The sequence below is a fragment of the Lycium ferocissimum genome, unplaced genomic scaffold, assembly GCF_029784015.1.
Source record: "Lycium ferocissimum isolate CSIRO_LF1 unplaced genomic scaffold, AGI_CSIRO_Lferr_CH_V1 ctg685___fragment_1, whole genome shotgun sequence".
Lineage (NCBI taxonomy): Eukaryota > Viridiplantae > Streptophyta > Magnoliopsida > Solanales > Solanaceae > Lycium > Lycium ferocissimum.
Window position 1 is genome coordinate 71,759 of NW_026726532.1, and position 71,634 is coordinate 143,392.

General features: G+C 34.2%; 6 protein-coding genes, 1 non-coding gene and 1 pseudogene across 9 annotated transcripts in view; 4 read left to right on the forward strand and 4 right to left on the reverse strand.

Annotated features, from left to right (window-relative positions):
- Positions 1-20,031: 20,031 nt before the first annotated feature.
- LOC132045507 (cytokinin dehydrogenase 1-like) lies at positions 20,032-23,020 on the forward strand. Its single transcript, XM_059436096.1, has 5 exons — positions 20,032-20,757; positions 21,285-21,412; positions 21,727-21,987; positions 22,075-22,337; positions 22,420-23,020. The coding sequence occupies exons 1-5, from the start codon at positions 20,127-20,129 to the stop codon at positions 22,745-22,747; spliced, it is 1,611 nt and encodes a 536-aa protein (XP_059292079.1). The 5' UTR covers positions 20,032-20,126; the 3' UTR covers positions 22,748-23,020.
- An 802-nt stretch (positions 23,021-23,822) lies between these two features.
- LOC132045509 (eukaryotic translation initiation factor 3 subunit E) lies at positions 23,823-28,720 on the reverse strand. Its single transcript, XM_059436097.1, has 8 exons — positions 28,482-28,720; positions 26,372-26,526; positions 25,950-26,177; positions 25,691-25,812; positions 24,992-25,211; positions 24,568-24,710; positions 24,264-24,401; positions 23,823-24,164 (listed from the first exon to the last, which is right to left on the reverse strand). The coding sequence occupies exons 1-8, from the start codon at positions 28,690-28,692 to the stop codon at positions 24,065-24,067; spliced, it is 1,317 nt and encodes a 438-aa protein (XP_059292080.1). The 5' UTR covers positions 28,693-28,720; the 3' UTR covers positions 23,823-24,064.
- A 2,641-nt stretch (positions 28,721-31,361) lies between these two features.
- Positions 31,362-36,820, reverse strand: LOC132045506 (calcium-binding protein CBP-like). Of its 3 annotated transcripts, XM_059436094.1 has the most exons (6): positions 36,712-36,820; positions 36,142-36,678; positions 32,174-32,220; positions 31,884-32,059; positions 31,741-31,759; positions 31,362-31,659 (listed from the first exon to the last, which is right to left on the reverse strand). In XM_059436094.1, the coding sequence occupies exons 1-6, from the start codon at positions 36,818-36,820 to the stop codon at positions 31,555-31,557; spliced, it is 993 nt and encodes a 330-aa protein (XP_059292077.1). In that variant the 3' UTR covers positions 31,362-31,554. The 3 variants fall into 3 exon arrangements, with proteins under 3 accessions (XP_059292077.1, XP_059292078.1, XP_059292076.1); XM_059436095.1 differs by lacking the exon at positions 31,741-31,759 and having other exon boundaries at positions 31,362-31,678; XM_059436093.1 differs by having other exon boundaries at positions 36,142-36,820.
- Positions 36,821-48,838: 12,018 nt separating this feature from the next.
- On the forward strand, positions 48,839-52,568 carry LOC132045505 (UDP-URONIC ACID TRANSPORTER 1-like). Its single transcript, XM_059436092.1, has 4 exons — positions 48,839-49,601; positions 50,931-51,034; positions 51,172-51,400; positions 52,169-52,568. Exons 1-4 carry the CDS (start codon positions 49,149-49,151, stop codon positions 52,313-52,315), a joined length of 933 nt encoding a protein of 310 aa, XP_059292075.1. The 5' UTR covers positions 48,839-49,148; the 3' UTR covers positions 52,316-52,568.
- Positions 52,569-59,616: 7,048 nt separating this feature from the next.
- Positions 59,617-61,324, reverse strand: LOC132045511 (zeatin O-glucosyltransferase-like). Its single transcript, XM_059436099.1, has one exon. The coding sequence runs from the start codon at positions 61,266-61,268 to the stop codon at positions 59,901-59,903; it is 1,368 nt and encodes a 455-aa protein (XP_059292082.1). The 5' UTR covers positions 61,269-61,324; the 3' UTR covers positions 59,617-59,900.
- A 3,841-nt stretch (positions 61,325-65,165) lies between these two features.
- On the forward strand, positions 65,166-66,867 carry LOC132045513 (zeatin O-glucosyltransferase-like; annotated as a pseudogene).
- A 1,928-nt stretch (positions 66,868-68,795) lies between these two features.
- LOC132045514 (zeatin O-xylosyltransferase-like) overlaps positions 68,796-71,634 on the reverse strand; it is a 3,133-nt gene continuing 294 nt past the window's right edge. Inside the window, exons 1-2 of the mRNA XM_059436100.1 lie at positions 71,462-71,634; positions 68,796-70,222 (exon numbers count right to left, since the gene is read on the reverse strand). The exon at positions 71,462-71,634 is cut by the window's right edge and continues 294 nt beyond it. Of these exons, the coding sequence (XP_059292083.1) occupies positions 69,222-70,222; positions 71,462-71,634 (1,174 nt within the window). The 3' untranslated portion in view covers positions 68,796-69,221. The remainder of the gene's footprint in view (positions 70,223-71,461) is intronic.
- LOC132045519 (small nucleolar RNA U3) lies at positions 68,934-69,146 on the forward strand. The gene has a single exon (XR_009412439.1). It is a non-coding gene; the product is annotated as a small nucleolar RNA U3 (small nucleolar RNA).

Sequence of the window (71,634 nt, forward strand, 5' to 3'; positions counted from 1 at the left end):
GTTGGTATAGGCTTGTGTTTTCATTATATATACCGGAGGAACATACTGCGTGTTAGGAGTAGCAAAATGTGCCCCTTGTATATGCTGGGTTGGATAAGTTTGGACAGTGGGAGTGTTTTGGATTGGAGGTGGTGTGTTATACATGGTGTTTGTAGGTAGTTGGTTTGGTGGGTTCAGAGGAGTAGTTGTAGGTAGTGGATTAGTGTTGGTAGGTAACGAAAGATAAGGAGTGTGAACTTGTGATTGATTTGGTGGGTTGACGGGTGGTGGATTAGGAGTAGCGTAGGTATTGTAAGTAGGTGGTTGATTTTGTGGAGGAGTACAGGTAATGTGGGTGGTTGGTTGACTTTGTAGAGAGGTATAGACGGATGATGGATTTGGTGGAGGGAAATTGTTATTGGCGGGTGCAGTATTTTGTGGAGGAAATTGTTCAGGGACTGGAGATTCGAGTGATGGAAAACGAGGTGGATTTGGTGCGACAGTTCTGGGTTCAGGAGGTGGACTTTGGAGTGTAACAGATAAATTGGTTAGGTCCCTAACCCGATTTAGTTCGCTACGTAGGTCCTCAATCTCTTGAGTCAGACGGGCGATATGTTCGTCATGTTGCATAGTATTTCTATGTTCAGAAGTCTCGGGAGGATCGCTAGAGATCACAATATTTTCCAAACCAGTTGAAACGGATGCGGTGATCGACCATGATAATTTCTTTTCTTTGCACAACCCAAGTACGTCGAAGTAGTGATGACGTCTTCGACCTTGTGAGGTAAGGGTGGTCGGCCAGCTCGAGTATCAACACGAATCAACTCTCTTTGGGAATAAACACAAAAAGAAATATAAAGTGCAAATGATGTTAGTCTCATTAACTATCTAGGTAAAGTCATGATCACGTAGAGTCAAGTAAGTCATGTAGCATCAAATAAAATCAAACAAGTTGTCAAACAAATGTAAACAAGTATATCAAACAATGACGCGTCCTAATATGCATGTGGCCTCTTTGTGCCAGAGGTAGGCCTAACGTTTATGCAAGGGTAAAGTGCGCCATAATACGTCATTCCATTGCTTTTGATTAATTAAACAAATTCTATTTCCCAAAATAAAGTACAAAATGTAATATTTATTACATAAAATATTTCCTAATACAATTTCCTACGTCTAAATGTACAGCTCCATTTTGTGACGTCTGCGGCATTTGTTGTACTCCAATGCAAATCCATACCTGCCATAAAAATGTTAGTTGTTCCCTCCCTCCTAAAGTTTAATTAATTTAAAGCAAACAGTCAATATTTGGCACAGTTATCCTTTAAACATGCACACAAAGTATGATTAGTGTCACTTGGGGTCGTGAACCCACTTGGACGTTTGGGTAAAGTCATCTAATGGGCTTAATACGCCTTGGGTATTAAGTCTCCTAGGTTACGAAATGTATGCTCTAATAAAAGGGATTGGTTTAGCTTTATCCTAGGTTGACTAAGAGTTGGTTTACTAGACGCAAGGTTCCCGAGCGGACTACTCGAGTGAGAAGGCTACGCGGTCACCGTGTATTCGGACACCGCGCATATGCCAACTCTCAAAAATTGGTTTTTTGAAAGAAATTTCATGGGTGCGCAAAACACACCTCGTGTGTACGTGTGATAGTGTGAATTTCCAGATGTGGAGAAAAGTGATACGGGATGACAGTTATATCAAAGCAGTAACAGTTAAACAGTTTATATCAAACAAACAATTAATAGCATGTAAAAACAATCAGTAGCAAATAAAGTAATTAAAGTAAACATATAAAGCCTATTTAAACTAAGTCCGTTATAGTTAGAACCTAAGTATTCCCCAGCGGAGTCACCAAGCTGTTATACCCTATTTTAACCGGGGTCAAAATAGTTTACAGCATCCGGGTAATTCCGGGGTTAATTAAAGTTAAGAGTCGCCACCTAATTATTTATGGTGAATTAGGACACCTAAAGTTCATTAAAGTTATTATCTAAAGTTGATTTTATTAAAATCTACGAAACCAAAAGATTCTAGGTACGGGTTCAACTAACCTAGAGGGAAGGTATTAGGCATCCTCTAAGTTCCATTAATAATGGTTAATCCGACCGGACTTATAATTAGTTAGGCTAAGTATAAATATAGCGTTATCGAAAAGAAAGTAGCTTATAACATTACTAAGGTCTTAAAGAAAAATATAATAGCGTTGTTTAAAATAAGATTTAAAATATACTAAGACTTTAAATAAAAATGCCAATTAAAACAAGACTTACACAAAAGGGGTTTAAATAAGATTCAAATAGAATGCCATTTTAAAATAAGATTGAAAAAATGTGCTAAGGTTTAAATAATATTGCTAAACTTTGAATAATAATGTTGTTCGGAAAATGAGACTTGTAAAATAAATGATTTGCGTAGAAGTTTTCCAAAAGAAGAATCTAACCGATTTAACTTGGAATAAAATTACATTATGTGTAAAAAAATCTAGACTTAAAATAGAATGCGAAAGGTGATGAATTTTCTTTCTGTTTCATTATATTAGTTTAAAAATATGCATAATTTGATAAATCTTGAAGAAATGATTTATAAAAAGTCCTTGAATTCATATTTGTGTATTAATAACGTTTTGAAAATTTAAGATACAACATGATTCTATTAACTCAAAATATATAGTTACGCTATTTGTAAATTAATTATTCCAAATAAATAACATAAATATTAGATGCTATAAATAGTTTTGACATAAAAGAAAAAAAAATGAAGCTTATGGAATTAATTGGTCTTTCCTAAATTAGCTACTAAACTAAATTCCCTACTAATCTACTGTGGTTCATTTAGCTAAGGAAACAAACAAATGAAACGTTAGTTGCACAAGTACAAATCAAAATGCATAAAAATGAAATAAAGGAGCAATGACGTTAAAATGGGCTCGGCCCATTTTTATAGACTGTTGCTGTTGTTTTTTCATTACTGGGCTTTTGGCCCAGATCTTGGTTTTCTTTCCCTCGGCTGCGGATAAAAGGGGCTGGACAGAGAGAGGTTACGTCGTGTTGGGCTTTTAGTCCAACACCGAATGCGGAGAAAACAAGTCCTTGGACTCGTATGCAATAGTCATGCATAAAACAAAAGAAAAGGATTAGTATCCACTCAAATATTTATACAAGGTAAACAATTTTACACTTAATCTAAACAAACACACAAATTGGGCAAATGAATCACTATATTTCGACATATTCATGATCCAATAGAACAATTACTTGCCCTAGGCAATAATCTATGACTAAATGCAAAATCTAATAACGGATAAACATTCGGCCTAGGGATAGTATATGTTCGAATCGGAAAAAAAAAAAATGGCTAAGATTAAAGGTATATGGTTCAAACCGAACTTCTCGGTTGCAACCAAAGAGCAAAAAGGTAATTTCAACAAAATAACGACGCAAAAATGCATATACACGGGACAAAGTATGGCACTACGAGGGCCTCAAATTGTACCAAGTATATTTGACACCTCCTTTGCTTAAATAGACGGACAGACGGGCAATATCCGGTGGTATTTTCTAGTAATTACCAAACTACAAGTCACACGGCTTATATATTCTATAAACACACATAGACAAGGGCATTAAGAATACTACCACATTGGGAACCACACATGCACATTTTGGGGTGGATATCTCAAACATCCCAAGCAAATGGGATATTTATCTAACATCGATATGCGTATGTAGTTCTAGTTAGGTTAAACATGCATAAATAGCATGGTTGAACATGCGGACCAAGACTTTAAATCTCGGACAAGACAAGACCTTTCACACATTGATTTCATTCGAACAAACCCCAAACATGATTCTTCAAAATGCCAAGCAAGTTGGACCTAGACACAAGCTATTACAAGCGAAAGAGTTTGTTTAGAACGAAGAACAACTTAACAGTTATAGCGATGGAGAAAAATCTCATGTTCATAAATCCCGAAAAGGCAATCATTTGACATGAATACTTAATGGGATGAGACCTAATATATTTTTAACCATATTAGCGTGATTAGATGGATTCATAGATGCTACAACATGAAACTCATTGTACACCTCATTCAAAATAAGCCAACAAACCTGTGTTTTAGAGGACAATCATGAACCTCATTCTTCTAAAAAAATTAAAAAATAAGGAGCATACATGATATTGGTCACTTATTAAATCGAGTGATAAGGTTACGACCCGAACACAAATTTAAATAGTGTGAAACAAGGTCATGATTAAGGAGAGACACGATAGCATGATTCAACAAATCCTATAGGTACTTAGCTTTAACACACTTAACCTTTTGCCACACACAACACATTCAACGATTGTGATGATATTAAAACTAAAATATAAGCCTAATCAATATTCAAGCAAACAACAAGCTAGTCCAACACATAACGTAACCAGATCGACCAGTTAACCACCAAAGAACATGATCATATCATCAAAGAAATTGATTAAAATCATTTTACCCTTATATCGACATTAAACAAAAGATCCATACTTTATATTTAGGCAAACAACTACAAGTTAACACGTGAGGCGGATTTAATCTTAATCATACCATTGGAATCGATTTACATATATGGCACACTTTTATCCTTAATCTAACTAATCACCCTAAACGCACGAAAAATTACATCATATACTGCATCCAATCGAGTCTATCGATATGCTTGAGAATCAAATCACATAATCCTACTAGTTCTATAACTAAGACTAAACTATGATAATGATAAGATTCGAAATTGTTAGTTTGAACACGTAGGCATTCAAACTAAGTAGAGACCATGTTGAATAGTATACAAATCATATTCTTCCTAAAATCAAACTAAACACTTTATTACTTTAGACTAATCCTAAATAAAATAGAAAGGGAATACTCAACACTAATTTAAACGATTCGAACTAAATATGACTTCACACAAAATCGAATGAAAACACAAACTAAGATAGTATTGAAAGGAAAATTACCTAAACATCTAAATGAAGATGGAACTAAGCCATTTCACTTGAAACCCGAACTAAGAAATAAGGACTATTAAGACAAGAAGGAAAATTACGGTATCGGTGGTAACCGGGATTTAGGCTTTTAATCCATAGAGATTTGGACCCGATTTTTTTCGAATAACCCCAAAAAATATCGAGAAGCAAAAAAAAAAAAAAAAATAGGTTGGCTCGTTATTTTTTGATTGTCGTCATTTTCCCTTTTTTTTAGATATAGTGACTAAAAATGTAAATGTTTAAGAAAATCCCTTGCCCCCCCCTCCAAAATCTTTGATGGATCCGTTTTTATAGGTAAAATGATTTCTAGGGTTTTGGTTCTAACGGGCGGGATTTGAAACTCTTTTCAAAATTGAGTCCAAGTCCGTGAGGTCATCCGAACGTTGGAGTCCTCACGCGGTTTGGTGGCGGATTGCCCCAAAACGGTCCGATTTTTACGGTCTTTGAAGATTGTCATGTTTTGGAACCAAAAATGGAAGAGCTTTTCCGTCATCGCGACGGAATAAGCAAGTGGAAAGCAAATGATTTTTGTGCGGAAATGGAGAGAGACAAAAGGCTCTCATGGCTAAAGATGATTTTGAGATTTTGCTAAAATGGGGAGAGAGAGGAGGGAGAAGAAAAAGACGAAGGAGAGAGAGAGAGAGAGAAGAGAAGGTGCGCTAGGGTTTGTTCGTTTAGGATTTTTAGGTGAAGAAGAACGTGGTCCGGGTCGGGTGATTGAATAGTTTGGTGAGTGGTAATGGGGCTGGTGACGGGTCCGGTTAGGTAATTTGGCTACTAAAATTGGCCGAAAATTGGGCCATTTGTTTGGCTGAAATTTTGTGGCCTTTCTCCTTCAATTTAATTCCTTTTGGGTTTCTAATTTAACAACTAGTACAATGAAGACAATTAATAATTAGTATGTAGAAAGCAAAGATTTAATAAAGTATAACTAATTTAACGAGCACAAAATCCGAAAATGAAACGATGACGAATCATTTAAAATTTGTGATAAAGTAGCGAAAGTAATGTTGATAGAAAATAGTGAAGATGAAAGTAATGATATTAATAACAGTAAAAATAGTAGCGAAAATAAAATATTTAGATTTAATTAATTTAAAAGCCCAAGGAAATAAATTGGAATAAAGGAGGGACAAAATTGGGTGTCAACACCAAACACACCCCAAAAGCAGTAGTGGATCTAGAGGCCTGATACGATTCACATGAACTCAGTAACTTTTGATTGTGAACCCAATTTATTAAATATCTATAAATATTTGATTGTGAACCCAATTATTATTATAAATTTATATATAATATTAATTTAACTTGAGATCGCTGCAGGAACCCATCAATTTCAAATTCTGAGTCCGTCTCATCCAAATGTATCCCAATGTTCTTACTAGAAGGTCTTCTTTTTTTTGTGTTTGTGGACATATACAACTGTATTATCCCACAATCTTCTTGTTACAAACATCATCCCAAATGATTATGACCTCCAAAATTAGACTAAGTTCAGTAAACATTATCAAATGCGTCACTAATAAGTGGCTTAGTCCATATAACATCATCTCGATCTAATAAATTTTGTTGTAAACCAACTTACATCTTTGAACATTTATATATGCGATAGAAAGTTAAGTTAGGTTGCAATGAACTCTTCTATTTTCTGTCGTTATCTAACAACACACATAACTCCACAAAAAATACATGAAAGTTCAGTTCATATAGGCTAGTTATCATGCGAGAAGAACATTTATATATGCATATTCAACAACATTCTTTAGTATTATAATTAGTAATGATGGGAGTATGAAACATTAATTTTACAGGTTAAGAGTATCTCCTCAAAATATTGGCGTCAGAGAAGAATAATATTTGGTTACACCTAATTAAGATGGGTTCTATGCGTGCATGTTCTTGCCCATAGGTTAGTAACATATGTACATGTGTCGCCAGCAGAGACAGATTCAGGATTTGAATTTTATGGAATCAAATTTGAGATTCTATCATACACTTATAACTTATTGAATTAATTACTTGATTCAAAATCTATTATTTGTATTTAGTTAGTGATTTTTTTAATACATATATAAGGCCCGATCCAGAGCTATATAGAAGGGTAAAAAAAAGTGAAAATGATGTGAGTTACGTTAAATATATTAAGTTATGACACATTATTTAGCCTAATTAAACTGATCCAATTCATACAACCAAAAACTAGAAATACGACGGCATTTTATAAATATCATATGATATGATGCCTCTTCAATGTCGCAACTAAATACAAAGAACAGGTTGTTTTTACAACAATTTTGAAACTTTTGTATCAAAAGTCACGACATTTTTTGACAGTTTAATTTGTATCAAATGTGTTGTTTTAACAACATTTTCTTATAAATGTCAAGAATTCCTTTTTCCTGACATTTATTTTATATGTCATAAATAAATATCGTTGTATCCTCCATTTCGTATAGCGTCATTTCGACCTAAATAAACTCAAAACTATTTATGATTATTTATTAGTCCAACTCGTTCTACTCTATTGAAACATAGTCTATCTCGTCCAATAGTCTATCTCGTCCAATTGACACCTCTAATAGCAATTAATTACTTATCGCCTTCTATAAAGATATAAGATGAATATTATACTAATCATTCTTCCTTATCTATTTAAGTTTTGGTGGATATATATAGAGTTCTTAATCTTAATACATATATTGGTGGGAGATACTAATAAGTACTCTGTGAAATTAATTAAAATATACACGAACTGATCAGGATATTACAGTTACGTAAAAATGATATATAGGATAATATTTGACCAACTCCCTCTAGGTGACTAGCGTCCACTTGTCGAAGACACAAGCATTGTTCTAAGTCCCACAGGGGTCAAGCAACTTGGTATCGACAGACAATATATATGCCTCTGAATTACCAATCATTAACTAACTCGATTGCATCCCCCCCAACTCCAACTTTGAAAATGTCCTTGCCTGTTCTCTGATTGTCAATTTTTCTAAAAGTAATTCCAATCAGCCTCTTGTACTTTGAAGTATTTGACCAAAATTGGATGACATCCCGTTTTAAAAGGTCTTGCCAGTGCTCTTTTTGGCCAAAATTTAAAGCATATTTTAATCCAAAGACATGAAATCTGGGAATAGCTTTATGAGATATAAATTAAAATGAGAAGGGCCAAAAAAAAAAAATGCCCTCAATTATAAGAGGTAGATAATTTTTTTTTTTTTAATTTGGTTTTGATTATGTACTTACTGTTAGTGAACTGGCCCAGATTTGAGCCTCCAAATTATTATTTTTTGAGTTTCTCACTTGGTATATCCGGTATGCTTGTTTGCGCCTAGTAATCCTGCTTTCATTAGGGTTCAACTAAATCCGGAATTGCGCTTGAAAGACCCACAAAAGTGCTCCCTAACAAAGGCACTTCACATCCAGCAGGGCTCGAATCCAAACCCATTGAGAATGAAAGAATATTTTAGCACTCCACCACGAGTCCACGACCCTTGTTGGTGATATCTTATCCTTATAGTTGCTTGGAATAGTATTTTCCTAAGTTTCAACGGAGTAAACTCTTTCTAATAAATTTCATGAGGTCTTTATATGGTTACTTAGAGGATTGTGCTGGAGGCACGTGAAGACTTTGGATTTAAAATTATGGGTAATTTAATTTCTTAGTTTATTCTTTTTCGAGTGAGAAGATTCTTAAAACACAAGAATGAAAGTAAGATTCAATAAAAAGGATATTGAAGTTTATATAATATCCTGCTTTCTTTAGATAATAATATAGTCATTAAGTACTATAAGAAAATTTTGGTACGTACAGGAATTCATTCTATTTCCTACAGACAATATCAATTATTCCATCATCCAGTATATGAAAAGCAAGCAATAAATAAGGAAGGAGGAGCTTCATAAATTAATCTCTCTTTCACTTCTGTTCTATCTATCTTTTTTTTTTCTTTTTCTGTTCTATCTTATTATAAAGAAAGAATGTCGGAAGATGCTATTGGGTCGGTCATTCGGAAGAGGTGCTTATTAATTCATTAGCTTACTAGTTTGTCCTTCTTTTAACCCTACTTATCATATTATACTAAAAGTGGGAAGCTCCCACCTTCAAAGTTAGTTTATCATTTTACCCCTTCACTAAATTAAAATCTAATTAGAAAACAGTAAATATAATTAAATAGTCATATTTTATTTACGTAATAATTTGTTAATTACATTAGAAGTGAACCGGTGAATTAGGAATGAAGCAGTATCACTTTAATGCTTCAGACCATGAAAATTCAATGAGTTTAATTAGAGGATTGAGGGCATTCACTCTTCTTTATTTACTTCAAAAAAACGTTACCAATCTTAATTAGTATAGAAAATGTTTCTCCCTCTTTTTCCTTTTTCTTGAATTTTGAATTCACAATAGACTTAGCAACAAAGACTTTGATCTTTTAGGGTTATTTTTAGTTTACTTAGGGATAAATTATATAATCATGTTTTCTTTTTAATTTAGTGAAATTAATGTTATATAATCATATTATTATATTAATTCCTCAAACCACCAATTCGTTAATCATTATGTTCAAAATATGAAAAGGCTGAGGAGTTGCAAAAAGTAGTTTAATGCAGAACAAATTCATCTAATTGCAATATGAATGATCATTCTTCATTAATGTACTTCAATAATGCATTAAAAATACTCTAAAGAAACGTACAGAACTCATTAAGCAAAGAGGGTGTGGAGTTAACAATACCTCTTCAAGTTCTTCATGCTTTAATTTATACGTTTTGGAAAAGAAAAAAACTTTCACCCTTTATAACTAAGCTGCTTAAATTAGCCGATCAATATTGTCTTCAACATACTTTCGCCCTTGAGTCCAAGGGCATTTTATTTCTCTTCTCCAATGGTCTTTTGTGTATTCAAGATGAATTGAGTAAGGGATGAAATCCTTACACTTTTTTTTCCCCTTCTTTATATGTACTAATATGCTAATAAGAAAGCTTTATTAATTTTTCTCAGTTGCCTCTGTATGCCAACAGAAATATTGAGTGTCCACCTAATAAAGATGGAAAGTAGCATGCTAGGTCTTTTTTTCTATCTGTACTAATTAAGTTCTTCCTCTGATATATATCCATGTAAGGGATGATGCATGGAGAATGGAGATAATTGAGCAATTAGAAGATTGTCAATTTTGACAAATAAAATCAGGCAATCAGGTTCCTACTAATATCTTTTTCGACTTTCAATTTTTTTAATAGCCTGATAATCTAAAGCTATGCTTGCTTTTTAACTCCACAAACATTTATGCCAGGTTTCTGAAGTAACTGACACTCATCATTTTAGATGCTCATGTAAAAAAGCTACGAGGTGGAGCATTAGTGTCTTATCTGATGACGTTTCGAATTTTGATAAAAACTTCCAATTTCTTTTTGTTCACGCATAAAGAAAAGGGGAATGGCTAAAAGAATGAAGCTTTAGCCATGACACATAATATGATAATTATGTCAAAGCAACAATCATAAAAAAAATCTCTTTTGGAGGAAATGTAAAATTGAATTTATACCTTCAACAAAAATACTTTTCCCGAAACTATTTTTGCAGCACAATTTTATGGTACAAAAAACTACTATTAAATAAAATTTCTTTCTCCCCAAAATTCAACTTCCATGAATCTAAAAATAAAGGATATTCTTTCACTTTCATTTGAAAGTAACTTCCGATATGTTGTTCTTTGGAATGTCAAATAGACATCTAATAGGTTCACCATTCATCAGTTTGAGCTTTGATTTTTCGTTCAAATTTCATGTAACTCACCATGTACATATTCGATTAATGATCATTTATACTGAGTAGCATGGGATACACGTGCAACGCACGTGTTCAGATACTAGTAACATATAAATATATCATTATGGGTGTTGAAAAAGACAATTTCAGACGATTCGCGAATCACTACAGATCCACTTCCGTAGGAAAAAACATTTAAGTCTCTCCTAAATTAGTATTTATTATTGAAATAAATACTACAAGGAATATATAAACATCATTTTCAAGAAAGTGAAACCAATTAAGCAACTAGTGGGAGGAAACTAATTAGGCTAGCCGTCAAACCAGAACGGGAAATTAACACATTTTAATTCTCAATATGTATGTAGCTAGAACCTAAGTGACCTATGATCTTGATTAACTTATTCACTTGTTCAAGAGAGCAACTTGATCTGAGTAACCAGAGATGGAGTTAGAATTTTCAGTGTATGCATTAATAAATTATTTATACATATCAAGTAGATTTTTATATATAAATACAGATTTTGAGCTAAAGATACTATATTATGTCGAATCCGTAGGTGAAACTGTAGCTCCACGCGAATGAGGAGCAAAGAAAAAGATGTCTTTTTTGATGATGTTCACGTGAAATCTGATTAACAGTCCTATCGTGTCTGTTACACAATAATACATATATTTCTATTTATAGATTGGGAAAGGGGAAATAAAAGGAGGGATGGCAATGGCACCAAAGGTCTTCAAATAAATTCTAGTATTCTACTGTCAATCGAGCCTTTAAATCCAATCTCACAGGTCTTGTGGAAAAACACTGAGATATAATCAATTAATGTCCCTTATTTTTTGGTATAAAAGAGTATATCTGTCGGTATTCGCTGGTCCGATTAATTTAAATTCACTACATAAGATCTATTAAAAGTGATTTCTCTACTAAGAATTTCTCCGGTCCCAAAGTTTGAACTCGAAACTTCTGATTAATTAACTATTGAAGAATCATATCAATCCACCACGTCCCCTCGTGGTAATTAATATACCTAGCTAGTTTGCCAGAATTGTTGATGAGTTGCTTTCAATCTAAAGGTTTCGTTGACATTCTTATTTTGTGGGGTACATAAATCTCCTAGCACTTCCCACTTCCAACTTGTTCTGATTGAATTAATTGACGAAGATAGCATAATTAGTAAAATCATGAAAATAAACTTTTAATTCATTATATTTTTCAAACTCGATCTAAAACTTTTAATTTAAGGCCTTTCTTCTTTTAGCCCATTTTGAACGTCGCTCAATTTTTTTTAAGAAATTCAAGAAGAAATATTTTATAACTCGACAAGTTCTAAAAGGAAAAATATAATATCTGTCTAAGATATAAAATTTTGCTTCAACTTGTTCTGTAATGTGTTTTCTTCAGGGTCATTGAACAATGTTTGGTATCTCAACCCAGATTATACGACTATGGAGTGTCGGTTACTTCACAAATTTTTTGTTAGCTTGACATATTCCATTAAAGAAAGTCATATCTATATATATAGAAAGCAAAATATAAAATTACATATAGGTGTTTACACTTTCCTGAAATTCCAAGAGTCGGTTATCCATCAAAGAAATATCCTTTAGGTCTTAAGTCTACACTCTACACTAGGTACACGAGCGTTCTTGAAGAGAAAATCATGTGATGAAAAAAGCACGAGCCTCGAATACGGTTTGTTTCTCACTGTCCCATCCCTTCTCTTCACGGAAAAAACTTACCTGAATCGGGTATTTACATGACCCCCGATAGACTTGATCAACCTTATAATTCTTAATCTTTCTCAAATTGCCAACTTGATTTCAAAACACTAAGAGAATGGAAGGCAGAGACCTAAACCCTAGAAAGCACTTTCAATCTCAACCATCAGCATGTATTTTCATAATTTTGCCTTCAAATTCAGTCTCTTGTAGTATTGGACCGACTCTTAGGTCCTGGGACATAACCTAATTTCATTCACTGTTGCCTCAGACTTTCAAGAAAAAAGAAGAAGCAAACGTCATATTGACAAGAAAAATAAGGTAAAACTAAGAAGCGTACAGGATGTTGACAGCATCAACTTGTGGAAAGAAAGATCACATTAAGCACTAATTAAATTGATGTACTATAAACAAAGGCACATAGACAAAATTAGAACAAGACGCAAATAATAGCGTTGGTTGTGCGAATAAAGTTCCACATTATTAATTAGCTGAAAAGAAAGAAAGTTACACATAAGGTGTAGCGATACTCGTAATTAATAGTGTGTTTTTGGAAAAGACTGTGCAAGCTTAGCCCAAAGCAGACAATATCATATCATGTTAAGAATATTTTGTGGTTGGTTTTGTCCAACAATTAATATCAGCGCTAAAGGGCCGACGAAATGAGCATGGAGATGGAGGAGATATGTGTGTGACACATTGATTCTCCGGATTTTTCTTTTTGGAAACACCGTGCGGGCTTGGCCGAAAATGAACAAAGATAATAATATTTTTCACCCAGTTTCATCAAACAATTGATATATAGTCAATGGTTTGATGAAATGAATATGAAGATGATATAGGCGTCCCGATAAACCCATGAATCCTAATGATGGATGACCCATGTAGAACTCGATTCGAATCCTAATGATGGATGACCTATGTAGAACTCAATTCAAGTGGCATTGTGATGATCATGTGGAACTAATTAGTCTGAGGAAAAGATTGTTGGGTGTGCATGGGAGCAAAATTTCATATTGATAATTGGAAAAAAAAAAAAGAAAAAAAAACTACATATAAAATGTAACATAGTACTCTTAATATTGTAAGGATTAAAATTGGCTCTAATTACATGTGTCACATTCTCATTCATAGTCCTCCAGGCCCAGCTATGAGCCAATTAGAAGCTACGAAATTCTACTAATATATTTTATAATCGGTATTGTTTTTGTCTTAGTATTAATTATGTTTCACCGACACTCAGGTCTTTCTTTTCGGTTATTGTCTCCTTTTTATCAGCATAGGCATAATATATATACCTCCATGTTTTAATTTTTAAAATAATATTTGATGGTTTTGCTTCTCCCATTGGTTCTTAAAAAATTATATTCATTTGCTTCTTGCCACAGAAAATAAATACTTCAATGATTTAGAGATCCATTAAGTAGGGAATGTCTCAAGGAACTGTGCATGTGGGGTTCAAATGAGATATTATTTTTCTAATCAATGTGTTCGGATAAATTTGCGCGCACCTTGCTTAATAGCAAATGTTACCCTGCGACCTCTCAACGACATTAAATATTTTTGTCAACCAAAGCTTGAAAAATTTGGAAAAAATCACCTAATTTTTTTTTTATTTCCGCTGTAATTTAAACCTTAGAGGCTGAAACCACCAGGTGAAATAAGATTTCATAGACAGAATGAACTACGAACCTACAAAAAGAAAAAAGAAATGACGTGATGATTTTTGAATAACAGTGGAAAAACCTGATGCAATGATGTTGTCTATGAGAAAGAATCTAAACCAGTCATTATATGTATCTGCTGAGTCAATTAGGGGAAACTAGCTAGTGGATACAGGCAATTTTTCTAAAAGTATATGTCCTTCGACCTAGAATTCAACCAAATCAAGAACCAATTGTTTCTACTCTTTATTATTCAAGAAATGGACTAGATGATTTCTTCAAAGAATTTTAAGGCTACTTGCATATGTCAATTCCTTAAGATTATCATAATAGTGGATATATTTATGATTAAATTGGTCAGGTCCACTCAGAAAGAGTTACGGGCACAAGAGGTTCATCGAAACCTCCTTTGCCAGAATATTACACATACATTTATTTCCTTATATCTTGAATCTCTTAATTTATTGAGAATATTGGCACCGCCACCAGATTCACTTAGAATCCCTTGTGGTACCTGGTAGTAAATGTCATGATTCAATTGGTCATGAACATCATAGGGTTTTACTTTTTACAAATTCCAGCGTACCCCATATCCTCTTAATATTACACCACTGAATTCCAAACCCATGACTTTAACTTGGCCTCTAAAGCTAATTCTTACTCCTCCTCCTCCTTTAATTTAGGCCCTACTTGATTCTTTTTACATAACATTCTCGACTGTATCCAGTCCGGTAGGTCAATCGCCTCTAGCCAGTGACATTTAAGAAGTAATTAATGGTAATTTCTCTGACGCGACACCAATATGCTAATTAAGGTGTTGGAATATGAAAGTTACAGTTTATTATTCTTCCTTTTAGATTATGATGGAATTTTATATTGAATAATAGTTTATTATTCTTCCTTTTAGATTATGATGGAATTTTATATTGAATAATTAAGAGAATGTAGTTACCCGGAAAATGAAATAGTCATTGTAATTGCTAGCTAAAGACTAGTTAGGCAAGTTGCTAAATGCGCCCCTCTTAGGCTAAGCTATCTATAGCCTATTTGCTTTAGATATTGGGACCACACACTTTCCATTAGTAGAATAGAAGGAAGAAAAGAACAGCAAAACCCTAGCTATGTAATTATCTTGTCAGGAGAAAAGTACCACGAAGCTGTAAGTGCTACTTAATTATATGAGGAAAAAAAAGTTGTAATCTTAATTGGTACAGGACCCGACCTAAAATTGTGAGGCCCTAGCAAAATTCCAAATTGGCAAATCACGAGAGATGCTAGATATATAATGAAACAAATTCTAGAGCTTAATAACATATTTTAAAATCACGGGAACAACAAATTGAGTACACACTTTTCCTGAGAACCTAGCTACTATTTTTACATATACTTTGATAAACATATTTTTGCAATTAGTGGAGACTATACACTAAGAACGACTGAAGTAAGAAGTTCCCAAGTGATCGAGCAATGTCCCCATAAGTACATACAGTAAGAATCAATGTGAAATCTCATCGTTGCATAGCTCTGGTCTTATATATATATCGAACAATCAACATGTTGTCGATCTCTCACTATCGAGCACCACTTACATTTGTGAATCATGTACGTACGTACAAGTCAGGGCCGGCCTAAGGGTAAGGCAAATGAAGCCTTTGCCTTAGGCCCCAATTATTTAGAGCCCCAAAATTACTACAAATATTAGCTATTCTATTATTATATATAGCACATAATTTATGTATTATTATTAATATTAATAATTAAAAAATGTAAACTTTTATTTTAGTTTGATTGAAGTTGTACAGATGAGTGAGTAAATAACTGTAAAAAAATTCATTAAATTAAATAGTATATTAATATTCCTTGTTGATTCTATTTTTTTTTTTTTTTTTTGCTCTATATACACTCATTTCTCTTTCACGTTTTTAATGATTTTACTTTCGATTTTTCTAAATTAGCTACTTCATTTTGTCATGTTACTTAATTTTGTCATGTTAGATCCATGCATCAGAAATCAAGCAAATTTGTCATCTTTTCTAACTGAGAAATCACTAAAAGCAAGTGATGCAAAGTTAGAAACTTGATGGTTAATAGGTCTGTTTTTTTGCGTTGCTACACTTAAATTACCATGCTTTTGCCTACGGTAAAGTTCGGAATTGTGATGTGCGTGCCTTACCATTAGATAAAAATTTGGGGGTTCTTTTGTGTCTCATTATAAATTATATGAATTTTACGAAATAAATTTAGAGCTCTTTTGATATATTTTAGCTTTAGGCCTCTAATATCATTGAGCCGCCCCTGGTACAAGAGCTATATATTTCTCCATTGCCAGTTCATAATAATGCTTGCTTATTGAGCCGAATACGGCCCCTACACTGCTACACGTCCAGACAATACCAACCCCTATATTTGGAATTTTGGATAGTAAAATTATCCCATTTAATCTGTCCCAGTTTGGGTGAGTTGCCCAATACGTTAAAGTTTGGACGGATTAGTGACCCATTCATCTATTAACTCATTTCATCTTGACCTGTTGAAATTCAGTCTATCTAAAAGTTGAGCTAATTTACACCAAAAGAGAGTTTTAGTGGCAATATATTTTCCTTTTAGTGGCAATAGTTATTGCCACAAAAACATTTACCAAAGAATTGTTTAATGCTATTAGATCCAAGGTCGCTAAAGCCTTTAGCCGCATTTATTGTTAGGGCTAAAGTTTGGTATTGCCAGTAATAATTGATTCTAGAATATAATTAGCGGAAATTAATTTATTGCCGCAAATTAATTCCCGCTAAAAGCATATTTTGTTGTAGTAAATTTAGGCAGAGTATGTAGCCAAATTGACTTGTATATAATAAACCTTGTCAAAATATTTAAATAAATAAATTAATTGGTTTGATATGTATATATTTAGCTACAAGATAAGGTTGGGGGGTGTGTGTTGGGGGGGGGGGGGTGGAGGAGTTGGGCTTGTTAGATATGACCTATTGTTTAGTCCATCCTTACTCAATCTATTGTAACTCAACCACTTTTGGACAGAGTTAGGGAATGACTCATTTATCGATTCAATCTATTTTGACACGCCCGCTCATTTGTCATCCCTAATTCTCCATTTGTTGTTGGTGGTGGTTGGCATATACCAAGAAATATAATGAAATGCATGCACCACCAAAGGGTGTGGACTTTTGGTGGAATGAGAAACATTCATCCTCCCTTAATCGAGGATATTGTCTTATTTGGCAAGGAGAATTAATAGTATGTATTGATGGCGGAACTAGGATAAAATCACCTATTTATACAGTTAATTGACACCTCTTAGACAAGGATATGTATTCCCATAGTGAGCTTTCAATACTGTGAATTCAAATGATTTAGACCAGTGAATTTCAAATAATTGGATGCTCGAAGAAAGAAAAACTAAAACAACATGCATACTCAAAGAAAATCATTTTATCCTAAATACTAATATATAATGGATAAAGTATGGTTTCGTTAACATTCATCTATTGGGTATCTCCATATATACTGATGTCAAATCCATTTTTATGTTATCCTAAGAATCATAATTTTATTTATGTTTAAAACCACTATACCTAAAGACCATACATAAGTTGTTTATTCTTCAAGAAGGTAAAATAATTTATGATGCTTCAAGATGACAAGCTCAGGACCACCACTATGCCAAAACAGTAATGTTTCATCAGCCACTCTAAAATCAAACAGCAATGAACTTAGTAGGGGCCTCCCCATTTTAGGCTCTCAAATAAGCACTAAAATCCATCAAACATGTATATCTGACATTTAAACCCAAAAAAAGAGAGATATATCTGACATTACTAGTGGATGAATGAGCTTTCCAAAAAAAAGTCATTATGAATGAGGTATCAAAAAAGTCATCTTGAAGATGACACAAGATCAAACAGTACACATATCCATGTGAAGAGAAATTTGAAATTTCAAAAAATGTGGTCTAGTAAGTTGAAAAGGGTGAATACAACACGAAGAATGAGCAAATTATTGTAGCCATTGAATCTATGATTCATTGAACAGAATGTAAAATAGCACATATCACCTTCATATAGAAGTGACTATCTTTAAAGAAAATGGTGTCAGAGCCTCACCTTATTTGGAAAGATCTTTACTTGGTCCAAATCCACAGTTTTTGCGGATAAATTTTTTGCTCAAAATGGCAATAAGACAGTAAACTGTTAGATGGCAGTTGATACAGTGAAAAGTACTACTCCCTCTGTCCCAAAAAGATTGTCTTAGTTTGACTTGACACAAAGTTTAAGAAATAAAGGAAGACTTTTGAAATGTGTGGTCCAAAACAAGCCTTTGATATTTGTGTGATTGTAAATCATCTCATAAGGTTAAATTGTTTCTAAATATAAAAATGTATCAATTTTTTTGGGACAGATTAAAAAGGAAAAGAAGATAATCTTTTTGGGATGGAGGGAGTAATAATAGATGATAGATGTTAAATGTTAACTTGACCCCAAAAACTAGGTAGCTCCTGAGCTGAATATTGTCCAAGGCCATATATGAAAACAACCATTGAATACCTCAACTAAGGAGCCGTTTGGACATGATTTGAAATCGTGCTATGAAATCATGATGATTTGAAGTTGACGTTTTGTTTGGACATGTAATTTGAATTTCTTAAGTTGTATTTTTTTTTTCTCATAGACATAAAACTCCACAAGTTATGAAAACCATCAAAACTTTTCCAATTCTTATACAATCTTATCAAATGAGCAATCATAGTTCATAATAAACTTAACACGCTACTAGAAGGGCTCTTTAAAAAATACAACATCAATTGATCGAACTTTAGTTCAATAAAAAGGAAAATTGAACATGAGTTGTTGTGTAAGTTGTAACTACTCTTTAATATAATCCTCCCACATGGTATGGACAATCTCTTCAGTTGGTAAATGGTTGGTAAGAGTAAATTTGTTATAAATATACTACCACTTGCAGATCTTTTAATATTTGATATAAATAGTTGGTAATATATCTACCAAGTTAAGGATCTTTTTTTACACAATATAAACTTATGGGTCTAGTTTTATATATATATATATATATATATATATATATATATATATATTTTTTTTTTTTTTTTTTTTTTTTTTTTTTTAAAATAAATCATGATTTTAATCACACCTTTTTGGAGAATTAATGGGATTTGAAATCGACCCCCCAAAGATATGAAAGTTGAAGTTGAAATTTTATGCGAATTGCATAAACAAACGCTGATTTAAAATAAAAATATGAAATCATGATTTTATATCGCATGGACAAACGCCTACTAATGTTATAGGATAATATAATACTCTCGCCCTGCACATCCAATGCTTGATACAGTGGGAAGTGTCAATAATAGGTGTTAGCGTACTCGACCCCAAAGACTGGATAGCTCATGAGGCAAGTAATGTGCAAATTTGTATATAAGGAGACAACAATTCAATACCTCAACCAATGTAGGACAATCTAACACTCTCTGCCCCGCACAACCTGTGCTGAACATTAGAAGAATGGAGGCCGATATTCGATAAGCCAAGAATAAGGTTAAGTTTGACTTTGATACAATGTTAAAAAAATGACATTGAGCTTAACTCAATCCCAAAATATATCTCATAGTAAGATGCAATGACAATCTATCAATACATGAAATTTCCCTCTTCAATCTAAAGAAAGTTGAGCCAAAATCTGATAGATTTCCTAAAGCATCCATTTGCAAACAATAACAACATGATAGTCCTTGACCACAAGTATCCAACATTGACAATGACATCTCAGTCTCTCAGACATACCCCTATATATTCTCTTCAAGACCCTTCCTTTTTCTCCACTCAACACCTCTGAATATTATCAAAGAAAAGGCAAAAGTATTTAAAAAAGGGACCAAACTTTTCTTTGTTCCCACAACCACCTTTTCTCTCAATATAGGAAAAATGAAGTCACCATCCCAGTTTTTATTTAAGCAAAAGCATGTTGTCCTGAAATTGCTTATATTCATACTCTTCAATTGTTCAATCAACAAAAGTAACATCTGTTGTAATCATAATTTTGCCTCCCCTTCAAGTTTGATTATTCAAACATCGAAACAACTGAAACTTGAAGGGGACCTTAGTTTTGAAAAATTAAATCATGTAGCCAAAGACTTTGGTAATAGATGTCACTTCCTTCCATTAGCAATTTTGTACCCAAAATCAGTTTCTGATATATCTTCCCTCATAAAACATATCTCCGAAATCGGTAATATACCTGTTGCTGCTAGAGGCCATGGCCACTCTCTAGAAGGCCAAGCTCAAGCTTATCAAGGACTGGTGATTAATATGGAATCACTTCAAACACCAGAAATGATATTCAAAACTACGGAACTTCCTTATGTTGATGTTTCTGCTGGAGAGCTTTGGATAAATATCCTGCATGAAAGTCTTAAACTTGGGCTTGCACCTAAATCTTGGACTGATTATCTTCGCCTCACAGTTGGTGGCACTTTGTCTAATGCTGGAATCAGTGGACAAGCTTTCAAGCACGGACCGCAGATCAATAACGTCTACCAACTCGAGGTTGTCACTGGTATGTTTGTGCACAACCGTCTTAAAAGGCGTTTGGATAAGCTTAAAAGTCTGTCAAACTAGCTTATAAGCACTTTTTGACTTATCTACACGTATGTTGTTTAGTGTTCTTATAAATCGAATGCTTATATTGGATCATAAATTTAGCTTTTGAACCCCCTATTATATTTATATGTAGTCCTAACCTTGCTACTCTTATTTCCACTAGCAATAGAACTTCTGCTCGTAAATAGGGATATAAACTTACTTCTTCAAGCGAGCTATACTTTAACTGCCTAAGGACTGGTTATGCCAATTTCCCTAGTTGACAATATGACTTTTATGCCTAGCAGTAACTTGGATCTTATGTTCTTTAGATGTCCAGCTTATCTGTGTGTCCCATCTCCTCCGAATGATCGGTTTAGGCATCCTTAGCCGAAAGAGTGGTCTTTACGGATTTGTCGTTGTGTGTCACCTTGACATCCCTCCATATTATTAGTCTGAACATATATTTTGTCCAATGCTAGTAAATAATATTTCTTCTTGTAGGTAAAGGAGAGGTGATTACTTGTTCAGAGGAGCAGAATGCAGACTTATTCCATGGTGTACTAGGAGGACTAGGGCAGTTTGGAATTATTACCAGGGCAAGAATTGCTCTTGAAACAGCACCTAAGAAGGTAGTCATTGAACTCCCAAAACCAAATAAGTAAGATTACTTTATGCCAAATACTTTATGCCAAATACAAAGACGGCCTGTTAAAAGTTGGCTTGAGTTTTCATTCTGACAGTTCAACTAAGTCCAGTACCTATTGAACACTCCAATCTCCTCACTTACGTGACTTATCTAAAGTTGGAGGGCTCGATAGGTACTGGCGTTAGCTGAAATGTCAAAATGAAAACTGCCAACTTTGATGGGCCGTCCATGTATTTGGCCATCAAAAAGAAAGAAAAGCAAGCTCATTTAGCATTGATAAGAATCACTTATTGACAGGTCAAGTGGATCAGAGTATTGTATTCAGATTTTGCCGCATTTTCCAATGATCAAGAAAGCTTGATATCATCTCAGGATACATTTGATTATATTGAAGGATCTGTCATTATCAATAAAACAGGACTATTGAATAACTGGAGGTCTACTTTCAATCCTAAAGATACACTTCTAGCTAGCAATTTCAGTTCTGAGGGCAAAGTTTTATTCTGCCTAGAAGTTGCCAAATACTTTAATCCAGAAAACAAAGATAGTACTGATCAGGTAAAATACTTTAAAATCAGTAAACTTTCCTGTTTCCAGGCTTTGATGACTCTGCAAAATATTGACCTTGTTTCCTTAATACTACAGAACATTGATATCCTCTTATCAAAGTTGAATTATATCCGATCCACGATGTTCCTATCAGAAGTTTCCTACGTGGAATTCCTTGATAGAGTGCATGTTTCTGAGGTGAAACTCCAAGAAAAGGGGTTGTGGGATGTTCCTCATCCATGGCTAAACCTTCTAATTCCAAAAAGCAGGATTCTTTATTTTGTACAAGAAGTTTTTGGAAAGATTCTTACTGACAGTATCAATGGTCCTATACTCATCTACCCCGTCAACAAATCAAAGTAATAAAATTCTTCATACTTAACCAATCTCCTTAGAGAAATAATATGCATTTTCCTAACAATTTTCTTGTTGTTACCTCAGGTGGAGAAAAGGAACATCACTGGTTACCCCTGAAGAAGATGTTTTTTACCTGATCTCTTTTCTGTCTTCCGCTATGCCATCTTCAACAGGAAAGGATGGACTAGAAAATTTGCTAGATCAGAACAAAAGGATACTTAATTTTTGCAGAAAAGCACGTATTGGAATGAAACAATATTTGGCAAATCACAAGACTCAGGAAGAGTGGAAAGATCATTTTGGTCCTCAATGGGAAACATTTGCTAGAAGGAAATCCATATATGACCCTTTGGCTATTCTTGCTCCAGGCCAGAGGATTTTCAGAAGGGCACCAGCCTGTGAACCACAATGAGCTTTTCAGTATAAATAACTTTAATAGATAGTCTTTAGCTTTAGATGAATGGCCATCATGCTCAAAAGTGCAATGAACAAATGTACATTCTTAAGTGTGGCGGGACGGGTTAAAAAGCACCAGCTGACCCGCCTCACTGCCATCCCTATATATGTTTCTATGAAATTTGCCTATTAGGTAAAGATTTTAGATAATGAAATGTACATTCTTAAGTGGTCAGGTGGTACTTGGTAGTTCTACTTTTTATAACTAAATGGGATGCAGTTTGTTTTCGATGTTGAATTAACTTCATGCAAGTATAAGTGAAATACTCCCTCCGTTCTTGCCAAGTCATACGTATGCTTAATCTTTTATTTTATCCTTTATGCATTAGTATATACATAAAAAGCCGTTAAAGACATAATATTTAAGGCTCAGCAATTTTGCCTGCACCTCTTTGTCAAGCGCACTAAATCTATTATAGATGTTACTAGAAAAGCCGATGATGAATGATGAAGAGTATTGAATTGAACCATTGAGAGGTGTCTCAAATACCAGAAACGGGAATAAAGAACGCTCTAAGCGATCACAAGGGGCAACGTGTTGAATTGAGACATTGAAAGGCGTTTAAATCACCAGAAACAGGCATCAACAGGACTCTAAGCGATGAGCAAAGGCGCGTTGAATTGAGCCACTGCAAGGTGTCCTAAACACCAGAACCGAGGACTACCTGAGCTAACGACAGAGGCAAGGACACTTATGGACCGACATCCACTAATAATTGATCGATCTTACTGATATCATGAATAAAAATGTGAACTCTATTATGTGCTGCCCACAAGCTCCATTTGTCGCATACTAGCTAAGGCTTAGACTAACTGAATCTTAGAATAAGAGGAGCTTATTTTGGTGGTAGCGTCACCATCGACCAAGTAAAAAGGTTCGAGTTGGTATGAAGAAGGTGATCCCTCTAAGAAGGGGTGTACCATGGGGCTAAAGGCATGAAGCTTAACTGACAAATCCATAGAACATCTACAATTGATACAGTTCTCTCTTTGCTGATTTTGTGTATCAAGGCAATACAAGATGCAAAGTGTAGACACCCTATGAACCATAACACCTAGGCAATATAACCAAAAACAATTGTTCTCCCAGGCAAAAAGAGTATACACATACAGAGGTCCTCCACTTCCAATGGATTCACCATGAATCTCAAAATGTTCCTCCAAGGGAAATCCAGGCATTAAAAAAATAAAAACAAAAAACATTCTTGAATATAAAGGTTAATCAGACACCAGAGCAATGCAAAATTGACGCTAGCTTAACTCCTCAACCAAACTATCGAGCAGCCTGTGTTTGTGCGTGTTCAAGAAGCTGGCTGACTAATTTGTAAGTACGTCCAGAAAGGGCCTTGGTATGATCGATGAGCTGCTCATACCTGAACAAGAGAATACCCGTAACATCAGATGTATGCTAAAATGGGTCAAAACATATTTGCATTAAACTTTTCAATTAGGTACATCTGCATAAAACTTACACATTCGGCTGACTTGGCTCCATTATAACTGTCCCTGTCTCGGTGTCGATCTTAGCATCAAGCTTTGAAGTCCTAATAAGATTCACTATCCATCGCTCTGCCTCCTCAAGGTTCAAGTTTAGTTTCTCAGCTAGAACTCTGCCATATATGAAATGAAAGAAAATGGGGATTAAATGGGCACAACTTTCCTTTCTTAAGCAACTACCCCGACAACATCCCTTCCATGAATAACAAGGGGCAAGGGGGTATGGGAAAGGAATCCCAAATAAATCTAGAAAGTTACTTCGACGCATTAGCTACATACCCCATATCAATGCGTTGGTGAATGCGGCAGTAGGTCTCGGAGATAAAAAGGCGAGCATTTTCAAGGAATTCATCTCTCAATGGCACAGAGGAAAAACTCCCCTCTCCAACACTTTTTCCAAGGAATGGGTCATTCAATATTACCTGCATATAGGGTCCATGTTAAAAAGGGAGGGAAAACAGCTGCACTTATGTACTTGACAACGAGTATCAGACACTAGCATGTTCAAGTTCTACCAAACTTATAAATATTTGCAAAGAAGGTCCTTCCTTTCTAGTTTCAGAAAACAAATCTTCACTTCATAAATCATCTTAAAGCCAATTATAGCGAATGAAGTTTCTACTTCTCAAATACAAGAAATTAATCATAGAAGATCATGATATGAGCATGCATCAAAGCAGATAAACTAGGCGTGGAAGCTTACCTCTTCACACTCCCTCATCTTTTGCTGTGCGCCATCAAAATCATAGTTGACGTAAATACATGCCAAAAACTCTGTGATGGGATCTTTGCAAGAGTATTGTTCCTGCTGAATAACCTTTATAAAGTCCTTAAATTGAGGTCTTCTCCGCTTGTTGACAATAAATGCAGTTGCCAAGTATCGCAGCAAGTGGGGAGCACTTGTTTGAATGGCATTCAAATACCTACAAGATTTCATGATTCAAAAGCTCGATCAGAAGCAGTAATTCCAGATCCTGACAACAAAAGAAAAAGTAACAGGTGCTATAATCTAGAAGCACCAAAGAAGAAATACCCTATCTTAATGTAGTGTTACCACAAGAGAAAAGCATCAATGGAGTTATTTCAAACATTTAGAAAAATGAGAACATATTTCAAACATAATCCTGCAGTACGCACACTAAGAATACTACGCATTTTTTGACCCATGAGACTATACTTCCCATGTTTCATTTAGTTTTCAGGGCTCCATTTTGTTCCCACTCAGGGAAGCAACCAGGACGTCCGAATGACTAAATTTCCCTAAATATTTCCAAACATCACCCGCAGCGAGTGATAGTATCAGAAAAGATATCTAGCTGAAACAAGATGGGGAAAGCCAAAAAGAAGCAGCAAAGAAAACAAGTATCTATAAGCAGTAGTAACTAAAGTACAGTCGGCATACTTGTCCTGATTAAAAAGGTCAATGATCTGTGTTCTGCCATTGTCATGGTTGAAGAAGATGAATAGACTCCAATGCATTAACCATATCCTATTCTGAACTTGATTCAACGGAGTCGAGAAACTCTGCAAAACATGTGACTCTCTTAGTAAACTTAGAAACAAAAACTGAGCATCGTTCAACTTTTCCAAATAGATACTCAACAACTTGTAAGATCAACTCAAACAAACAGATAGTCGACTAAACATACGAGTAATATTACCTTTGAGTCGATAATTTCCTTCAAGCGGTTGAGTTCCTCAAGTGCAATATCCCAATTCTGCATCAATATCTCCGCTGCAAGCTTTCCCCACAATGCACTAACGTTCCTTTCACTGTTTGTACACAAGGCTCGGTACTGGTAAAGATAATCAGCAGCACCAGAGTAGTTTCCACATTCAAACTGAAATTTGGCATATTGATACAATGCCTCTATCTGGTCTGGACCAATCTGCAAAGATTCATAAAGCCAATTATTTAGTAGAACAAACAGGGAGTATTCTTAGATCAAAATACATTGACCATCACTAATCAAATGAAAAAAGGTATTCACAAAATTAGCTAGAGAACAATTTCCCAAGTATCTTATATAACAGAAAGTATTAAAAAAGAAGGAACTTTATATTACGTACTAGACCCACACACCTGGTACCGCTCGTGGAGCAACTGAAGATTGTGCTGTTTGTCAGCTCTCAACTCCTGGACAGCACTGGAATTCTGCAAAAAAGCAATCAATGGAGCTGCAGCTTCCTCAAGTGCTTTCAACCTTGCCACAACCTCAACTCTCCTCTCCATCATTTCTGAATAATCAAACAGCAATTGTAAAGACACATTGCAGAATTAAACATGCAAAGGATCTCCAAAAATCACTTCTGCTCAAACTAAACTTTTTTTTTTGATAATCGATAAACCCCCGAGGGCAAGTGGCGAACACATACCAACAGATTATCTAATCTAAGTGTACCAAGACAACTAGGCTTTACTCTCATATAATGGATATATAAACAGTAGAGCTCAAATAGAGAACACAGACAACAACGTTAAGATTAACTCCCATACAAAATCAACATGTGAATCACAAAGAATACCAAAAATTGCAAGAACAGAAAAGACTGTTATAGGAAAAACGACTAAACAACTCAAACGAACGTCAGAAACCAAAAAGACTGCACTAGCAACAAAAACACCTAAACTACTCCGAAAAAACAATAACTAAACAAGACCTAGCTTGTGCTCAACTCTACTAGTCTACCAAACAGCTACTGCATAAGAATTGCCACCAATGCTGGGATTCAAACCTGAGTTCTACAGATTGTTACCTATACATCAACTACACAGATATCCCCTTGGGATAACTCCTAAACAACCCCTAGAGAGCATATCTATCAAACCGCCCTCCCCCAAAAAAAACTTTCGCTAAAAGGGCACAGGTAACAAGATTGGTAGAGAAACAAATTAATTAGCATTCACCAATACGTGAAACCATGTAAACATACGTCAGGTAACAAGATTGGTAGACAGTGGCGGACCTAGGATTTTTACCAAGTGGGTTCAATATATAAGAAATATATAAATAACACTGTATATACATATATATTTTTTAAAAACAGATTAAATATACATGTATATACAGTGTTATTTTTCAACGAAGTGGATTCATATGAACCCACTTGAAACCACATAGGACCGCCCCTGTTGGTAGAGAAACAATTAATTAGCATTCACCAATACGTGAACCCATATTGGTGAATGCTAATTAATATCGATATGAAGAGAAAAAGGTCTCCAGGCTGCTACTCCTATACCTCAACTATACAGATATATATACCAACGGGACAACTACTAAACTATCTCTAGACACCATAGAGACCAAAATTACAATCACCACCCCCCCCCCCCCCCCCCTTTCCCCCAACAAAAAAAACTTTTATGCTTAAAAAGGGCACTGTTAATTCTCCAGATTGTTTCTCCTATACCTCAACCATACAGATATCCCCTCGGGACAACTCCTAAACAACCTCTAGGGAACATATCCATCAAAATTATAACCCCCACCACCACCCTCCTTAAAAAAATAACCATTTTTTGCTAAAAGGGCACAAGTATTAAGAGTAGTAAAGAAACAAATCAATTGGCATTCACCAAAAAAAAAAAAAAACTTTTATGCTAACTAAAAGGGATACTGTTAAGTTTCCAGATTGTTACTCCTATACCTCAACTACACAGATATCCCCTCCCCCTTTTGCTAAAAGGGCAATAGTACTAAGATTAGTAAAGAAACAAATTAATTAGCATTGAACCCCTACAAACACACATCAATATTAAGGGAAAAAGGAGATACCTTGAGGAACAACACTTAAAACAACAACTTTTTTTATATAATGACCACTTAAACAACTTCTAGAGACCATATCCATAAAAATTACAACACCCCACCAAAAAAAGAACCCCTTTTGCTAAAATAGCACAAGTATTAACATAAATAAGGAAACAAATCAACTGACACCTATATAAACACACATGGATATGAAGGGGAAAAAAAGAGATACCTTGAGGAACAACACTTAAACAACTTCTTTTTTTTTTTTTTTAATAATGAACACTTAAACAACTTCTAGAGACCATATACATAAAAATTACAACACCCCCACCAAAAAAAAAAACACCCCTTTTGCTAAAATGGCACAACTATTAAACATAAATAAAGAAACAAATCAATTGGCACACATATGAAGGAAAAAAGAAAAAAGAATACCTTGAGGGACATCATCAGTATGATAAAGAGACTTATGAATATCCATAGCATAATCAACCATATTAGTATGATTAAGAAGCTCAATCTTAGCCTTAAGTATATCTTCATCAGGGTACAATTTGCTATCTTGCAAGAACTCAAGTAACGGAAAAACCAAATGCCTGTCCAAGTGTGGAGCTACACGTGGCGTTAGGTCATACTTAGCAGCCATGATTTTTGAGCTTCAAAGGGTTACAGCCGCTTTGAAAGAACAAGAAAGAAGGGAAGTGGATCTGTTGTTTGATGAACGTTTTTTAGGGTTTTGTTTTTACTTTCTTGGCATAAATATATTGTTGAAATGCACCCCTTGGGTTTTGATTATTGTCACCTTTACCCAACTTAAACAGGACTCCTTGTATTTTTAATTTTATTTTATTGTTTATTAGAGAAGAATTTCAAGTTTAGACATAGAATTTTTTTTTTTTTTTTGAGTAATTTTGTCGACCAAAATACGAATAAAAAACAAGAAATTCACTTACAAGCCGTTTAGACATGAGCCCGTTTGGATTGGCTTATAAGTTGGTCAGACCAACTTATAAGGCATTTTTAATATATTTGAGTATTGATAAAAATAAAACAAATTTAAATTAAGTTAAAAGTCTTAAAATAAGTTCAAAAAAGTTGCTCAACTCTAACTTATTTTTTGGCTTAAAAGCCATTTTTGTTTTGACCAACAACTTTATCCTTTTATCCTTTATATTCTCAATTAATTCCAATACTACCCTTACTTCTAAAAACCCTTTAAACACTTTTATCCAAACACGTAATTGCTTATTTATAAAATAACTTTCAAAGACTTAAAAGTACTTTAAGCACTTATGCTTAAAACCCGCTTTTTTTCAGCTAATCCAAACGGGCTCATAGAATTCTTTTTTAAGAATCTGTTTAAAATATTAACATATTCGATTTTGTGAAGATGAATTTTTCAAGTTCAAAAAGTTAGTAAAACAAAAATTATACTCGCAAAATTTTACTAACTCTTTTTTTTTTTTTTTAAGTGGAATACATGTCCAAACAAAACTTTTACTTACTAACTTTTTTTTTTTTTTTTTTATATTTACAAATCGTAACTAGTTTTGTTATATATAATCGTTGTATTTCGCGTTTTTGAAATTCCAAGTTTCAACCAAATATATTGTACAAATGTCTATTTAACTACAGAGTTCACATTTTTTAAATCGCGGCACAAAAATATAAATTTGCTCCGAATTATGCAAAATGATAAATATATGGAGCATTTGCTTCTATTTTAAATGGTAAATCAAATTATCAACCGTTATACTATCACGCCATTACACCTACCGTTGAAGTTAATATTTAACCCTTATCCACTCTCCAAATTACTCCATTCCAAACTTTTAGAAATACTTCCAAATAAAAAATATACACTGGAATACAATAAAATATGGTTGATTGTTTAAGAAATATAAAATTGTAGTATGCCTATATACAATTACAATGAAATATATCGAAAATTGTTTCATAAATTAAAATGCCATTAAAATGTTTGAAATATACGATATCCGAAGCATTTTATCAACCTTCTGAGCGAAGCTCCACAACGGAAATAGTTTAACCACCGTGAACCAACGCCGCCACCGTTCTTTATTTCAAGTGGCGTTGAAGATAAAGATCAAAAACCAAAACGTCACTTTTTCTTGAACAAATTTATATTGAAGATTAAAAGTTAAATATCGTTTTTGTTCTTTATCTTTCAGACTCCATTATCACCCCATAAAAATGAAAAAGAAACTAATTTGACGATGATAATTAAGTTGTTCCCTTTCACCCCAATTGACTCTTTATCTCAAAATCTAGCCGATAAATGCACACATTAACTAACATATCAACATTCGATGAAAACAACAAAATTCAATACAATAATATCATTCAATTTACGTCATCGTCTTTTGTACAAGAGAGAGAGAGTAAGCACCAAAACAATAAATTCGTGTCAAAAAGTTTAAAATCACAAGTTCACAACAAATTAAAAGTAAAAAATAAAATGAAAAATCAATAAAATCAAAGGTAGTTATTATTCATAAATGGTCGTGAAGGTGGTGTGTTGTGTAAATTTTCTTATCAATCAAGTTGGAATACATGTCCAAACATAACTTTTACTTACTAACCCATCATTTTTTTTTAATTTTAAGACTCATCTAAACACAACACTTTACTTACTAACATATAATGGGACACAAGGATGTTTTTCTACGACATTGGCCAAAAGAAATTCCAAGTTTCAACCAAATATATTGTACAAATGTCTATTTAACTACAGTTTGTTTTCACTTTATCATTTAAATCGCAGCGAAAAAAGGTCAAATTTGCTCTGAATTATGCAAAATGATCAAAATGATCAAAATTTACTCCTAAACTTTGAAGATGGGGTCACCGTTCTAGCTGTGTCCTACATGAGCTTTGCTTATATGTTCTTCATTTCATATCCTTTCCTTTTTCTATTGTTTTTTTATTCTTGGTGCTTCTTTATGGAGTTGGAATAACAACAGCCAGCTACAGTAAGCTTCAATCCCAAGCTAGCTTGAATTATTCTTTTCTTCTTGTTCTTTTTCTTCCTCCAGTTTTATGTTACTTGTGACAAATTCAATAAATTAATAGGATTAGCCTTGCCAATTATTTTACGATCATATCAAGTGGTTGAAACCCGAGTACTGAATTCATAGAATAAAAATTCTGAATCCTTCTCTAGTTAATATGTTCTTCCGATAATGTGTGGTGCAAACCATCATATGAAGAACTAGCCTTGCCATGTTGCGCTCCATAAATATGTTTAAGCTGTCAACAATATGTTTCAATCATGAACACATTAAAAGCAACACATGGAGGATTTATTTTGATATATCCCATTAACTGCTGCAAAACACACAGACTTCTACAAGAAAGTGATTAAACTTCACCCTACTGAACATTGTGTTACAAAACCAACAGAAGCAAGCACATCTCCTAAAAACAAATGAAGTCAAAGCTGGAAAGTCATAGTAAAACCACCCGTAATTATAAAATTCACATGCGTCTACGCGATCAGAAAAGGCAAAACGGTTAGCATGAAGGACTCATAAGTGAACGTAGCCGAGCCGGAATATGAAGTATCCTTCTCCTTGAACTTCTCGGTTAGCCCCTGCAAAAGAAACGAAAGCCTATGAGAGAACAAACAACTAACTATTCGAATGTCTGGAATAGATGAAACACTGTAACTTACTTTAACAGTGAGGCAGCACCTGAATCAAGCAAAGGAAACAAAAGCACAAAATGTAAAAATTAGCAAAGCATAGAACAAAAGAAAAGAGATATAAAGATATAAGAACAATAAGAAGAAAGATCTGCATTGATGCAGAAACATACTCGATGAAGTTATCATATTCAATGGCCTTATTCTTTCCACCAGTTTTGTCAAACTTGGAGACCAGCAAATCCAGGATAGATGGTGATACAGCATATCCCAGGCTAAGTAAGGCGTCCCTCAACTCAGATGAATCAATTTTTCCACTCCTATCCCTGTCAAATCTCTCAAAAATTCCCTGCATACAGGATGTTCCAATCAACTTGCATAGAGAGGGAGACCTTTTTTGGAGCTAAAATGAAGAACACAAAGAAGTGCAAAGGTAACCATGAAAAATGCTTCTTCAACTTACCCTCCACTCCTGAAGACTGTAAAAGACTGAAGTGAATTCTTTGGGACCTGCTTCCAAGGAATAAAAAAGGTCAATAAGTAGAAAAGGTAAAAGGGAAAGATCTATATACTCAACAAGAATTTTTCTTCAAGAGTATATCTCCAGCTCAAATTCGATCAGCATCATTAAATGGATTCTCTTGATTCACTTCAAATCCACTACCACTTGGAAATTGGAAACATAGAAGACAAGGGAAGCAGAAAGATAAATTGAACATATTTCTGCTTTCTCTCTCCTCTAGAAAGATGTAGAGGAAAGAGATAAGTCAAGAGCACATATTTTCCCAACTACCGTATGCGGAAATATTAAAGTAGAATAATGGTTCTTCCATGACAACTTTCAATCCATTAACAATGTACAGTTCCTATAGGTAGTTCTGTTCTTCTAACCTAATGGCTCAACACATGGCTGATATTTGGCACAAATATCTATGTTTCGTGTCATTTCACATCCTATTCTTATGACTTTTGTCGCTTAATCTATGATGAAATCGTCGTATCTGAACTTATGTCGTTGTATTTCATGTGTATAGGTACGATGAAGACAAACGATGAAAAACCGGGCTAAAAGTGATTGATTTTAGAGCATATGATGATTACACGAGGTGACGAGTCGAAGACCACAAGTGATGAACTAAAAGGGGAAAAATTGAAGGGTCTCGCTTTCATCCGCATAGCGGAAGAATCAATTTTTGCCATCCTTCCGCATCGTCAAAAAAGCGGAGGCCTCAGAACATTGCGCTTTCCTTCCGCATTGCGGAAGGAAAGCGTTCCGCGCGGTTCTCCCGATTCCGAGATTTGGTTTCCTTATTTTTTATTTTTTACCCTAGACTATATATAGACGTTTTATTTTAGAAGGTGTAAAGGGGGATTATCCAAGGATTTGTAAGCCACCGTTTCTTCTCTCTCTAGGTTTTTTTTTATTTTTCATCTTTTTCAACTCCTAGATTATTCATGAATTCTTTTGTCTATGAACGAATCACGAAGTAAACTTCTTACTTCTAGGGTTGTGGCGAAAGACTTGAAAGTTGATTTGATGACAATTATTATTTATTGATTTTCCATATTTTGGTTGCTTATTTATTCTTGATCTTAATTGTTTGATTATCCGGCCAATAGTTAGACACTATCTCGCGCGGTGCGCGAAGAATCTATATTCACGTACGTAATAAGAATAAATTTTGTTCGATTTAATCGTTTCTCCAGGATGAGATATACCCTTTAGCCCTACTTAGTTGAATCAGAAATAAATGCGTTCTTGTTACCTCTCTTGAGATATAGGCGTTATAGTAACATCTCAAAGTCCACTAGTAATTCGAGAGAATATCATAAAGCATAATTAACCCGTCAACTAGTAAGAAATAAAGATAGGCGAAATTGATATCAACCGATTGTCGAAAGCTACGACTCTTTCTCTCATCCTAATTCTTACAATCTTTGTCAAGATATTCCCAGAGATAACAAACACCCATCACAAATTGTTTACCTTTCTACCGTAGTTTAGTTCAACAAACATCTTGATTTTCACTTTTTTGAATAGTTTCATCCAATTTCAATTAGTTTAACAAAGAGAGTCTAAGTCTCCCGATATCCGGTAGTTCTGTAACAGCCTATATTACTTGTACGACCACGTATACTTGCGTGTGCGTTTGGGAGCAACAATGGCTTAATGAGATTCTTAAAAAAGGAGAGAGAAAGGAAGAGCAGGAAAAAACGAATAGAGAAGCAGAAAGGGAAGTAGCATCGCTATTCACCATATTGCCACATGCTAAGTTTGATCCTTTTACAGAGAACTGATGGTGATCACTAACTTGATGCATTTCATGCAACTCTTCTACGTAGGTCATTCACTGCATCAGGTCCTCAACGCAAATTTCGAGGAAAAAAATGTCAGAAGTGCTTTAGAATCACAAAGCCTAAACTGGAAAAGGTCTGGTCGTATGATTTATTTTCTTGAGCATACTATGTAATACAACTTAGAACAAAATAGTATTAAATTTAGCAAGATAATGTTCAATTCTCAGCACATGTAGATTCTAAAACTTATTGGCCCAAGTTGTAGATATTTTAATCTACTTTTGCAAAAGACTTTCCTGCTAAAAGATGTCTTTTTTTTTTTTCTTTTTATAAGGCAAACCCAACCCTGCAATTCCCCATCAAGGGACCAACACTGTCTTTTCTCACTCCCTGTCCCTCTCTCCTTAATGACTTTAACTACGATTTCATGGTTGGAGGTAGAGGGTCCCTTCCACTAGGCCAACCTTCTTACTAGATTTTATGTCAACTCAATAAATGTCCAACTAAGACGAAGAGAAATGGTCAGGCAGTCTGTGTAACTAGTTCTTCATGATAACTCTTGGCACCAACTCAAGGAACAACAAACTCAATCCGTGCCACATAGTTCTATCTTCTAGACAATGAAATTAAGAGCAATTAAACAGGAATTTCAGCTGCCAGCTGACAGAGCTGTGGGTTGGACAAACCGAGTTTCCCTTATCTGTTCTAGCACATGCCTACCTGTCTAATATACGCGCTTACGATTGGCCCACCAATAACACTAGTTTAAAGTTTATCGAAAGTATAAAGTATTAATCAAAATTACTTCTCTTTTACAAACGGTTACTCCAAATGACCTTCTTCAACAACTCCACTCACTAATCAACCTAATTGGAAATCTAACATAATCATAAGTACCTTTATAAATTGAATACTGCATATTATTATTAATTGCACGCATTCTAAAATTTTCAGCATGGAATTTATCACCAATTCCTTCGTTTTTAATGATGGACGGCAAAAGTTGAAACATTAATCGGTTCACACATAAATAACAATAACAAAACACATCCGGTGTAATCCCACATGTGGGGTCGGCTCAAAAGAAGTCGAATCAAAGCACAATTAAAAGGAAAATAACGATAGCAAAATAGCAAAGCAAATGAAGCAACACGTAGTAGTAAAATTGAAGAACAAGATAATAAACGAATACTAACTAATACTACTCCATCCGTCCCAAATTTATGTGATAAGACTTTTGAAGCTTGTGGTCTAAAACAAAAGTCGTAGATATTGGTGTGGCTGTAAATCATTTCATTAAGGGGTAAAAGGGAAAGTTCTAAGTTAAATTATTTCTAATATATAAATGTATCATTCTTTTTAGAACTAACTAAAAAGGAAAGGGTATCATATAAATTGGGACAAGAGGGAGTACTAAAATACGCTGTAATTACTTTAACAAAAAAGATGATTCATATTTCTCACCCCAATTAAGCATATAAATTAAATGGAAATTTTCAAAAATATACAGCTTTCTAAAATTATTACGCCACGTAGCCAGAGGCGAATTTATGTATAAAATTTGGGTCACGTGAACACATGGTCACTCGACTAAACTCGATATATTATGTGTATAATTCTAAATATTTATCTAATATTAACTGAAAGTCATACCAGGCTGGCTGTGTTTATTTTCTCAAGGTCTCAGGATCAAACCCGAGCTCCTGCATGTTTTAATGCTTTTATTATTTTCTAAAGCAGCCTTTAACTAGCCTTTTTACATTATTTAAAATCCTTTTTCTTCTATAATTCTAATTACCCAAAAAATAAAAACTTTGTTTCTTTTTTATACTACATACAACAACAACAGCATACCCAATGAATTTTTTTCCCCTATTTTTTATATTATCCAAGAGTTTTTTCCCCTCAAAAAGCCTCAAAAGGCAAAAGAAATCAAAAAACCACTGAACCCATCCTCTTGAAACCCTGGATTCGCCTCTACACGTAGCCCAAGATACAATATTCAACATTATACATAATGTATCAACCTTGTATGAAGTGTATAAAATGTGTTCACACACAAATAACAAACTCAAAATACGGGCCACGTGGCGTAAATATTTTCAAAAGTAGACATAGAAAAAATGGAATTACCGATTTTCCTAGTGTTGGTATTGGTGAAGAGATACATAAGTAGATGAACAGTCCTCAAACTGAAACTCTGATTATACGAAGAAAGCGCTTTCTGCAGCTCCTTATCATCAATTAACCCACTCCCATCTTGATCCGCGAGTTGAAAACACGCGATCACATTGGGATCTGTGCCAGGCGGAAAAGCTGAAGGAACGAGCGACGCAAAAGGGCTACTACTCGCCGCCCCATAAGGTTGAGGTGGTGGCGGCGCGTGGTACCCACCGTAAGGAGAAGGCGCGTGTGGGTTGTCTTTAGGGGGTTTGTTTGGATCGCCGTAAGGTGCTGAAGGTGGTGGGCCCGTGTTAGGGTAACCACTGCTAGTACTACTACCGTAAGGTTTGTTTTCTTTTGGAGGTTTGTGTGGATCACCGTAAGGTTGTGGTGTACCTGCGTTGTAGGGAGATGCAACTGGAGCGTAAGGGGAGTGAGTTTGTTGAGGTTGTTGTGGTGGTGGTGCACCGTAAGGTGATGATGATTGTGGTGGTGGAGCACCGTAAGGTTGTGGTGGGGCACCGTAAGGTGAGGTGGAAGATGGTGGTGGTGCACCGTAAGACGGTGGTGGAGCGCCGTATGGGGCGGAGGAGTAGGGCTGAGAAGGTGGTGGCTGGCCGTAACCGTAACCGTGTGGGTAACCGGACATTTTTGTAGAGGTTGAGAGAACAAAAAGAAATTCTGTGATTTTATAAGGAGAGAGCTTAGATATATAGTAGTGTTAAGTAGAAAGGGCCTGGAAATGGGTATTAATTACGCGGTTTGCCACTTCGCTCTGGATGTTGCAAAACCAAAAAGACTCCACAAAATTACTAACACTCTGTTTGGATTATTGTCACTCATCGTTTACAATAATAACGATCAGGATATTTTATATCAACATTTTTCGCTTTATGCATTATATCAGATGTAGTTGTCTAATAACATTTTTTTGTTTAATTGAAAAGACTCTAAACTATTGTAAATATTAAATTTACCAATAATTACTAATAAAAATAATTTACGATAATTTATTTCTACTAATATGTCACAAATTATGCATTGCAAATATATTAAAGTTCTAACGAACAATAACAAATTAGTAGTAACAAACAAGAGTTTAGCCAAAAAATATATATATATATATATATATATATATATATATATATATATATATATATATATGATAAATGAAAATACTGATGAATAGTAAAATTAATTTCTAAGGAACAATAACAGAGTAGTAGTAACTCAAAATAAGGAAAGTTTTTTACCAAAAAGTAGAAGGAGACAAAGATGAAGAGAAAAAAAAAAAAAAACTGAGAGGAGATGTACAAGAAGTTGACGAGGAAGAAGAAGAAAGATGTATGGCAAGGCATTTTGGGTGAAGTTAAATAATACAAGGTAAAGAATAAAATAGGATTATGAAATATCAAGTAAGGACAGAATTGGAACAAGAAATTGCGAATTCATTTATAACACCAAATCGGTTGTTACATAAAATGGTCTTTTTGTTGTTATGTAACAACGAATTTAACAATACGATACAAATATTTTAGATAAAAATCAAAACAATCATTGTGTTTATAATAACGATACAATATCATACAATGGGTAACAATGATCCAAACAAAGTGTAAGTACTTCTTTTGTCCCGATTTATATGATACAATTTCCTTTTTAGTCTGTCCGATATTTTTATATTCAAAAATAATTTAACTTAAATCTTTCATTTTATTTTAAATGAAATGATTTATAACCACACAAATATTTATGGCTCGTTCTAGACCACAAGTTTCAAAAGTCATCCTTCTATTTTAACTCCGTGCCTAATCAAACTATATCACATTAATTGGAACGAAGGATACTCACTACAACAAAATATGCTTTTAGCGGCAATTAATTCGCGGCAATAACTTAATTGCCGCTAATTATATTCTAGAATCAATTATTACCGGCAATACCAAACTTTAGCCTAATAAAAATGGCCGCTAAAGGCTTTAGCGACCTTGGATCTAATGACATTAACCAATTTCAAAATGTTTTACAAGAATAACTATTACCGCTAAAAGAAAAATATATTGCTTCTCTCTTTCTAGTTTATTCTTCTCTTTTCTTTTTTGCTGTTGGTACAAAATCTTTAATTTTTTATTAACTGAAAGTATTTGAATGATGCGAAATGGAAAATACATGTCATTATTAGTTAACACAAAATGGACAATCCCACATATGAGAAGTAATTTCATGTGTTGCATGAATAATGGAGCATAATGAACCTACAAAGAATTTGACGATAATTAATATAGTGCGATATACGTGGCAATAAAATCACTACAATAATTTTGAATTTTCTCGAATTTAAACACTTCTTTTGTACGTAACACCTCAGATACAGTATTTGTGTATGAATATATTTGTGTATGAATATTCTGGATTTTCAAAAATATATGTTATGCTTATGCATTTGACAATTAAGTATGTGAGAACTAATTTTTCACAAGCAAATTTATAATGACTAAGAAAAAGCAAAGTGGATCAGTAATCTAAGTGCTTTAAAGTTTTCAACAATCTCAAACTAATAATAATAATAATAACCATTTTTTTTGAGAAATTATATTACAATATAAGAAGAAAACAAAAAGAAAAAAAAATGAGGCAAAAGAATGAAAGAGAAATTGTATTAGAGGGAACTCTTTTTAGTTTGACTAACTATGGGGTTTTTAGAAGGAAAAAGTAGAAACAAGTAAATTATAATATGTAAACAAAGCGAATCGATCCCTGGTCAATGAGGTAACCAAGATTTCGTGCTTTTTTCACCGGGAACCAACATCAAGTTTTTGCATTGAGAAAAATTTTTATATTTTCATCGGATTTTACAAATTTATAAGATCCGACTAAGAAACCCCACATAAGCAACCCACCGCAACAAGTATTGATAAATTGTAAAGTTCGAAGTAATTGAAGTATTATTACTTCTCTTTATTAAACACAATTCAATTTCAAAATCTGAACTCGTATCTGATTAAAGATGAAGGATACTTTTTCATTCTAAACTAAAACTCTCGAATTTGAGTTCTATAATGAAATAACTTTTCCATGGAAAATACTTTACAGTCGGGCAACTACTAACGCGTTACAGAAGGTATTAACGTAATTGTCTGCATATATAGGGGTAAAGGATTTGACAGATATAGCTGACGCGCATCCAAGTGGACACGTAGAAAAGCGATAAGTCAATTACTCCCATTAATTTGTACTGCTATTTTGGGGTCCCTTAGGAGAAGTGAAGAACTTGATATTTGTACTTTGACTTTTTCAGGTCGATCCAAGATTAGGTGTGGGGGAGAAAAGAAATACTAATAAACAAATAATAAAGAAATTCCCAATGGTTCAAATTCAAGATTTAGTCTTAGTGGAGTTGACAGGAATTGATCAAGTCCGATGTGATTGATGTTAATTTTTCTAATTTGATTTTTTTTTTTTTTAAGAAATAGAGATTTTATTGATGAATATTGCAGGTACCAGATCTGTTTACTCCTCGATTCTTCTAATTATTTCTAATTATGGCCGTTAGTGGCTTATTTCTCGAATATGGTATTTATCCCGGATTTGGATATGAACCTTCTTAGAACGATTTGATCTCCACGAAAGGATATTTCCTCGTGAATCTTCGAAGATTTCGATCGTCAAAAATATCCTTACCATATCGACCTCTTCGAATACCCATTTCTAGCCATGCGAGATATCCGTACGTGTCTTGATCTCTTTGGCGATCACCTGTAGTTTATGGGATATTCGAGATTTTGATCTCTTTGTGAATATCCAACAGTTTGTCGGATATTCGAGATATGGTTTGATCTCTTTTTGAATATCCATGAATTTATGATATATTTGAGATGTGTCTTGATCTCTTTATGAATTCCCAGAGTTTATGAGATATTCGAGATGTGTCTTGATCTCTTTATGAATACCCAAAGTTTATGGGATATTTGAGATCTAATTTGAAATTAAAGTATTAAACAATTGTAATTATTCAAAATTAATGTAGTTGGTAGTCTTATTATTGAGGAGAAAGAAATGGATAGGTTTATGAAAAATATCTAATCAATTTAGCCTTTTACAGTAATGAGTTTGAGATAGTTTTGCACATAACTACTTTTAAAATTTTCAATCATACTATTCTAAACATAGTAGCATCATGATGCTATTTTTGGAGTAGCGTTGATTGAAAATTTGCTACTCTAAACATACCTCAATTAATTTGGGATTGGGACATAGTTATTGCATATGTATTGCTACGCTAAACATCGGAATATTTTATGATAAATAATGATTTCCGTCCAAAGATGAAGTTTCATTTTAGGAAAGGACGACGTACTATGATACTTTCTGTTTTGTTGAGTCCTGCTTTGGTCTCTAGTTAAATATACAATTCAATATTCATGTATTAGCATATGTTATGCTTTAGTTTTTTTTCCCCGTAAAAGTCGCTTTGAAGCAGTGTCAGATCCAACATAAAAGTTATAAGTATGGTAGAACCAATAACTTAATTTGAAATATATGGAAAAATACTACAACATCCATATAAAGTCACAAGATTCTACTAGTGAATGGACTACAATCTTGAACTATTAATATGGTACAGTTGATTGTATGAACACCATTTGCTAGTTTACTCTTTAACGTTTAGACCCCAATTCCTTCCTGTTCTCCTTTACAAAAGAATTAGGAAACCATCCTATGTATATCTTATATAATAAGACTAAAAACAAAAAGAATAGAGCGATTGCATGACCAATATGGCAGCTTAGAGCGAAGCAGTTGTTGCAGATCAGCCTTCCGCATAACGGATACCCCATATATATTGTGTCGATTTGCTAAGGCCCTGAGTTGAACCAGTGACATTTTATTGATATCTGGTATACGAGGTGATGGGTTACTAGATGACATGGGAAAAGCAACTTTAACATTATGAACATCAGAGTAATCATAGGAGTATCTGTGCATGACCAGCGGCTCTTGACTTGTTCTGCCATATGATTTTACCAATGTATTCCGAACATTTCTCTGATCTTTATTCTCTTGGATGACTGGTGCACCACTACTCTTTGTCAAGTGGAACTGAGAAGTTGTACTAATGTCTGCAAAACCGCCAGCTCTTTCGGCTACAGCCAGTTGTTGAGTTTCCATGATGGTCTTGTCCTGGTAGTGGTCACCTCCACTCTTTAACTTCTTTCGTGGATAGCCTCCGTAATTCCATTCAGAATTTGACAGATTTGGTCTTGTGTCCTCTATAGTAAAATCAGTCTCAGTATGCACAACTTCTTGTCCCTTCATTCCATATGGAGAATCTATGCCGTCCATGTCTACTTTCTGTGTTGGTTTGCTGCTATATTCTTTGCCCTCTTGTTCTGAAGAATGTCTGTCCTCCAGCGTTGTTCCTGCATGCTGTCAAAGAACATATTCATCTTCTTTGATTCAAAGGTCGCAAGAGAGAGCAACTAAAGACATCATCTTAAAGTAGTTATTTATGCTTTGACTTTAATTGAGCACTGCAACATTCAGAATATTTGCAATCTAAAAATCTGATGAGAAGGATGATGAGCAACATCTGAACTGGGAGGTTTAAAATCCATCGACCTGAATAGATTGGAGGGTTCATAAAACCGATCCCAACTAACTGAGGCATAGTTGATTGATTGATATTTTGTTTCTAATCCTCTAGGAATCTGAACATTACTGTTTGTACTGTTAAACCTTTTAGACACTCTAAAAGTGCAAGTATTTTTTACCAGCAAAGACGTATTTTTGTTTTTCCTCAAAAATCAACTTATTGTTTCTTGCACTTGAACCAGAGATGCCAAGACTGTATTATTGACCTCGACAGTGCAACCATCATTGAATTCTACAGTTTTGATATCCTTTGAGTTGAGATCGTCTATTGCTTCTGTTTTGTTAAGATCTTCTTCAGGCAGGTTTGAACTTTCAACATCAGGTTCTGCAGGCTGTTGATTTTAAAATATAAAGTTGTGTCAAAATAGTATATATGTAGGTCCAGGCACGTAGCTACCTGAAGCCACTGAAAGAAGACATAGCAAAGTTTCTACTTTACTGTCCAACCTAAAAAGGACATAATGGATTCCATTCGTTCAAGCCAAAAAAAAGTCTATATACAACCAACTTCATATTTCATTAATTGCCAAAACAAATCATAGTATTTTCTTTTCACTTCAAGAACTTGACATGTTGAATACATTACATGCATTTGTTGTCTGAGCATAAGCTCCACAAACGCTATGGATATAACATATAAGTAAGCACCAAATATGTAATAACATTTTGTTGCTTGGACTATTCAAAATTTTTGCTGCACTAGTGACAGATCCTCCAAATGCACTACTTTTGGAGGATCCGACACGTACCGGGCAACATTTTTGAAGAGTCCGAGCAACATATATTAACTAAGAGCATGTACTAAGTAAAGTCAACAAATAAGAACATGTGACAATTACAAAAAGCAAACCTATCCATTCTCATTCTTTAAGGTCCTTAGCATACTATCCAGGTTAGCAATCTTCTTATTCAATTCAGCAAAACGCATATCATCTTCACAGGCAAGTTGTCTCTGGAGCATCAGTATATCATCTTCAAGTTCAGCAATTTCTGAATCAGCTTTCTTTATCATTATCTTTAACACTTGCAGACATGATTTCTCATTTAAAGCATCATCCTCGATCACGTCTGTGACAGAATCGATCAAAATAGATGAGATGTGTCAAACAAAGAGAATATCAAAAGAGTTATACAATCAAACCTCTCTATAACTACATCGTTTGTCTGGATATTTTTTTGGTTGTTGTAGCAAAATGTTGTACAGAGAACATATAATATAACATAACATGAAAAATCAGTTTAAAAAAGCTTGACCGTTATAATGAAACGTTGTTATAGAGAGTTCTGACCGTATATGTGAATTTTATGAACTTACCAAGCCGTGGATCGAAATACAAGTTATACTGCCAACTGTTTGCTAGATAAGTATTGCTTTCATCTGTGAAGACTAAATAAGTTTCTACTTCAGTACTTTCACTAACAAAGATCTTGACAATCCAACTAGGGTAACAGAATATCAAACCTGGATCTTCAGGTGGATCCCAAATAGATAAATCCATCTCCTTAAGAAAGTTCACCCTGACTTGCAGTTGCAGAAGCAAAAAAGATTACTTCTCTGGCTTAAGAGAGTAAAGGCAAATCTGTATGCATTTCAAAATTTGTAAAGCGTGCCTCTTGACTAATTCCACGTGGTACTTAGTATCTATGTTGTTCAGACTCTTTAAAAATGTCGACGGGTGTGTGTCGGATTCTCCAAAAGTAGTGTATTTTTGGAGATCCGACACAGGTGCGACATCATTTTTGGAGAATTCGAGCAACATATCTTGTTATACCTTCCACCAACACAGATACGGTGTAATTTTGTGGCAATCTGTGTGTTTTAATTTAGAAATATTGGTTTTTGAAGATTTCCTGAGCCAATTAATAACCTTTGCTAAAATACCAATACAGTTTTCCTTTTGGTCCTTTATCCCCCCTTCGTTTTCTGGCAACTTGGCCATTGTGTGCTTTAACTTATGCAACTCAAGCCTTAATAAAAATTCCCACACGATCAAGAATCAACCATATTGGATAAATATACACGTAGATGCACACAAAACAGCTGTTCATCAAGAAAGCTAAACCAGAATAAATAAAAGAAGAAGTACAAATACCTCAAGAAATATCATATGCTTTAATGTTTTTTCATTTTTTCAAGACTCGCTCACTACAAAAGCACTAAATGAGAAAATTGGAAATGGAAGCAAGCACATATAATCTTTTCTTGTTCTACTGTAGTAGAATTTAAAATGGTCTGATGCACCATAACGTAAGATATTGAAACTTAAACTTAATTCCAAGAAAGCTAAATTGAATTGAATGTACCAAAAAGAAAACTCTTGAAATTTCTGTTTCAGTAAAGAAGATAATAAAAGGCAATTTATGGTTTCAAAAAACCTATAAGAAGAAAGGAAAATTGGGAATTGCTTGCAGCAGTAATTACTATACCAAGAAATGGTGATTTACTATTGCAGAGACGAGGGAGTCGGAGTTGAACGAGAGTGATAATGGCAGGGCTGTAATAATTCGAATTCTAAGGGTTAATTAATGTAGAAAAGAATATTCCTTATACGTGGAAGATTCAGGGCCCACTGCCCGGTTCTTTAAAAATGGATATGGACCGAAAAATTGCACAAATTGACATTTTGTTGGCTGTTTTTTAAGTTTTTGTTACCATATAAGAAATTATTTGCAGAAATGGCCTCCGACTACAAGTATGCTTTTTCAATCCGGCAAGACTCATGAGCAATTTAATAAGATAGCGAACGAAAAGTGTACTAAATTATTACGCTCTCGTCCAAATAATTCATACGTGACAACTGACAAGTTCTATCAATCCGGTATGATTTGTAAACATTTTAGCAAGATAGGAGAATGATCATTGTATAAAAATTATGACGCGCCTATCATAACTTGTAAATTGAACACAGACAAATTCTACCAATCTGACAAAACCTGTGAACAATTTAAATAAGTTAAGAGAATGATGAATAGCAAATAGGAGAATGACTATTGGCCTATAGACGAGAGAGGGGGCCCATTGAGAGACTGTAAGTATCGTTTCATTTTTCGGAGAGTCAGGTCATTGCTTGTGTCGAGTGTGAGCTCATACCATAGAGATGAGCGCAAACTCACACAACAATAAAGTGATTACTTATTACTTATTACCATCAAAGGATGTGGTGCAGCAGTATAGGTTGCCTCTTAACCAAGGAAGATACCGGTTTAAAAAAAAAAAAATCATTGGTAGGGAGCGCTTCACCCCAAATGGGGCCCTACGAGGAGCGAATTCGGATATAATCAGGCTCCAATGCGGCACCGGATACCGGGTGGAAACCAATTTAAAAAAAAAGTGACTACTTATTAATTTGATTCTTCACTACTAAACAATAATCCAAAAAAGTAATAAAACAAAGTTAATTTCATTTAATGAAAACAATGATCTCAACTAGTCGACCATGGAGAAAAATTTATCACAATTCTCAAAACCATCAACAACAATATGGACCTGCAAGTAGGGCTGGGCGTTCGGTCGGTTCGGTTCGGTTTTTCGATTTTAGGTTTGTAAAAAATGGGAACCGAAACCGAACTGAAATAATTTCGGTTCAATTAGGTTTTTGCAATTTCGGTTCGATTTCTTCGGTTTAGATATGGATGACATAGTTAAGCATCAAGCCGATACTTCATCATTCCGTAAAAATCCTAATAGAGCTCGGTGTGAGACATTAGAAGTGTTGACTGCATAATAATCACTTCATTAGCCAAAATACAAATTAATGCAGTGGTAGAACTTTTCCCCACATTTCACTTAAGTCCTTTATTACTAGAATTTCTTGTTTATCAGCCAACATCTTCTCTACAATCCAAAAGATATGACAGAGGGAATGGAGATTATAAGTAGTTCCTAGTTGTCAAACTTTGTTGTATCACATCTTCCTACCACTAACCAAGAGGAGTTTTTTATTCACAATTTGCAATGTTAATATAACTAAGATAACACCCATTGTCACAAGAAAAGATGCTAATGGTGTTCTAAGATACATTTTTGAGGAAATTTATTAAAAATCTGCAAGGAATTGTACAAGGAATATATAATATATGTTTCAAGAAAAATGTGGCTTGTTAAAATTCGTTTTTTCGGTTTAACCGAATTAAATTTTGCATAAATCGAAAACCGAACCGAACCGAACCGAACCGAACTGTTGAAATCTTATAAAGTTAAACCGAACCGGACCGAATAAACCGAAACCGAAATTAACTTCGGTTCGGTTCGGTTTGGTTGGTTTTTTCGGTTTAAACCATATTATGCCCAGCCCTACCTGCAAGTCAAGAATGGTATGTGCAGAAATATTATAGTGATCTAACTGCGGTAGGATTATTTTGATTGTATGCATTGAAGAATTGTACATTGCTAGTTAGGGTGTAAGTAGGCTTAGTTAGAATTAATCATCATTGTAGCGATGTAGAATATATATAAATAGACACAGTACACGTGGGAACTTAGTGAAAATGTAACTCTATTTTTTCCTTTCTTTTTCCTTTCTCACTCAATATCTGATACTCTTTTTGGAGTCCGACAAATTAAATTTTTATTAAAAAAAAAAAAAAAAAAAAAAACCTTCCATTTAAGGGGATATAATGCTCTTAGCAAAGACAATTTCATTTCCAAAACTCAAATCGGAAACCTTTAATTAACGATAAAAGAATATTTACCCTCCCACTAGAATCAAATGTTAGTAAGATATTTTTTCTCCCCTCACGTAGACTTTACTTTCCTTTTCACGAGCCTCTTTCTTAGCTCAAGGACCCAGCTAGATTCATCACTTAAAAACTTCTGACTTTTGAGCTTCTAATAGCACATGCAGTTTGAAATGTATTCTATTATAATTTCTTTTTCCCCTTAATTTGTCAGTGAGGACGATTTAATTTATAAAAGAAAATCTACAAGGACCATTTTTAGATATTACGTGAAAAATATTATCATTTTAAAGCTATATCCAATTATTATCCCTTTTGGATGGAGCACATGCAATTCACTATCTAAACAGAGTTTAGAAGTTGTTGGATATAAAACAAAAGGATTAACAAGTACACTGAACATCGTTAGGAATTTTTTTTTTTTGTCTACTTTCTTAAGTTTCTCTTTATTTTTCCCCTACTTTTTATATTGTTTAGATCTTTCTAATCTACGTAAAGTGACTACTTTACTTTTTAGTTTATAGTCTTTGCTTCTCTTTGACAATTAAGGGACTAATTTTTATTTGAAAGACAATTATGTACCTTTTTTTGTTGAACCACCATATAAAGTATAGAGAAGTATCTTGGAATCCTGCTTACTATTTAAGTAAATAGAAAGAAAATAAATATATAATTCCTGTATTTGCTATTACACTGAGTAAGATAATTTATTCTGAATTTCCTTTTCAACATAATTTAGTAACTAAAGTTAAATGTCTCATCTAGTTGTAACTTACCCAACTACCTCATGCCAAATCAGAATCGTAGCATCTTTTAAGAAGTTAAAATAGTATAGTAATCAAAACTTTTAATTACATTAGAATTAGAATATTATCCATAAATGTAATATGTGAGATGATTAGCTTGGTAGCTTTTTTCAATCTAAAAAGTTGGCTCACTATTTACATTTAAATAGCCTTTAGATCTTCTAGTGAGTTAGGCTATCACTTATTGCTTTCACTTGGTACGAAATATAAACATCACCAGATCAAACATTTCAACAGATACGAGCAAACTACTATAAATGAAAATCTAAGATAACAAAATTCAAAAATAATTAACAAATCGTAATGTTTGAATACTAGGGTCTTGACAAAACTTCCTATTACTAATTAATTTATTTCCATATTTTGCCTTTCATGGCTTTGGTCTAATTGCAAGATACAATATCGAGTTAGACGTGCATTACAGGCTCCGACTCTACCACGATAAAAGCCTAATATCTAAGTAGGCGTTTAGCTATACAAACAAAAAAAAAATCACTTTTTTTGGAATTTTAAAGTTGGAGTAGGAGTTGGAGTTGTGTTTGGCCATAGTTTTTGAAAATAATGTATTTGGTTGTTGAGATGTAACCCTCAATTTCTAAAAACTAGTAAAACCACCTATAGCAATTAATAAATATAATTAGTGCAAGAAATGTATATAGCAACTATAGTCGAGATCACCTTATGGATTGCACAAAACTGATGATTTCTTTCCATCAAAAGGCTGCAACTGAGAGGCTTACTGGTGTACACAGAAAAATATAGCGTCTCTAAACATGGCTTCGATAGAGGCTTTTTAGCACATGATGTTGAATGTTGTTGGAGTGGAGAGCAACTGAGCAACAAAAATTGCCTTTGACCAGTGAAAAGTTGTATGAACTTTTTGGGTAAAAATTGAGCAACATAAAAACTTTTGGGATAAAAATTGAAAACAGAAAAATAAAAGTAATGGTCCAAAGCAGAACATGGAAAAAGCGAAACAAGGTTTTGGTTATTATTCATATGGCCAAACACTAAAGTGAAAAACGAAAAAGTAAATAATTCTCATTGCCAAACAGGTCCTAAGTTAAAAAAAAAAAAAAAAAAAAGGATAAACGAATGAATTCATTATCCACGTAATTTTAAATTATATGTTATTGGTCCTCAAGAATTTCTCAAGTAAAAAAGAATATTATCGCGTAGTTTTATTATTGCATGATCCAACGAACATGTGGCGAACATTCAGTTCAATAACATGGGAATTTACCCCCACAAAATATATGAATTCACCTTCTTTGATTCAAAACCTATTCCTACTATGTACTAAAAAAAAATATATATTAGACTACCTTTTCTTTCTTCTTTTTTTTTTCCTTCAAATTAATGGAAAACTTATTTGTATTTAGCTAAAAAAGCGTCGAAGAGATTGGATCACCCTGTATTATTGAAGAGTCGTCCGACTTCTCAGTGACCAAATAAGAAAAGTCTTTTAATTTTTGTTAGAACTTTCTTTATCCTAATAAGTTAATAAATCATTAAACGCCTAACAGAACTACTTATATAACTCTGCTTCTTAAAAAGGTTTTTCTCTATATATAGAAAGTTCACAATATTAATCTCCAAAATTGGGACTTGTGGGGAAGAAAAGGAAGAAGAGGCAACAAAAACACATTTTACTCTCTTTCTTCCACCTTCATACATCCCCACAAAAGTTCCCAAAAACACACACACACACTGAAAATCAAAATTTTCAAGAAATAAATCTTGAAATTTGCTAATCTATGATAATTTTCTGTTAGTTTTGACAAAAGGGTACCTTAAAAATCAAATCTTTTTCCCATTCTTGAAAAAAATCAAGAACCAAAAATGTTGTCATCACAACTAGAAAAGAAGGGTTTTTTCATAGCTACACTTATTACATTTTGGTACTCCTCAAACATTGGAGTCCTTCTTTTAAACAAATTATTACTCTCAAATTATGGATTTAGATTCCCAATTTTCCTAACAATGTGTCATATGACAGCTTGTGCTGTTCTTAGCTATGTTTCAATTGTTTTCTTAAAAATTGCACCTTTTCAAAGGATTAAATCAAGGTCACAATTTTTTAGAATTGCAACACTTAGTGTTGTTTTTTGTGGTTCTGTTGTTGGTGGCAATATTTCTTTGAGGTATTTGCCTGTGTCGTTTAATCAGGCTGTTGGTGCAACAACACCATTTTTTACTGCATTATTTGCTTATTTGATGACAAGGAAACAAGAAGCTTGGGTTACTTATGGTTGCCTTGTTCCTGTTGTTACTGGGGTTATAATTGCAAGTGGGGTATGTTTGCAACTTTCTTAACTTACTTTTTTTCTTTTTCTTGAATAAATAGTTAAATGCTTGTTATTATGGGTTATTTTTAAGTGGTCTGGTTTTAGTTTGTTTTTTGCAGAGAAAAAGATGTCTTTTTTCGTAAATGTCTGACCTTTTTGGGTTATTTAGTTCCACCCTATTAAAAGTTGATCTATAATTCTTTTAAACAAATTATTGCTCTCAGATTATGGTTGCCTTATTCCTGTGGTTACTGGGGTTATAATTGCAAGAGGGTTATGTTTGCAGCTTTCTAACTTTTTTTCCTTGAGTAAATAGTTAATTGCTTGTTACTGCTTTGTATTATATTGACTGATCTGGCTGTAGTTTGGTTTGTGCAGAAAAAGAAGTCTTTTTTATTAAATGTCTGACCTTTTTGGGTTATTTAATTCATTCCCTGTAATAGTTGATCTATACTTTTTTAACAATGATAGAATTTCTTTTAGAAGTCTAGATTAACTGCTTGAGATCAGATATGGGAATTTATGGATGCTCGTATTGATATATTATAATGCCTCGACAATCAAAGGCGGATTTAGAATTTAAATTTGATGAGTTCAATGTTTCGTCAGTATCTATTGAGCCCATATTGATGTCCCGTACCTAAAATACTTTCCTCTCTGTGGACAATTCTTATCATTTCTGTGTTTTGCAGAAGTTTGCTTTTCTTTTCAATTGGAATTATGTTATTTTTCACATTCTGTTTCAATTGTCACAAAAATGATTTATTTTCTGTTTCAAATATGATCTATTTTCTGTTTCAAATGATAATATCTTGCTTGATGATCTTTGTATTGGGGATAATCAAAGAAATTATCTTTGCGTGCCGTTTCCTCTGTGGAATGTGTTCTCTTTTTTTTTTTTTTTTTTTTTTTCCAACCCGATGTCTGGTATCCGCATTGAAGCCCGACCAATTTCGGATCGTGCACTGCAGGGCCCATTTCTGGGGGCGGCGCTCCCAACAGGATTTTTTCCATTCCCAGGGTTAAGGGTGGACGGATCCCAACACCACAACCCATGTTGGTAGTGGAATGTGTTTTGATAACACAGATACAGGAGTCCACCTCTAGATTCTAAGCATCAAATTTTTAGTTTAAGATTTTATTCAATTTTAACCCAGAAAAAAAGAGAATTTTTTTTTTTTTTGGTTGCTATAAGAAAATGAGAGTTAAACTGGTATTTACATGATCTCGTTTTGCGTTATGCTTGAAGTTTATAAATTGTTATTGGTTGTTAAAATAAGTTGTGTTATCATGTTTAAAAGTTGTAATTTTTATTAAGTTTCCTGATTGATGATAGGGTGAGCCAAGCTTCCACCTTTATGGATTTATCATGTGTATTGGTGCAACTGCTGCAAGAGCCTTTAAGTCAGTTCTTCAAGGAGTCCTTCTTTCATCTGAAGGGTAAAGTACTTTGCTTCTTCTAGCCATCTCCGCAAAACAACTGTGCATTTCTATTAGAGAAAAAAAAAATTAAGTTATACACACTGATAGTGTAAAGATTTTTCCTCCCTAACCTAACCTGCTGTCATATTTTTCAGGGAAAAACTGAACTCAATGAATCTCCTGCTCTACATGTCGCCAATTGCTGTTCTAGTATTATTGCCTGCTGCCCTTGTTATGGAGCCCAATGTGGTAGATGTCACCATGACTCTCGCGACAGAACACAGATACCTTGGCCTACTTATTTTGGTTAATTCTGCAATGGCATATGGTGCCAACTTGTTGAATTTCTTGGTGACTAAGCATACCAGTGCATTGACACTCCAGGTTTGCTCCTCTCCTCCCCCTTTTTTTCCCCTTTAACTGGTGAAGGGTTATGTGGCAAAAAAAAAAAAAATGCACAATGATAACCGAGTGGTGTGGTGGAATAGTTGGAATATGTTCACCTTTAATCAAAAGTCTCGGGTTCGAACATGGGAATAGAGAACCTTATTGTAGGTAGCATTGACTACTATAGACCACCTCTGCATTAGCACATGTTTTTGCTCTCTAATTGCCTTATATCTTTAGACTTCACCGCGAAAGATCACGCCTATATACTGTTTGGCCAAACTTTCAAAATCTGCTTGTTTCGAAGTGTGCTTTTTGTCAGAAGTGCTTTTCAAAAATATACTTTTGGAAAGTAACAATTTGTGTTTGGCTAATCGATTTGAAAAGCACTTTTGCCAATATTAGAGTAGCACTTTGTGCTTGGCCGATGTTCCAAAAGTGCTTCGGGGGAAAAACTATTTTTTTTTAAACTTCTGAAAAATAATTCTGCTACTACTCAAAAACACTTATTTTTCCTTAAAAGCTTGGCTAAACACTTCAACTTTCTAGAATAAGGCTCAGGCCATGAAAGGTCAATTTTTAATTCCATTGTTTAAACACAAAACTCCCAAATACCCCTTCTCCGCTTTCAACCAAATATTGTCTTAACGCCTACTGTATTTTTCAGTAATCCTTCTAAATTTTTACCGTCATTTTTCACAGTATCTGCAACGTACATTGCTTTCACCTGTTTGAAACATCTTAACTCTCTGTGAACTGGTGCAGGTCCTAGGCAATGCAAAAGGCGCAGTGGCTGTTGTTATCTCCATACTTATTTTCCAAAATCCAGTAACTTTTATTGGAATCGCTGGCTACACGATGACTGTGATGGGAGTTGTTGCTTATGGAGAATCCAAAAGAAGGCACAAATGAGTTTGAAATCAGGCCATTTTTTCTGGTTTCATAAAGTACCATACTTCAAGGTTAGATGTGTGGTAGGGTTTAGGAAGAAATAGATCCATTGCAATTTTGTAGCCCATAGACAGATGAAATGGTAAAAGGGAACAAGGGTGGTTGATTTTTTTTTTACCATTCTTCTGTTGTATTCTTTTCAATTAAGAGGGATCTCTACATTTGTATCTGATTCTTGTGTTGTTACAATAAATTAAAATAATGTCTTCTTCCTTTCCTGTTTTCCCTTGTATTTGTCCCTTTTTGCCTACAAACTTTCTGTTGCTGGTGAGATTCTTGGACCTCGATTCTTTGAACCACATACACAACTTATCAGATGCAAATCCGGCCTAGATTCTTGTTTCCCAATTGCCTACAAACTTTCTGTTGCTGGTGAGATTCTTGGACCTTGGTTCTTTGAAACACATAAGTTATCAGATGCAAATCAAGCATAGATTCTTGTTTTATTATATGTTCCAAACGGGAATCTTCAACTAATAGAAGCAAATGTGTTAAAATTTGTGAAAGAAACTGGAACATAGCAGGGAATTCACAGGAACAAATTAAACTTAAGCATTTTGATTTTTTTTTTTTTTTGGTATGCTTTTCTTTGCTGCATATGGCTAGCTCCATGTAATTCTGCATAACGCCTATCTAGGAAAAGAATTTAAAATTACTATAGAGAAAAAGGGAACCAAATATGCTTGTTTTAAAAGTACTTTCGATATAGTAATGGAATGTTTTTAGGAACTCTCTAGTGAAAAAGCCAGCACTACCATAGACAAAAAGGATCTCTCTAAGCATATTTGATTCAGAACTCTGATATATCCAAAATTCAATATATCTTACATAATTTCAGAGGTTTTCTTTGACTTTGTTCGCATCAACATATAATTCAAAATACCTCGACACTTTTAGAACATGTCCGAGTGAAAATGACAATGATTCGAAGCACTTCTTTTTACACAATTTCCGATTATCCTGCATGTCTACAACAGACTATTTTTCACAGCTTAAACTTGTGACATTCAACATTGTGACCACTCTTACCACTACGCCAAGGCCCCCTTTAAAAATTGACCCACAGCCTCTACTGAAAAAAGAAAAAGATGTTTTAGCTGCCAATATAATCTAAAGTATAATGCTTGAAAAAAGATTCTTCTTTTGCAGGGCAAAGCCAAATAGCAGAGTTTTTTTATTTATCAAAAATAAAGGGAACGCTTATACCGTTCAAAAAGTGTATGCATTATTTGATATTGTTTAGCTGATCATGACAATTTTTTAATTTAAAAATTAAGTGAGATTCGAGTTTACAGCTGAATTATTGATCTGAGGGTGAATTCAAAAAAGTAGGTACCAACTTTACAAGTTGAAGCTCACTAAATTATCAAAGGAACTTCATCAAGTCTGAAATGTGAATTTGCACTGCTAAGTTTTGCTTAACCATTTCATTGTCATTGTCTCCTAAATTAGTTCTTCATTTTTTTTTAATAACCATGGCGTCTGGTCTAGCTTGCGCACATCTCGACGAATTTCACGGGTGCCCGCCACCTCCCACCAGCACATGTATTGGGTAACTCTATCCACCAGGCTTGGCCAGATGGGATGAAATCTTCTATACCGATCCGAAAAGAGTGAAAAACTGACAACTTCTTTCTACAATATTTTCCAGCAATGGCCATGGATCTAAGCAAGTCAATTTTAAATTTTGTATTCATACCAATTACAAACTAAACAATTGAACTAGGATAAACAACCTAGTCAAGTTTAACAGCCATCCACATTATGGATATCTCCATGCAAACTGGAAGAAAAGAGAAACAGGGAGTACTAGGATGATTTAATAGCCTAAATATCATCACAAATCTTAGACAGTAGCAATTTTTAATGCAGTGCAAGTAATTTATTTGAAAGAAACTCGCGATACTCATTTTCCCTCTAACTTCTGAAGTTCCACGAAAAGCAAAAGCAAGAAAACAACCCAAAAATAAATACACTTCAAACATATTGGACAATTGCCAACCAGAAATATCTCTTACACTAGTGTGAACTTAATCATTCAACTTGTGTCCAAAGTTTTCCTGTAAACAACTTGGACCAAAATCAGAAACCTCACCAATTCATAACAACCGTTGTGAGATTACGCAAAAGCTCCATACCTCGTCTGAGCTATGCATGCTTAAAGATCTTCATGCTGAGCCAGTGGAAATATATTGCAACAACAAGGATGGGAAGCGTTAATGGAACCAGAAAGCAATAGTATCTGTAACAGAAATTTTTTTAAAAAAAAAAAAAAAAAAAAAAAATCAGCACAAAGGCTCAAACCACTACTTATACCAACACAAAGCATTAATAATTTGGAAAAGGGGAAAGAAGCATATTTTGTAAACAAATGACACGTGAGACATTCCCGCTGCAAACCCTTATTAAGTATTTAGTAGTAAAATTTTGATCATAGCACGATGATTATATTAGGTTAACAAACCATCACAAAATCAGAATCACATCTTTTAGAATCCTCATTTCCCAATGACAATTCCAGTCATTCACCTCCATTCACACTCTTGCCATAACCATTATTTATTGAGGAAGTCACATTCAGTTAATGAAGTCTCTAGTATAACGGAAGTATAAAATTAAGATAACTCACGTCAACTATCACCAAATTATCATGCCAGTATGTGATATTACGATGCAAGCCAGCTAATGGCTTATCAGCAGATGTAAGCCTCTAGAATTGAGAATTACCGGTCTACTACTACAACAACAACAAGCCTAGTATAATCCTACCATGTCTGAAAGGTAGGCGGCTAAAGACCCTCGACTCAAGAGAGGAAAACAAGACAAAAGGTTAGGGCCAAGATATTGAAAACAATATGAAAACAAAGAATAACAAAAGTCAAACACTAGAGGCATTAACTACTATAGATAAATAAGATAATCAAAGTACAACGTCCCAACAAATATAAGAAAAATGGCAATAAACAAACGAGCAAAACTACAACTACTATGGTGAAAGGATAAGCCACCGGCCTATCCAAATTGATCTTTCAGTGGTCAAACCGTGTCATATCCTTGTCTAATCACCTCTCCCCAATACTTCTTCGCCTCCCTTTACCTCTCCCGAAACTATATACCATCCGCACTGGCATCCGTGTCTCTCTCCTTCATGCCCAAATCATCTCGAGATTCCCGCATCTTGTCCTCCACCGATGCCACTCCCACCTTGTCTCGGATATCTTCATTCCTAATTATATCCCTCCAGCGTGCCCACACATCCACCGCAAATTCGCATTTCCGCGACTTTCATCTTCTCGAACGTGAAATTTCTTGATGGCCAATACTCCGCCCGTACAATAAAGTCGGTCCTAACCACCACTCAACAAGACTTTGTTTCATCCACCGCACCACTGATACGACGTGAAACATCGTCGTCGATATCCCCATCTCCTTGTATAATAGTACTTGAAACTTCCTTTCTTTTGAATGTGACGCCACCGAACTACTCCAAGTATTCTCGTCTTGGTCTACTCAATTTAAATCCTTTAGACTCCAATGTCTCGTCTCCGGCCAAACTCCATTGCGAGTCTCGTCCGCGAACAACACACACGAAGGCACCTATTTGTCGCGTCAATTCATCCATCACAATCCCATTGACCAGGGTATCTTTCAGTCTCAGTAACGTACACCATGTGCATTCTTTCTATAATCAATCTCTCTTACACATGAATGGCTTTCGTAAGGAACGAATCCAAAGAAATTCAAAACCTCTTATGCTTGTCGTTGGCCTTTGAATGTCTCCCTTGTTCTCGTACACGAATCATCAGACTCCACCTCCATTCTTCCCAAGATCTTCGCCGTCAAAATGACATTAAACAACCCGGTATCCAAGCCTATTCCAAAATTCCCCCGAATTCGAGTCCTGCCGTCTTCCCCCGCGCATCCTACGAATGCCTCCCCTTAACCTTCAACCTTTATACTCAATAATATCCAAAGTCGCGACGCCTATCTGCTCCAAGTCTCCCATTCTTCCCCTCCTTCGTTCGAAAAAAGTAGAGAGACGGGTTTCTGTACAACGAGTGGCCATCCTCGTCCTTGATGCACTTCACTTGATCCAACACTTGATCCTCTCACTTGAGAATTACCGGTCTGATACTACTAAATCAACGCTTTAGATTGGCTCAATGTGACGTAATAGTAAATAAGTAAGAAAAATGGAAGTGTTATTATTCCAAATTGATCTTTCAGTACGCACAGTAATCTATAAGTACACATAGCTGGTCAGAAAGAGATCCACATAGACCTCTTATACATAATATTTTTTTTATGAAAAAACAAGAAGTGTGATGCGGGATTTAAAAGTGAGCTTGAGAACCGAGTGGTGACTTACTAATAGAGCTACCGGCCATAAGGAAAGCACAACACATTTCGACCAGGGGCATCGTTTTCTCAGTAATATTCTTTCTAAATCTATGATGAAATAAAACGCAGAGTTCCAAAAAATACCTTTGCGATTATATATTCAAAGTATTTCTTTATTTTTCAAAAATAGAGAGACAAGAAAATTGGTAAACAGCCAGAGGTTTCGCAAAAATGGATGCAAGGTTCCCTAGAGATGGCTTAGTTCTAATGGGAGTAGGATTCAAACTAGTTCTCCCAGCCCAAACTTTTGCATTTTCAACATGACAGACTCGTCAAAATTACACTAACTGAAAATTTTCTATTAAGTTGATATATATGTGCCATTATGCAAAGTGTTTGCACACCAAGCACTCCTCATAGTCAAGTGTAGGGTGTCCATTTCCACTTTGCTCGCGTTCTTCCTTTTATTTAAGGTTGCAGATTGGAAAAGTGAATCATTTCCTAGATAGGGACTCCTTATTCTTAAAGCAAATAGGTGATCGGGCACAGACTGAAACTTGAATCTTCAATTTAAATGCAGGATTTCAGCTTTGAAACATCAATATTCAACTAAATATGCACATGACAAAGACGGAAGCTCCTTTATTTCAGACTCCATTCAAAATTTCCGAAACCCCCCTCTTCCTTTCATAATTAAAAATTTCTCCACAGTCAACACCCCTTTTCAAAATGAAGAAATTGCTCTTTCCCGAATGAGATTGCAGAGGTTGCGCCCCTGGGAGTTTGTTCTAGTTGTAACAGCGCAACACGTGATGTGTAAGTTAGGTGCATGTCAAAGGTTTGAATCATGTTGCAGCAGACAAAAACCTGGTATCTAAGTGGAGAATGGTAGAGCCCGCTCCCACTTAGTTCCGATCCACGCACTGGCTACTGGGAGCTAAATTGTTGAGGTTTACATTCATAACATCTCTGAAGGTTTCCTAATGAATATTCATAACATCTCTGAAGTTCCGATCGTTATACATAAACTGTCAAATCATATCCACTACAAAATTAAACTAGGCTTCTTTTTTATATATACTACCTGCTAGGTTTTGGTTTCGTGTGTGTGTTTTGATATGGCGGGGATTAAAGCCTTTAACATGCCTCTTTTCTACTATATTCCACGCCGTCCCCCTCCCCCCCAACCCTCTTCTTTTGGTGGGTAATAATCTAAGGGGTCAACATCACGACACTTAGAACATAAATTTACCAAAACCAGTAAGTTATGATCTATGAATACCTGTAAGCAATTGGAACTCATGAAAGATCAGAGCTTGTGAACAACTATTACCAACAGGCCAATAAAACATTTTGTCTAGAGTAACAAAATACAGTGAACAGCAAAAGAACATTCATAAAGAGTAAGCCAACAAGGCCATTTATAGTCCCAAATCACTGTCTATAATCTCAATCCAGTTTACAATCCACACATAATGCCGTAATGTCAATCAGTATATAAGGTAAAACAGAGGAAAATAATCCAGATAATGGCTGAATAACAATTTGCATTTCACTGAGCAGTACATTATAATATTACTCAAAACTAATCAAGAGAACCCATAAGCAAATTTGGCTAAATATACCATAAACTGAATAATGGGAAATTCACCTGTCATTCTGAATGGCTGCAAGAATCGGGTTATCAAATGGCGGAAGCAACTTGGAAACAATAGCAACATAAACAAATACCAAAAATGAGATGGACCCAAATGCAAGAAACGCCAACCCTTGAGCTTTTGATCCATACTTATAAATAGAACACAACGCCATTCTGATTTATCTTGTCAATAATTTGCAAATTCATAGACTGAAAAATAGCACAATAATAATACATCAGAAAGCTGCAGCAAAAAAAAAAAGTGCTGAAATTGGTAATTTCATAATCCACATAGCAAAAACTTGTTATCTTTCATGGAATTTTCAGTGATACAAGCAAAATGAGGAAGAAAATTGAAGAGGGTATAACACTAAACATGAAAATTTGGTCACTAAACTGCTATCTCAGCAGACCATATCAGAAAAAGAAAAAAAATTTGGTAATTTCATAAAGATGTAATCTTTCATGGGATATTCACTGATAAAAGCAAAATGTGGAAGAAAATCGAAAAGGGTACAACAAACCGTGAAATTCTGGTCATTAAACTGTTATGTCAGCAGACCCATATGAGGAAAAAGCAGCAAAAAGAGATTCTTGATTTTGGTAATTTCATAATCCACAAAGCAAAAAGTTGTAATCTTTCATGGGGTTTTGAATCAAACCCACCAAAAGAAACAGTGGAATAAAACTTGCGGAAATCCCAAAACTTTAATCGCTTCTGTCATTAGGCGTGATTTCGTTTTGGGGTTTGTAGCCATGTAGATTTCCTTTTAAGAAAATGATAAAAATAGTCGATTAACTTGAAATAGTTTCAAATTAGTCCCTGAAGTATTAACTATAAGCGCATTTGTCAAAAGTGAACACTTTTAATCATAATCAAATATGTTCGTAATCTGAGTCAAGTCACCACGTAAATTTAACGATTAAAATCTCATACCCATGTTATTTTTTAATCAACCAACAACAACAACATCCGTGTAAATAAATCAAAATGTGTTCTAAGTCAAGTCAACACGTAAATTTAACAATTAAAATCTCATACCCATGTTCTAATCAACCAACAACAACAACATACGGTAAAAAACAATTCAAAACAATTTGAAAAAAACAATTCAAAACAATTTGAAAAAAAAAAAAAATACGAGAATAAAGAAGTCATGGTAAAATACGATAAAAAGCGTGACAAAATATTCTGAATAGTAACTTTAACAAAATGGTCCGATAATTGAATTACAAGGTAATATCTCTATCCAAATTAATTATTTCAAATTATAATTTCAAATACATGTCCAAACGCCCACTTAATCAACGTCTTCCAGAAATAAAAGGTCAAGAATTATCTTTTCAAAACTAATACTTTGATTTCTTTGATTTGGACTCTTTAACATAATCGTTCAAAAATAATGCATGTATTTGACTATGCCACACTGCTTTCTGATTGCTTGGCGGCCGCCAACTATTAAGGAAAGCAAAAAAGTTTGACCCTTGTGCTTGTTCATTTAACCATGACAAAGCACAAACAAAACTCCTAAGTACATACCATAAACTTTAATTTTTTTTTTTTTTTTATCTTGTGATATGGGCAATGAAAGAGTCCATCTCTTTGCCACTGCCACCACCATCCACCACAGATTTACTCAACTCCATAGCCTTTTTTCTCATCTCATCTCCTTCTTCAGAAACCATCAATCTCTTAACACATTTTTCAACTTCAACTGAACTAACCAACTCATCCCTCTTTGCCCAATCCTTCAACACTACTCCAATTTTCAACACCTCAGTTACCAAAAAAGCATTTGTTGGTTGATCTGAATGCATTGGCCAAGCAACTATTGGCACTCCCATTGATATACTCTCCATACATGAATTCCACCCGCAATGACTCATAAACCCACCTGTCGACACGTGTCCCAATATTTCCAATTGTGGGGCCCAATCTCTTACTATTAGTCCTCTTTTTCCCACTCTTTCTTCGTACCCTTTTGGTAACTCAATTTTTCTACTTTTTCCATTAAAAATGTCACCTTTATCTGCATCTCTCAACACCCATATGAATTTTTGCTGACTTTTCTCCAACCCAATTGCCAATTCTTTAATTTCTTCATCTGAAAGTGAAGTTGTTGTTCCAAAAGACACAAATATGACAGAATTTGGTTCTTGTTTATCCAGCCAATCTATACATATACTGGATTTTCTTGATTCTTTTCTGGCAAACGGTTTCACTGGGTTTAATGGACCAATAGCCCATTGTTTATGACCTGTACTATTTCCTTTTGATAATAAATCAAGATACAATCCTTCAATTTCATAGCAAGAATTGTATAAATCACCAGAACTAACATTTTTTCTGTACTCCCTTTGTACTTTGGAATATTCTAAAAACTCTAGCGTTAAACTATCTTTCATAGATGGAAGGTTTTTCAAAAATCCATCATTTTCCTCAACAGAGTTAGGTTTATTCCAAGAATGAATAGTAAAAGCTGAGAGACTACGAAAGCTATAACATTCAACATTTGGTATATTAGGAGCATCTTGAAGTACCCATGCTATTAAAGAATCGTAAATAACAATCACTCTTTTGTTACTACACGATAGTTCACGTAAAAGAGAAGTAATTGGATGACGTAGATGACACGTGGCATGAAAAGAAGGCATTAATTGGGAAGGGAATTTAGTGGTGGAATTCGGATTAGGTGGTGGATTTTCGTAACATGGTGTTGGGAATTCGTGGAATTTAATGTTGGATATGGAAAGTGGGTCCCATCCTTGGACACGTGTCCTTGCTTGGTGGAGGTGCACGGTGGTTCCGGTGAAGTGGAGAGGGAGGTGATAGGTGGAGATAAGGCGGGTGAGGTGGAGGAGTTGGTTTAAATGGCCTTGTGCTGGTAATGGTATCATTACAATAGCCACTTCATCATTGCAAAGTTTGGCCATTGAAGAGAATTTTTTTATTTTTGAAGACTTGTTGGTAAATTACAGTAGTAGTAGTATGTAATATTGGGTGTATTTATTGACGTGAAGCGGTAGGTTGCTATTGACCAGTTGTGGAAAATGAAATGTTATGGGAATTTTCCTAGGAACATAAGTAATGGCTTCTGTTATTTTGTTTTTTATTTTACTTTTTCACCTCACAGGAGAAATGGTTTTTTTATTCCAAATTTTATGACCTTTTTATCAGTGATCTGAAAAAGTTATTTTCTTCTATTTAAATTATAAGAGGACAAGTGATCTAATTTTCTCGTTTAATATTTGAATTGGAGTTTAGATTAATTTGAATTTATGTCGTGTAAGAACTATCAATGCACGCAAGAAGTGTTCACTTTTGCCATAATCATGATCAAATATGAAATTTCTACATAAGAGTGAACAGATCTTATTCAAGAATTATCAATGCAGAAGTTCATTTTTGCCGTAATCATGATCAAATATGAAATTTCTACTTAAGAGTGAAAAGATTTTATTTGTCACCTCAATTCGATTTAACTTTTTCTATTTTGGCGCTGTTACTATGCCCAGCTCAAGATTGCTAAGTTTGTTCATTGAAGAGATATTTTTGCAAGTCTTGTACAAGATGGAAAATTGTTTAAGTGCTATTGGGCGTATTAAATGGTGCGAACTGGTAGGGGCTGCAATTGACGGTTTCTTCTCTACCTGTTCAGTATTGGCATTGACTATTAGACTTCGACTACCAAAAAAACATTTTTAATTGTGAAAATGTTGTGTTCTTTTCTTGGTCACAGGAATTACAGATGAACTTTTTCAGAGTTTAAAAAGAAGATTGAGAAGATCTTCTAGAAATTAGGAACGTTGATTACCTTTTAAAGTTTTTCCAACCCGACAAGAGGAAAAAGGAAAAGGAAACTTTGAAAAAGAAAGAGTTTTTCAAAGCTTTGCAGTCAAGTCAATATTGTGTAGCTAACCAAATTTTCCCCAAGAAAATGACTTGCACTTTTGAACTATGATATTAGAGTAAATTTCCTGAATGATCATTCATATTTTGAGAATTGCTTACTAAAGTCAATTTTTTTTTAAAATTAAAATATCACTTAACTATCACTATTTAGTCTATTTTCCTCCTTCTCTCCTAATTGACATGTCATATCACCTTAAAACTCTATTTTGTTAATACTAAACTTATTTAACTCATAAAAACTCATTTAACCAAATCCAACCCATGTCTTATATCTGATTTAGACTTAGTTAAAAAACATCTAAAGAAGCGATTTTACACCCGATGAAACCATGGGAAGGCATTTAAATTTTATACCCATTATCTAACTAGTTTGCCCAATATATTAGGCGTTTTTTATTTGGATGATCAAGTTGATTAGTTAATAAGATGAGACCTTACACTGAAAAATTTGTCATTTAAGTTAAGAAAGTGATGTTTAAAGATTTATAAGTTACATAACATTTCAACTAGTCATTTTTTGGTGGCTTGGAAGTGCTGGCTGGAAACTTTAGTGGAACGGATCAACAAATTATTTCCAATTGCCAGTCAAGATGATTGGTCTCAAAACCAACCGTAATGGATAATCCATTCATAAAATAAGTCTATTGATTTTATTGATGTTGAGATATCGAATTAACGATTGGGAAAGGATCTAAAATTTTATGGTTAACGATTTATCGATACGAGATACAAGCGATTTGCTCAATTTTCTTATTAATTTAGCCATTAACTCGTTAAAAATTATTAAAATATATTTTTATCCTTGCGTATATAAAGTTTTAAAATCCTACATCTTTATAGTTAATTCGGACCCTCTAAAACAAACACACATACATATACAATCAATAAATCTCAGTCATAACCTCAACAAAACAACTACATCTAATACTTAATGAACTTTGGATATTTTTAGTCGAATTTAAATCGGGTATAAAATTGCTTTTTTGGATGTTTTTAACCGGTTTAAATTGGGTATAAGACATGGGTCGGAATAAAGGGGTTTTTATGAGTTAAATAAATTTTATTTAGAAATAAAACAAAATTTTAATGTGACATGACATGCCAATTAGGAGAGAAGAAGGGTTTTTTTATGTTTACTATATTCTAAGGAAAACAGTGATAGTTGAGTGATATTCTAGTCCTAAAAGAAATATATGTGACTTTAGTAGGTAATTCTCAAAACATGGGTGACCATATGGTACATTTGTTCTCTTATTTGGGGGAGTTTGGAATAGTAATAAATTTGTCTGTGTATTTATAGGTACCGATTTAAATTGTGGAATTAGTTATTGATTCTTATAGCAGGATATATTATCTATATTACACTACTTGGAGTGCAATGCTTCCGCGCATCCTGCCTAAATTTGGAATACTTTATGCATTGAACTATTTTTTTTAATCCGCCAATTTCATTCCTGATTTATCATATAAAAAATAGAAAAAATTGACTTGTCACATTGGCAAGATTATTTAGCTTGCATGAGGTCGATTTTAACGGTAATATATCGCCATTGAATACCTTTCCCATTTATTTCCTTCATGTACTCTCCTTGCTCATTCATTTTCTCCATCTAGTACTCCCCTTCCTCGTTTATTTCCTCCATCAATCCATTTAATGGTTGTTTCCGCATTTGCTATCAACACCACCAATATCTGATCAAAATGAAGATGGAGACAATCATTAATTGGATTGATGGAGGAAATAAATGGAGAAGGAGAGTAGATGGAGAAAATAAATGGAGAAGGAGAGTAGATGGAGAAGGAGAGGAAAATAAATGGATTGATGGAGGAAATAAATGGAGAAGGAGAGTAGATGGAGAAAATAAATAGGGAAGAACCAAATGGGGAAGGAGGTGTTCAAAACCATTGAAATTTCCTTTCCCTCCACCATCAGTGCCACCAATTCACTCACAAATTATTTATACATAATAATAATTATAAATGTATATAAATAGTGCAATTTTTCTCCCCTAACTCCTTTAGGTCTCATGTTATATTGTATACGTTCAATATGTTCAGCCTTGAGCGTGCACGGGAGGTGTTAGTTCCCACATCTATAGGGATGTAAACTATTTATCCCTTTGTATGGTTTTGCAAAATTCGAACTAACTTTTTAGGTTGAGTTAGTTACATTCTTTTTCTTTCAACATTCAGTTCAATGTTTCTTTCAAGCCATTTCTGTTTTTCTTTTCTTGAAGAGATATAATTTGGTTAACATGCCGTTTTGTTCCAAATTAGAAAAAGTCAATCGAACTTAGCTGGATGAATAAGGTATAAGTAGAAATCTCGTACTCCCTTCATCCCATATTATTGGTCCATTTTCTCTTCTTTTTTTTTCTTTTTTTCTTTTTTTAAAGTCAAGCTATATAAACTTTTACCGATATTTTGATATATAATTTTTTCAGCATATTATATGAGAAGATTTGCAACTTGTAGTAGTTTTCATGTAGTTTTTGGATATCTAAATTATACTTTTGAAATATTCAATTGATTTAATTAAATTTAACATCGAAAATTAGTCAATTCGACTCTCCAACAACGAAACAAGACAACTAATACGGGACAAAGTGAATATTTGATCTTTACTACAGGTAGAAGAAAATAATTTAAATAGAAGAAATTAAACGAGAAGAAATTAAATCACTTGCCCTCTTATAATTTAAATAGAAGAAAATAACTTTTTCAGATCACTGATAAAAAGGTCATAAAATTTGGAATAAAAAAACCATTTCTCCCGTGAGGTGAAAAAGTAAAATAAAAAACAAAATAACAGAAGCCATTACTTATGTTCCTAGGAAAACTCCCATAACATTTCATTTTCCACAACTGGTCAATAGCAACCTACCGCTTCACATCAATAAATACACCCAATATTACATACTACTACTACTATAATTTACCAACAAGTCTTCAAAAATAAAAAAATTCTCTTCAATGGCCAAACTTAGCAATGATGAAGTGGCTATAGTAATGATACCACTACCAGCACAAGGCCATTTAAACCAACTCCTCCACCTCACCCGCCTTATCTCCGCCTATCACCTCCCTCTCCACTTCACCGGAACCACCGTGCACCTCCACCAAGCAAGGACACGTGTCCAAGGATGGGACCCACTTTCCATATCCAACATTAAATTCCACGAATTCTCAACACCATGTTACGAAAATCCACCACCTAATCCAAATTCCACCACTAAATTCCCTTCCCAATTAATGCCTTCTTTTCATGCCACGTGTCATCTACGTCATCCAATTACTTCTCTTTTACGTGAACTATCGTGTAGTAACAAAAGAGTTATTGTTATTTATGATTCTTTAATAGCTTGGGTACTTCAAGATGCTCCTAATATAGCAAATGTTGAGTGTTATAGCTTTCGTAGTGCGTCAGCTTTTACTTATCACTCTTGGGATAAAAGTACTGAATATGAATTTGTTAAGAATCTTCCATCTATAGAAGATTGTTTAACTCAAGAATTTTTAGAATATACCAAAGTACAAACAGAGTTTAGGGAAATGGTTAATTCTGGTGATTTATACAATTCTTGCTATGAAATTGAAGGATTGTATCTTGATTTATTATCAAAAGGAAATAGTACAGGTCATAAACAATGGGCTATTGGTCCATTAAACCCAGTGAAACCGTTTGACAAAAAAGAATCAAGAAAACCCAGTATATGTATAGATTGGCTGGATAAACAAGAACCAAATTCTGTCATATTTGTGTCTTTTGGAACAACAACTTCACTTTCAGATGAAGAAATTAAAGAATTGGCAATTGGGTTGGAGAAAAGTCAGCAAAAATTCATATGGGTATTGAGAGATGCAGATAAAGGTGACATTTTTAAAAAAGTAGAAAAATTGAGTTACCAAAAGGGTACGAAGAAAGAGTGGGAAAAAGAGGACTAATAGTAAGAGATTGGGCCCCACAATTGGAAATATTGGGACACATGTCGACAGGTGGGTTTATGAGTCATTGCGGGTGGAATTCATGTATGGAGAGTATATCACTGGGAGTGCCAATAGTTGCTTGGCCAATGCATTCAGATCAACCAATAAATGCTTATTTGGTAACTGAGGTGTTGAAAATTGGAGTAGTGTTGAAGGATTGGGCAAAGAGAGATGAGTTGGTTAGTTCAGTTGAAGTTGAAAAATGTGTTAAGAGATTGATGGGTTCTGAAGAAGGAGATGTGATTAGAAAAAAGGCTATGGAATTGAGTAAGTCTGTGGTAAATGGTGATGGCAGTGGCAAAGAGATGGATTCTTTCATTGCCCATATTACAAGATAAAAACTTTGCAGTTTTCTTACTGGTTGAGCCTGTTTCATGTTATGTAATACAGAATGAATCGCTACAGGTTATAGGTCGCGGTGGAATGATAAGTATGTTTTCATTTTTATTAGCGTGTTCGAATTGAATTTCAGTTTTGGTATGACCTTGAAAGGTATAAAGGTCGAGGATTAGGGCAGAAGGTTAGTAGGTACCAGAGTGCAGTACTTGTAGTCGTATGATTTAGATAATTGCGGAGTTATTTTTCTTGGTATCGTATATTGATATTTGTTACTACATTTGCTATTTTGTTGTCTCTTTTCCTTTTTCCTGCGTTCCTACATCGGTTACATTTTTTTTTGAGCCGAGAGTCTATCAGAAATAACTTCTCTATTCCACAAAGGTAGGGATAAGATCTACGTATATCCTACCCTCCCCAAACCTCACTTGTGGGATTACATTGAGTATGTTGTTGACGGTGGTGGTAAGAAGCTTTTATATTGTGAATCTGAATTGATCGAACCCAAAAAGAAATATTGAACACCTAAAGAAAAATCTAACAAATTTCGGAGTATTGGACACCCAATGGAAAATCAACAAAAAATAATCATATGACCAAGTCTTTTATCTTTGAATCTCTTATTAATTTAAGATTTTCCTTTTCTCTGTTCCTCACGCATTACAATTCTAGTGCTCTGAACTTATAAACACACACACACACACGCTCTTTGAAACGTAGGACTTTCGCCGGCAAGACCACAAACACACTAATCAACCAACATAAGGAGACAAATATTGAAGCCAGTTTAGCTTACCAATGACTTGGTGGTGTGAAGACTGTGAATGCAGGATTTGAAGGCGGCCATGAATTTTCTTCAATATACATCTTGTTAGGAACGTGTATTTAGGTCGGGTTAATCTCTTTTGGTTTATTCGGGTGGACTTAATAGGCTTTTTTATTATTTATAAATATGAAAATTACACCTCAAAAATTAAGAAAACGAATATATTTAACATCTTAAACAAGGAATCACACTCATTAACAACAGAAGTAAAATCAACATTTTCACCAAGGGACTTGCATCTCTTATGTATATTAAAAAATGAATTTGACAACATCTTCCAATGGAAATCAAAATAAGGAAAATAATAGAAAAACTCTTCAATAGGTAAATACTCCCCATAAGTAAATGTAGAATTAGATAAACTACAAGTTCTAAAAATAAATCATAAATTTCATGGTTTTTCTAAAGCGGATTAAATTTCCATCACAATTTAAGTAGTAAAAATGATTTAGATTGAATTTAACAATTATAGAATAGCATAAATTTTTATAATACACTTTGTCCATTATCTCTTTTTACTTGTAAGTTATATAGTTTGAAAAACCAAGACATAATTTATCATTTTATACTATTTTACCCTTATTATTAAGTACTCAATTCATTTCTCATTTTATTTATTGCTTATTAAGAGTGTCCCAAGTCAAATATAGACTAGTAAACATGGACGGAGGAGTAATAAACAAAAGAAATTATAAATAAATAAAAAATTGAATTTTGATCTCAATCCAAAATTCCCATTGAACCAAGTTTTTCGATTTAAACACACACACACACTTAATTTAAGGGATTTGAAGTTTCTATTTGTGTGTTCTCGATGGAATAATAGAAAAGAGGAAAGGCAATATAAATAATAAAAAGATAACTAGAAAATTGGGAGCAAAATGACAAAGGAACAAAAAAAAGCAAAATGGGAGTCAAAATGGTCATAGATTCAAACTTGTCGACCAACATTTTGTCTAATTTACGGAGGGTGGCAGGACAAAAAATTTAACCTAATTTAAGTAGATTACAACATAAGTATATAAAAATTTATTTATCCAATGACTTGGAACTATCATTGAGATTTCATAACAAGTTGATACATCTAAATAATTTTAATTTAAATAAACTTAGTTCTTATATTCTAATTTTTTTTTTTTTTTTAAAAGAGAGAGCTTCAAGTTCTTAGGAAGAGCATTATGAAATAATTCGTACGATTCGAGAGTCGTACACAACTCATGTACGATCCGAGAGTCAAGTTCCTGTGCATGAGTTCAGGTCAACACTGGTATAATACTCGATTATTAATTGGAAGCTAGCAAGACGGTTTTGAATTGTAATTGATCTAAACTTTCGATTAGCAATTTATTGCGACCAGCCCAAAATGCACATATGAATTATAAGAAGTTTACATTATATAATAACATGTTTTTATACTATCAATACAATTTAACTGACTATATTAGATCAACACTCTATTCTTAAGATAACAATACCTGCTTTAGTAGGAAAGATTATGGAGTATATTATTATAGATCAACTTAACCTTGAAAATTCTACGACCTTACTTGAACAAGACATGTTCTATAGGCTCGTACCACTGTATCCTTGAGTTCTAAGGAGACCGGAAATTATTAATTCTGGACGATGAACCATGACCTTTAGATCAGAGCGTGATTAAAAGTCCCAAGGCCTTCGGGCCTTGGAGCCTTATAGAGGATCGTTCACTCCGACTCGGAGCTGGGATGGTCTAATGGCTGTCTGACAGACTCTTAACCTTGTAAATACTAGTAATATGAAAAAACACACTTTCACTTCCATAGGATTTTTCCAAGTTCAAGCAAGTTTATCCGGTAATATAAGCAACAAAAGAATCCATCTCCTTGCAACTCGACCCATTCATCACCGACTTCTTCACAGCGTCACTCACCTCCACCACTCTCTGCCGCATCTCCTCCCCTTCTGTAGAACCTATCAACTTCCTCACCGCGTTTTCAATTCTCACAGCACTCACCAATTCATCTCGATTTTCCCAATCTCTCACAATGTTCCCAATCTTCAAAACCTTCGTTATCAGCACAGTATTCCTCGGTTGATCCGAATGAATAGGCCAAGCAGCTATTGGCACTCCCATTGAAATGCTCTCTATACAAGAATTCCACCCGCAATGACTCATGAATCCACCAACTGACACGTGTCCCAAAATTTCCAATTGTGGGGCCCAATTTTTTTCTATAAAACCAAGCCCCTTTTCTTTAATTCTCTGCTCATACCCTTCTGGCAAAGCGCAGTTAATTCCTCTTTCGACATTATCCCCACCTTTTTTATCAGCTTGTCGAAGAACCCAAATGAATTTTTGCCCGCTTTGTTCTAATCCAAGTGCCAGCTCGTTAATTTGTTCGTTCGATAGTGTAGTCGTAGATCCAAACGAAACATAAATCACCGAATTCAGTTCTTGTTTATCAAGCCATGCAAAACATGCATGGCTTTCTTTCCTGAAACTTCCAATTTCCACTGGATTTAATGGACCAATTGCCCATTGCTTGTTTTTGCGTTGTTCTTCAAGCAAATCAATGAAAACGCCTTCGATTTCTTTGCATGAATTGTGGAGACCAACTGAGTAAATGTCTCTTGACTCGCGTTGCAGCTTTAAGTATTCTATTGTTTCTGAATCAAATGTGTTTTCCCTTGGAGGAAGCTCTGCAATTATTTCAGCTACCGGAGATGGAAGTGGTTTTTTCGTAGTTTCACAGGCGAATGACAGAGCGGTGAAAGCAGAAATAGTGTGGAAACAGTAACATTCTACATTAGGAATTGAAATTGCATCTTGAACAACCCATGACATACCTGCACAGAGGAACCCATAAAATTTATATGAAAAGAATCATAATACTTCAATAGATATTTGATCTTGAACTCGTAATTTCAAAAGTGCAACTAAAGTTGATACTATGCGACTTAATTTCGATCACTTAAGAATAGGAGGCTTGAGCCTTAGGTCTATTGAAAACAATCTCACTACCTTCACAGGTAAAGGTAAGTTGCAGTCCTTCCACACACACTGGATATGTTATTGGTGTTACGAATAGAAATCGTCTTCCTTAACACAATAAAGGACTTTCTATTGTTTTCATGTACACGAAATAAGAACATGTAAAATGAAAGGAATAATTTCAATAATAATGCAAAATAGACCCGCACACCGTTAGAGAAACGATCGTCATCCTCAAATTATTGTCACGAAGCATATGTAAAAAGGATAATTTCAATAATATACAATCTAGCATAAAATATTACATTCACGTAGCCATATTTTTAATCTACATCCGCATAGCTAACTTTGTTTGCAACAGTGTTTACACGATGTACAACATTATACACTTACTATAGACAATATAAAAATCTTGTATAAAAGTGTATAATAATGTATAAAAGGGCCATTTCATGTAATATTAGAAATATGGGCCATTTCGGGTATATATTTTCTCCAAATAGACATAGAGTGTTATTTTCCCTAAAAAGGCTCTACTTGGTTCTAGACTTCTAGTAGTTATACTTTACTAGATTTTTCATTTTCTGTTGAGGTAGTTCCTAATTGTTCATCATCAATTAATCTAGCTCCTGAAATATCTGTGATCTTTAAAAAGAAAAATCATTCCTGATCTTTCATATTAACAAATATCATCGGCTGGAATTATAATTGGGTTATCTCTCTCTCTCTCTCTGTATCATCTTTTCTTAAAGAGGTAATAAAAGGGAAGCTCGGATCTCTATGATTAAAAAATAAATAAAGATGGAATCCATCAAATTTAAGCTCCCGTTTAGCCATAGATTTTGAAATTGAAACTTGAAAATTTGAGTTTTTAAAGTTATGATTTTTGAAACTTGAAGTTGTGTTTGGACATATCCCAAAAAGGCAAAAACCCAAAAATTGGTCTAGACCAGTTTGTAGAACTTGAAAATATTTTGAATATAAATTTTCAAAATCTGATTCAAAATTTAAGACTAAACAGATATTTGAAGATAAATTTTCAAAATCTATGATCAAACGCTAGCTAAATTTTGAGTCCATTTGTACATACATACCTAAGTCATTAATAACCACTGTCCTTCTATATGTGCTTGAAATTTCTTGCAAGAATTCACGAATGGGGTTACGAAGGAGCAAAATGGATGTGAAAAATGAGCCTATTTTCTCCATTAATGAAGTAGGAACATTGGAACAAGAACCAGGAGATTGAGGTACGAGGTCATGAAAA

What these genes read in the sequence shown, in the direction of transcription:
- LOC132045507 (XM_059436096.1), top strand. Translation starts at nt 20,127, where the DNA reads ATGAAGTCACCATCCCAGTTTTTATTTAAGCAAAAGCATGTTGTCCTG. An exon ending in TTGAAACAGCACCTAAGAAG is followed by an intron (nt 21,413 to 21,726) that starts GTAGTCATTGAA and finishes ACTTATTGACAG; the next exon opens with GTCAAGTGGATCAGAGTATT. An exon ending in ACAAAGATAGTACTGATCAG is followed by an intron (nt 21,988 to 22,074) that starts GTAAAATACTTT and finishes TTAATACTACAG; the next exon opens with AACATTGATATCCTCTTATC.
- LOC132045509 (XM_059436097.1), bottom strand. Translation starts at nt 28,692, where the DNA reads ATGGCTGCTAAGTATGACCTAACGCCACGTGTAGCTCCACACTTGGAC. An exon ending in AGATGAGGGAGTGTGAAGAG is followed by an intron (nt 24,711 to 24,991) that starts GTAAGCTTCCAC and finishes CCCTATATGCAG; the next exon opens with GTAATATTGAATGACCCATT. An exon ending in CACCAACGCATTGATATGGG is followed by an intron (nt 24,402 to 24,567) that starts GTATGTAGCTAA and finishes CATATATGGCAG; the next exon opens with AGTTCTAGCTGAGAAACTAA.
- LOC132045506 (XM_059436093.1), bottom strand. Translation starts at nt 36,820, where the DNA reads ATGTCCGGTTACCCACACGGTTACGGTTACGGCCAGCCACCACCTTCT. An exon ending in TACCAACACTAGGAAAATCG is followed by an intron (nt 32,221 to 36,141) that starts GTAATTCCATTT and finishes CCTTGGAAGCAG; the next exon opens with GTCCCAAAGAATTCACTTCA. An exon ending in ACAGTCTTCAGGAGTGGAGG is followed by an intron (nt 32,060 to 32,173) that starts GTAAGTTGAAGA and finishes TCCTGTATGCAG; the next exon opens with GGAATTTTTGAGAGATTTGA.
- LOC132045505 (XM_059436092.1), top strand. Translation starts at nt 49,149, where the DNA reads ATGTTGTCATCACAACTAGAAAAGAAGGGTTTTTTCATAGCTACACTT. An exon ending in GTCCTTCTTTCATCTGAAGG is followed by an intron (nt 51,035 to 51,171) that starts GTAAAGTACTTT and finishes CATATTTTTCAG; the next exon opens with GGAAAAACTGAACTCAATGA. An exon ending in CCAGTGCATTGACACTCCAG is followed by an intron (nt 51,401 to 52,168) that starts GTTTGCTCCTCT and finishes GAACTGGTGCAG; the next exon opens with GTCCTAGGCAATGCAAAAGG.
- LOC132045511 (XM_059436099.1), bottom strand. Translation starts at nt 61,268, where the DNA reads ATGGCCAAACTTTGCAATGATGAAGTGGCTATTGTAATGATACCATTA.